The 72089-nt window shown below is 39.6% G+C and overlaps 4 non-coding genes and 1 pseudogene across 4 annotated transcripts; 3 read left to right on the forward strand and 2 right to left on the reverse strand.

Annotated features, from left to right (window-relative positions):
- Window positions 1-22006: 22006 nt before the first annotated feature.
- On the reverse strand, window positions 22007-23043 carry LOC141338492 (uncharacterized; annotated as a pseudogene).
- Window positions 23044-33048: 10005 nt separating this feature from the next.
- trnae-uuc (transfer RNA glutamic acid (anticodon UUC)) lies at window positions 33049-33120 on the forward strand. The gene has a single exon. It is a non-coding gene; the product is annotated as a tRNA-Glu (tRNA).
- A 500-nt stretch (window positions 33121-33620) lies between these two features.
- On the forward strand, window positions 33621-33693 carry trnar-acg (transfer RNA arginine (anticodon ACG)). Its single transcript has one exon. It is a non-coding gene; the product is annotated as a tRNA-Arg (tRNA).
- Window positions 33694-34031: 338 nt separating this feature from the next.
- trnae-uuc (transfer RNA glutamic acid (anticodon UUC)) lies at window positions 34032-34103 on the forward strand. Its single transcript has one exon. It is a non-coding gene; the product is annotated as a tRNA-Glu (tRNA).
- Window positions 34104-35418: 1315 nt separating this feature from the next.
- On the reverse strand, window positions 35419-35490 carry trnae-cuc (transfer RNA glutamic acid (anticodon CUC)). Its single transcript has one exon. It is a non-coding gene; the product is annotated as a tRNA-Glu (tRNA).
- Between the last annotated feature and the right edge of the window lie 36599 nt (window positions 35491-72089).

A 72089-nucleotide genomic window follows, 5' to 3' on the forward strand; every position in this document is an offset into this window, starting at 1 on the left:
TGTGTAGAAACCTTTGAAGCTCCGCTGAGCGCAAACACAAACATGCTGATCGGGTCAGTCGCACATGGTGCTCCTAAATATTTTTTTACAGTTGCACGTACTAATTTTTAGTCACAAATGCGAGTGAAATGGTCGCACTGTAGAGCCCTGTGGCTGTAAACTAAATACTGCGTGTAGCATCCGGAAGTGCAGGCTGCAAAATGTCTGCGCAATGCGTTAAAATTATCGAGTGCTTATCGAACTGTCATTATCGTTAAATCGAAAAAAAAAAAAATATATATATATATATATATCGTGATAATTATCGTTATCGAATTATCGCCCAGCCCTACTCTGAATTGTATAGAAAGTTGTTCAACCAACCCATTGGTCTGTGGATGGTAGGGAGCGCGTAAACTTCTTTTGATGCCAAGTATTTCACAGACAACCATACTGATCTGTTTACATACATACAGACAACAGGAATTATTATATATATATTTTTTCAATTCCTAACACTAATAAAAACAAGCAAGTCAGGTTTAATCATTACCTTGTTCACAAATTCTTTGCCTTGGTCTGTTAATATCCTTTTTGGGGCACCAAATTTGTAAAATAGGTTAATAATACAGCCTGTGACCTCATCTTCACTTTTAGTTTTTAGTGGGAAAGCCTCACACCACTTTGTGAAGTGTTTTGTGAACACTTCTCTTTGTGAAGTTATTTTGCGCAATACTTTTGACGTTCTTCTTTGGTAATTGATCAAGCAGGCTTGTTGGAACATTGTATCTCCAAAGAACCCTAACATGTCTTCTAAGTAAAGAGAAATTGCTGAATGTGTTAAGTTTTTCCCATAATTACTCACCAGCCTCTTCAGCCACTGTCACCCATTCACAGTTACCTAATTACTGATTGCACACACCTGGAACCAATTACCTGCACCACATAAAAGACACGCTCGCCTCTCACTCAGTGGCTGGTCTCAACTCTGGAACTCACCTGTCTCTATCTGTCTGCCTGGATCTGTGTCTCATCTTTGTGCTGGAAAGAAAAGGATTACCCATCAGATAATACTGTGAACTTTGCCAAACATGCTTCCTGTTTATTGCACCGCCTTACCTGCTGATTGGAAGCTTCTGAGTTTCTTTAATAAATACCTTGTGATTTGAAAACTTACCTCGCCTTTGCCTCTTCTAAGTGTGATAATTATGGGAACTCTATATTCATTCATTTGGATGATTAAATTCTTCTGTAATATATATGATATGCATACATATTTACAAACTGTATATATTTACATTTAATACAGTGTGTGAAATAACAATGAACACCAGAATTGAGTTTTGACACTTTTTTCATGAATTATTAATAATACTATAATTGTAAATTATAAATAATTTAAATAAACATTAGATCAAATTTCACTCATTTTTCATTTTTTTTAAAGAAAAAAAAACAGGAAAAACATGCACTGCAACTGACAAAAAAGTGTATTCTAAAAAAAACTACTGTCAAAAGTTGTAACACTAAAATACTACTTTGTAATAATCACAGTCATTCTAAAAAAATCTAATATGCAAATATACATTCACTGCTCAAGAAACATTGTTCCCTAATAATTAACCATAAAACCGCAATTATGCCAGATCCGATTAATGCTTCCTGACAAGGGAAGTGGCACAACAGAATTCCAGATGTGGTTTTCTTTGAATTACCCTTTCCACCAGAATTCTGAGGCGTGCAATGGCCTGTTTTTTTTTCACAGTCCTGTTTGCTGAACTGCTTGGTACATTTGAAAGGTGGAATGATCAGTCTAGCGCCAACACTGGAGAGCATATCTGCAATAGTGAACCCCTTGTCTGCCATGACCACATCTCCAAGCTCAAGCAGGTCCAAAATGCCGAATTTATTTGTGATTTTTACTGGTGTAAAGCTGGGAGATTAAAGTCACTGCACCACATGGAGCTACCAGGCCCGGTTCTACAGGGGTGCTAGATACGCGAAATCAATCGCATCCTTAATTAAAGCTGTAATAATGGCATTTAATTGCAGATTTACCAAACTATCCAGTGCGTTATGGTTTGAGCTCTGGAGATCCGTTTCTGTTTCAACATGTTTTTGTTGTGTTGAGCAATGTAGCAAATCACACATATATCTGTTGATTTCTTGAATCAGAGGCGTTTAAATTAGAATCCACTCACCGCTCAAATCACCAGAGTTTTTGTTGAGGTATTGTGTTCAGCACGAATCATCTCATTATTACAACGAAGACACACAGTAAAGAAGAGAGATTCGAACTTCACTGATTACAATAAATCTATGTGAGATCACGATTAACCAGGATGAGTGACATCTTTTATATAGGTTATATATAGGTTAGAGTTAGAGCACCCTCACTAATTTAAGAAGCACCCTCAGTGATTTGATTCTGGAGCTGGGAGCCACCCCAACCAGACCTTTGAATGTTGTAGTGCTCTTGTAACTGGAGAACATCTCAGACTGTCAGTGATGTAGGGATTTCACAACGGATTTCTGTGCAATCCAGGATGACTCGCAGGTTTGGCCTGAACAAACGGTAATTCACTGGCATGGAGAAGCCTATTTGTTGCCTGGACATCCAAAAGGGTACAGAACCCAACACAAAGAACAAGTTACTAGCCCAGGCTATAATGGTCCTGCTCACCGCAGCCACGTTTACCCCAAAAATGTCAGCAATTACTTGTTCCCTCAGTCCAGCAGCTACCCGACAGCAGTAGATGAACAGTTTATCTATGAGCTGGATCTTCCATACTGGGCTAGGGCTTGGAAATGCTTCCTGTCCCATCCTCTGTGCCTTGGTCCAGTACACCAGATTGCTGGCAAATTGACAAATAGACTCCCAGAACACCTGGAAAACTTCTTGTGAGGGAAACTTTGTGTAATATGTTTAATAAGAAACACAAAATCTGTTCACTATTGTTTGTTTCTCCAGTGACATTTTCTGCAACCTCGCCTCCAGCTCTTTAATGTACTGCAGAGCCTCATCTAATGCACCTATAAAAATAGCAAAATAGATAAATAAAAATAACAACTAATCATGCTGCTTTTTTTCATGTCACAGCACACTGATAGCACCAAAGATATAAAGCTGTTTGTATAATTGAAGGTAAGTAAGAATCACTATTGGCGAGTATATCTAACGATGTCAGTCGCCAGTTGGCGGGTAAAACTTTTACGAAATATAACAATGCAATGTAATGAAATAACAGACAGTTTTTAAAAAGATTCACTGTTTTTTGACATAAGCAATTAAAATAATATTTTCCGAGGACAAGATCATTGTGATTAGCTATTCTGTCATAAGTGACAAGAGCGAATCAAATAATAGGATACAAACGAGCTGATTAGGCCAGAGCAGTGTGATGGCCATCCTGTCCCTAGACACGCTTCTAATAACTTACCTGAGAAGATATTGCTGCTTTATTTATTAAAGTTTCCGTACTTTATTCCTTATAACCCGAAATGGTGCAGTAAAGTTATGTCAAAATGTGTAGTTTTAGCAAGTTACCTCATAAACATAGTCTTAAATTAATTATAAAGTCTTAAATGATAGCAGGGAGTTGGGAGAAAATCGGTTATTTGTCAGATCTGCGTCATTTGCATCAGGTTTTAAAGAGACCGCTCTGCTTTTAAAGTAAAACCTGTTGAAGCCTGTTGTTGATCTAAATCAAAGAAAAAAAAAAAAGAAAAAAAAAGAAATCATCACTCAACTGCTCTAGTCGCTGATTAAAGGGGTCCTATTATGCTCCTTTACAAAGTCTTTATTTTGTTTTGGGGGTGTACTTGAACATGCTGTCATGCTTGGTGGTTCGAAAAACGCATAATTTTTCACATAATTTACATCATTACAATAGCTTTCTCCCCAGGCTGGCACAAACGGCTCGATTAGTTCCGGGCTCCGCCTTCCGAAAAACCAAATGTATTGTGATTGGTCAGCAGTCACACTGCGTTGCGATAGGCCAACAGCGTAGACCGCGTTCCGCCCTGCTGCGCCCCTTCCCAAAGCAGCAAACTAGATTAAAGTGATTCTTACCTTTTAAATATGGATATTTTTTTTACAAAAACACATCTGATCGCTAAAGGAGGCTTTTACGGACCGCCCCAGAGCCATTTGAGACAATTTTTTATTATGGATCGAATTATTTTTTGATTGATGGAACACTTGCCCGTGCCGCTCAGTCTATGCTGTTGTATGAGTGCCAGAATTGATTTAAAATAACTCTGATTGCATTCGTCTGAAAGAAGGAGGTCATCAGTGATGGGCAAGCTACTTGGAAAATGTAGTGAGCTAAGCTAACAGTTACTCTTCATTAAATGAAGCTTAACTACACTAAAGCTACAGCCTTTGGTAATGTAGCAAGCTAAGCTACAGCATCATGGCAAAAGTAGTTCACTACATCTAAGCTATTTTTTAAAATTTCATTTTTCTATTGAACCAACATCATACAAAGTCAGTGCTCTCTCAGTGATCAATTAAATTGTCAGTCATACAGACATGCAAGTTCAGTTTAATTGTTTATTCAACCACTCTTCCAAACCAATTTGGCAACAAAAATCTGTATCATGTACAGGGCTGGATTTATCTCATATTCTGGGGGGTTGAATTCTTTCTTGAAAAAAATAAAAACAAAAAAGCAATGGCACCAGTCTCACAATATTAAACGAATAAAACAGGGAAAACACAAAATTTGTAAATAAAATAATTTTATACATATTATTGAATAACATAGTCTATATATGGATGGGTGTTCGTCAACTGATTGCATGTCGTCAGAGTTTACAGTGTTGACAGCTTCGTAATAAATAGCCTAAAGGAAGCGCTGTAGATTTGTTGTATATAGCTACTAAAATATGACAGACCGCACAAAAACAGCACTTTAATTTACTGCCGTGTTTGAACAAAGATAGTGACTGATTTCATGAATACAGGAGCCTGATTTTTTTAATTGTCAGAATCTATAGTACATAACAAATACAAAAATAAAAACAAATCACAAACTTTTGCAGTCAAGACTGTGAATAAAAGACAAGTGTGGAATGTAAGCCAGATTTGGCCCAGACTCTGTTACTATCTGGGAAGCAAAGCTAAATTCTATTGTAAATTTGTTAACTGACAGTAAGAATATATAACCGAATCAAGCGGCTATTTTCGTTTGCAGAAGGTAAAATGCATTAACGTAAAAATTTAACCGACAGGTCTCAGCGGCTAGGCCTATAAGTCACATTATATTCTGAAATAAACAGGCCTACAGCATAATGTTATGACATTATTTCCCTCACTCCACAACAAATCCTTTAACTTTAATCTTATTCAGAACAGAACAATGATGAAATAAATAAATAAATAAATTTGCCTAAACAATCCAAAACAAATTAAATGTGAAAGTAAAGATGGGCTTATGTAGACTACCTCTCTTGCCACAAATACAAATGTTTCCATATCTGCAATGTATTTGAAGCAAAATTATTATGCATTGGGTAAGCTTTGTACTTCATGCACGTCGACGGAAAATATCATGATGAGCAAAAATGTGCCACAGGACCGGTGGTCATGCTGAACTGCATGTTATACACACTATTTAAATTGACTAGTGTAACTTTTGGGTGACTGTGTTTTATTTTTCAAATGAACATAGTGTGCGCGTAAGACACGTAAGACACCAGCGCGACCAAACAGCTGAATATCATATTCTGTCATGTTGGTCATAGTAAAGGCATAATTTGCTACTGCAAAGTCCAAAGCAGTTTGAAGTATTCAGAATATTAGCAAAGATTATTATAATTCGTTTAGACTAGAACACGGTTTCATTCTTATTTTGCTATGGAACCTGGACGTTTTTTGTTTGTTTGTTTTTACTAACGAACCGAAATATTTTGCCTTTCGCCATGAATTTGACACCCACTCTCTGCCCATCTTGTACTTCTGAGTTTGAGATCTTCCCAGAGCACTAGCCTGCTTCAAATACTAAAATCAAGGCGCCCATCACTAGCATTGCAGATTATACATTTTTCTGTTGCTATGTGGGCGCTCAGTTTTTTTCTGACATTTAGCTAAAATATCGACAACAAAAGTCTCGACAACCAGTGCTAGACTAAGACACACTTTTCTCATATCTTCGAATGCAAAAAAAAAAAAAAAACATTAGTCTTTATAAATGTACTTTCAATCAACACTTCTTTATTTACCTCAAGTCTGCAAACACGCTGAGATGCTTCAAACTGCGTGCCGCACTTCATTCACGAGAGAGGCGGGAGGAATAATACGGTTTGACTGACAGTTTAATGAGCCAATGGCATCACGAGGTTTAGTGGCGGTGGCGTCGCTTACTGACCCAGGATCAGTGATCCGTAGCAGTTATATTTCCGATTTGACCTTAAAGTATAGAACAATATATAGCTTGTAGCTTTTGTTGACGCTACCGCGTTACTTGATCAAAATAATAGCTTAGCTACTGAAAAGCTATTTGATTCAGAAAACAGCGACGCTACCACCACGCTACTGAGAAATGTAGTTAAGCTAGTAGCGTCACTACTTGTAGCGACGCTACTGCCCAACACTGGAGGTCATATACAACTAGGATGCATGAAGGGTGAGTAAATAAAACGTTACAGTATTGTTGGTCGTATCGTCAGCCTGCGAGATCACTGATACATGATATTATCATTATTGTGCTGATGTATTTATTATTTACATGCCCGAAACCATAAAGCTAGTGAAGCTATCTACACTGTATGATGAATAAATGTCTTACCACATTTGTAATTTTTTTAGATGTTTTTAATGCCCAAACATACACACCGCACACTGGCTAAAGTTCAAAAAGTGAAAAAGCATAATAGGACCCCTTTAACTTTTGTAGCTTGAATAAAGATTTATTTGTATGTGAAGTTTATGTGAAGACTGTTTAAAAATCACTTCTATTAAAAGTAGTTTATTTCAGAGCCTAAATATGAGAAATCCCTGCTGGAAAAAAAAAAAAAACAGCTAAAACCAGTACCCGAGTACTAACCATTTCAGGCTACACTTCCCTACACCTCGTGCCTGGGCCTGATCACCTGTCCAGGTGTCACCCATCAGCCAGCCTTTATAAACTGCTTTCTTGACTCTCACTCCTCAGGAAGTCTTGTTTTGCTACGGCTGCATTTCTGAGTGTTTACCTGTTGTTTGATTATCTGTGTTTGATCTTGGACTGTTTATTGGGGATGGCGAAATTAAGCCTTGTGAAGCTATGAGGCTTTCCCTTTAACTGGATCAAGAAAAGATTAGAAGTCTCAGAGTATCTATTACAGTGCCATCTAGTGGATCATAAAATGTACAACAGCTGTATCTGGGATGAAGCTTCACTGAATAAAACACCTCATGATGTATTTTATAGTGCACAAATAAAAATCATATGCTAATAATATGTTTATGTACCATAATGTAGTAATTCATAGTATATAAGTCAATATTAGTCAATGTAGTACAATAAAATACTGTTTAAGTGTGTTGTGGGTGCCCACAGTAAGTTTTTTTTACAGTAAGCATTTTTATAACTTCAAGACCTGTATATAACATGTAACTGACAGTAAATTTGTCTGTATTATTTCTTCATCTGGTATAGGAGACTATATAAATGTAATTTAAAAGAATTCATGGATTATGTGGTTAATAAATGTGCTTGTGTAACTGGCTGAAGAAGAATGTGAGCACAAAAAAAGAGCTAAAACCAGCTAAAAAAAAACTTTTTAAAAGTGATTTTTTTTTTCATGTTTTGAAAAAGAGAGCAGATGGCCACAATTCAAATGGGCATATCTTTAAAACCATTTAATGTGACTTTGAATAGGATATAATTTTAAAGCTTATGGTCTCCTCTTTCCATTAATACCAAAATCTCAATTTTGAAATTTGTGATTTATTTAGCTGGATCAGGTCACATATGTTCTCTCAGGTTTTCTTTCAGTTCTTTTGAAATGTTCATGGTCAACCTAATCAATTTAAAATGGCTTAGTCACATCTACAATATGAATGTTTTAACTGCTGAATAAATATACAAATAAAAACCAGATTTGTTCTCCCTGTAAAGAATGGCGTATCATTTTTATCAGTGGAATGAATTTTTTAACCTGAGGCACGTTTCTCCTCAGTTTTACTGTAGCCTTCTGTAATTGTGAGAGCACACAGAGGACTTCCTCTATTGCTTCAAACTGCTGTGGATTAAGTGGACTGATATCTGTCTTGAGAGAGGCTAGGGATGCCCCCACAGCTTGCCTCCATATAGGCGTTGAAGCATTTGAAATGTGCTGTTTCACCATGTTTCCACTTTATTGATAAGTTTAACGGCAGGTCTTTGCATTTCTTGCTGCATCTGGGTAAGCTTTTCAATGGTGCTGGATCTGAAAAAGGTTACAGTTGTCTTTGTCTTGGTGCTTGGTGTCTTGGTATTTATGAAGGCTATATTTTATGCTGTGTGGTTATCTTAAAAAAGATATCTGAAGTTAAAGACACAGGCTTGACATTTTCCATTTCAGCCTATGCCTTGATCTTGGCTTCCTCATATTTTGAGTTCCCCAATTTTTTTTTCAAGGCCTAAATGTGCAACAATGCAATAAATGTAAAAGAAAGGTTATTAAAATATAATCCAGTTTACATTGTTAAATTGGACTGGATTTACACAACTTAAAAGCTTAAATGCACAATTTAAAATGAGATTTCTATTAGTCTCACATGTGGAGAAGAGGCACGGTCTTCCATCTGGCCCAACTTCAGCTGATCCTTGTGTCTGTCTTGGCATTTTGTCCATAAATTATTTGTTAATTCGGGTATTATGTAAATGAAACACCAAACAAAGTGTAAACATGAAATGAACATCTTTAAGACGACATAGGCCTGAAAATGCCTGCAGAGTTCTGTTGTTTGTGTGTATTGCAACGCGTCCAGCCACATCTGAAATGTATATAGTTGGTGGAGTTTTTAAACTTAGAAGTGCATTGACGTGGTCCCTTGCAGGCCCAGATTGGCTAATCGGGAGAACTCCCGGTGGGCCGGTCCGTTTTTTTGGCTGCGAGGGCCGGTGTCCCTAGCTGCCTGCACTCACAGCAGTCACCAGGGCCGGACTGGCCATCGGAAGAACCGGGAGAATTTTTGGCCCGCTACCCTCCAATTTTTATTATTATTATTATTGTTATTATTTAAATAATAACAATAAAGGACACGAGACTCAAGAGTGGAGTAGAAGTGCCCAGGTGGAGCAGAGAGACAAATCTGTCCTGTTTAGGACCTAAAGTGCAGGTCAGTTACATCTGTAAACAGACTATTGTAGTTTTGTCTTTGTTTACTTAAGTATTGAACTGCTAACAAATGTTAGCGGTAGCAGTCAAATGCTGAAATGAACGAAATGACAGAATTACAATTATAAAGCGTAGAAATTTAGCCGACAAATATTCACATCATTTTAAAACAGGTTTAGGGAGCTACCCTTATGAAAGTTAACTGTTGTTTTACTAAACATATGTATAAAAAAACATGTTTAGTATAGTTATACAATAATTATACAATATACAATGGTTTTGCTACACTATAGTTTCACCATGGTATGAAACTCTGATTATACTAATGGGAATCAATCCAAAAAAAACAAAAAACATGGTTAATACGTTTACCATAGGCTCAATAATACCATGGTTAATTTTCCTTAGGGCAAAACATGACCCATGATAATGCAAAAACATGTTTAGTTTTAAGATTTTTTAATAAAGATATATTCAAGATGTAGCTAATTTTTGTTGTTCTAATTTTAACATTACGACAATAACACATGGTCCAAATGTAGTGGCACTCTTTTTTCTGTTGTCATTTTCTCTATAAAATGTTTTAGTAATAATCATAAATTAGATATTTGAAAGCTTAGAAGCTCAAGAACCATCCTGGTGGCTGTCTCCTCCCCCTTAGCAGCAATGTCAAGTGTCATTTTACAAAATCACAGCTTTTTACAAACTTGACTAAAACGTCTTTAAAAAGGTCTGAGACTCAATATTCGGTATTTGGTGGTTATTTTGTAATAGAATGAAACATGTCAGAAAAATGTAGACATTTGTGACAGAAAAATACATGAAAAATAAATATAGCGTTTGGTTGGCACCCGGTGGCTGTTTGTGGTATAACGCCCTAAACAAACTTTAACAGGAACCTCAATTTTTTTTCAGATCAACTTTAAATTTGGAACATAACTTATTTAGGCTTCAATTCAATATTACATTTAGGATAGAACCTGTTATGTAAAATATGTAGTTTAAAATCTAATAAAAATTTGTACTGTGTATTTTCTTTACAGTAAATTTAAACTTCAATTTTGTTGATACTTTATTTTGTTTTGTTTTTAAGTTCCACTTCTGCAATAATCTGCTGATTGTCTTCTTTAAAAAGAGACCAACTTTAGGTCTGCATTACGAAGTGTTCATGAATTACAACAAGTTTGGATAGTGCACTTTCATGCCTATTTTAAAAAATGGGGGGTGACAGTTAAGGGGTTAAATTTTTCAAAAATAATTGTAGGCCTATACTATGTGCAAACAAGTTACAGTGAGGTGGTTGTTTTGCAACAAGGTGGAGATGTGTTTATGAAAAAAGTGACAGATACAAGAAAATTAGTTTAAAAAGTAAACACACATGAGAGACAGAGAGATTAAAAGAGATTAAAAAGCAAATTGGAAGTTCAAGAGATAGCATTTAATAATTTTACCCAGTTGATTTCAACTTTTTTTATGTGATGATGAAAAAAATATTGTTGTCCAGGGTTTCAAATGTTGGTGTGGGTGTGTGGGATGGCCTGGATAAGTGTGAGATTTCCCAGCCTGAAATTTTGTTCCAGTCTGCCCCTGGTTAACGTCAAGCTAGTTAGGAGCAGTGCAAAACAACGATGTCTGCAAAACACCGTTCATGTTTATGTATCAAACTTTTTCTTGTACTGTTGCTCTTCAGCAGCAGCAGCCTCTAGTCCAGTTTGCTGCTAACAGTGAAGAGCCAGGCCCCGTAACATTACCAAGCACCAGTCATGAGCCCAACACACTAGAATGGGCAGGTAGGACAGTGCAATACTTGTTCTATTCTTTATTTGTGTTTAAGGACTGGATATCTGTGAACAATTTTGCACAGAATATATATTCAGATACTGCAGAAAAGGACATTGTGATGTTTAAAAGAATAGTGTTGGAGATTTACCCTTTAATGTTCTCATATTTATGAAAAATATTTGAACTTATAAAGCAGCTGTTTCCTTGAAAAAGACATGATAGTGTCATTAGAAAGTTTAATACATTTTATTTTAATCTTTATTTTATACATATAGCTTAATATATATTTGTATTTATTTGATATTTTTTCATTTCAAGGTTTGGATATTTATGAGCACTAATTCTAACAGAAAATAGATTCTGATACTGTTAAACATTACATTGTGTTAACTGTTCAAATAAATCTTCACTGTGAAGCAACACTTAGGCTACTGTATTTGCATTGAATTAGAAATGACATCATTTTAATATAGTCAGTCGTGAACTAAAGTGGGCCGGTCTAAGGCTTGAAACTCCAGGGCTGAAAAGGAGTCCCACTCCGGCCCTGGTCCCTTGTCACCAAAGAGGGGAACTGCAATACACAAAAGCATGTGGGCAGCCAACATGAGGAACACCACCTAATACAGCTTTCTGACCTTTTTTCTGTTAAAGTTCCTTTCTCAATTCAGTATTCCCTTGCTTCTTTTTTTAATGCAGCCCTAGCAACCTGGATCTGTGTTTGTGTAATTTGAGGGTGAAGTTAGAATTTTTTTTACTTGCTGCATTATTCTCTAAACTTTCCTCAATGCAGTCATTTAAGTGTATTTGTATGGTTCATCATCCAATGTTGCAGCTGTGTAAGATTGGGGTGACAGTTAAGACGTTTGTTGCAACACTCAGGGATTTTTTTGCAGTTGTCAGTCAAACTGTAATCCAGCTACTGCAAAAGCATAATTTGCGATTGGTTGAAGCTGTTGTTCAGGAAGTAGCATCTGTTATCTGCCAGTCACATCCAATTAAAACTGCAATCGGAGGGCACTGTTCCCTTTCATCCATGAGGAAACGAAATGCATTCTATAAAGCTAACTTTTCTGTAATAGAGCCTATAAGAGTATGTGCTTGACCATTCACTCAACTTCCAAAAGAATCCAGTACTTTCAGACACTGCTTTTTTACTGATGCTACTGATACTGTATGCTAACGAGTTTGAAATCTGTAACCCCATTGGCACATCCAAGAAAAAACATAAAATGTTTGCTGTTTATTGGAAATAAGGTAATTTGCACGCAGAATGTCAGTCATCTCTGTCTGATATAAAATTTAGCTGCACTGTGCATTATGGATATAACAAAGTGCTGGAACCATTGATAGATGACCTTGTCATATTGGAACAACATTGACTTTTGTATCAAAAATCTGGGAAAGACAAAAAAGGGGTGACAACCTTGGTGCTCGTAGCCTTGCAGGATTTGTGGAGAATTTCTAATATGCATGCAGATTTTGTACAGCAGAGAAAAAAACTTAAAACTATAGTAGTTGAATCAGGAACATTCTGTTCTAGAACTGAAGAAAGTCATGCTGTTCATCTTCAGCTTCTGAGACTCAATGGCTTAACACATGATTATAGTGTGAAAGATGTTTGTGTGTTTTCAGAGAATCTATTACACTTCAAAGTCACAAGAGGTTTTCCCCCAGATATTGTTCATGACCTCTTTGAGGGTATTGCATCTTTTAAGACAGCACTGTCCTTGACTGTCTTTTTATCTAAAAAACACCTTACTTAGTAAAGAAGTAAAGAGAAAAGAAAATCGGAATCTCTTGAAGTTTTAGTTTGGAGACAAAGTGCCTGTCAACAACCCTGCCTGGACATTGACTTGAAGGACATTGTAGATCTTGTCGTGTGTTCTTCCCATACCAAAGAATCCATATCTTATTTGGCCAGTAAGATATCAGATCACAGGGAAAGATTCTAAGAGGTTTTTTCCTAATGCCAGACTGTTGCACAAACACCATATTTTAGAGCATTATCCTCAGCTCATTCTTTTTTGCCTGATAGGAGTCAACTGAAGTTTCCACAGATAGTGGTATGCTGCTATTGTTGGCCAGCTGCTGATGAGCAAGACAGCTTTTTTTATCTTCACCAAACCACCTTGCTTTCACCATTTCTGTTAGTATGTGTTCCTTTAGAGTTACTGGTTCAGCTGAGGAGTTGCAGTAATTTACAGACCTAATTTGCTTACACTGATAAGATAAGACCCCTCTCCTCTGTGCTACTTTCACGTTTACTTGGTATTTGTTTGATTCACATTTTTTGCTGTTCTCCCCATGTATTGTGCTAAATATGAAGAGGAATACTGTGACCACTTGCAACAATAAGCACAGTGTATATTTCATTTTTTCTGTCAATACACTGCTTGCTAGATGAAATTTGGCATTAATGTCCTGACTTCATGTGTTTGTATGTTTATGGTCAATGTGCTTCTTTAGATTTTTCTTATTCATGCCGCAAATTGGACATTTTTGTTTAATAACAGGTCGTGTGCAAACCCTGCCAGAAGGTGGCTGATGTCCCATTGCGTAATCTGGGATGCTACATAAGTTTACAGACATTTAAATGATTTAAAAAAATAATCTTTCCTTAAAACTGTTTTTTCGTACACCACTGTCAGCAATCACACCACAGAAACAGAGGTAGGTGAAACAAATCAACCGGTTTATTGAAAGGAACAGAAGTAAACACAGCCACAGTCCAATGGTGCATGATTCTGGTAATGTAATGGTTTCAAGGTTCTTATTTGTGATGTGATACAGTCTTTGTGTTTCAAGTAGTCCTAGGAGCAGATGAGTGGTGTAGCAGATGAAGCAGCAGGATCATACCTCACTGCTGCTACAAATGAGTAAGTATACAGGTAAGGAGTTAGGTAGGTTTAGCATAGCAATTGGTAGACCAGACACTTGAGCAGTAGGAACTGTGCACTGATATAAAAAGCGGTAATGAGCATGGACAGGTGTGTGCAATCAGAAATCAGGAGACTGAGATCAAGTGAGTGAGGTGACTGCAGTGACTGGGACTCCCTGACAGTAAGCCCTCCTCCAGGGACGCCTCCTGATGCCCTACTGTAGCGATGGGGGTGACCTTGGCCTGTGGGTGCTGAACGATCTGGGTGGTTCTGGTAGAAATCAGACAGTAGGGAGAGGTCCAGGATCTTTCCTCTGGACCATACGCTTCCCAGTCCACAAGGCACTCTAGATGGCAGCCCCGCCACCGGGAGCCCAGGATCTCAATAACCTTGTAGATGTTGGCTCTTCCACAATCTTGAAGGGAGGAGGAAATGCAGGTTCCTTGGGCCCTGGGGCAGGTTCTGGGAGTATATCAGGATGTCATCAATTTAGACAATCACAAAACGATGGAGAAACCCCCGGAAACACCTCGTTCATGAACCCTTGGAAGACTGACGGTGCATTGGCTAAGCCGTAGGGCATGACCAGTTCACATTTAAGGTGCTTAGATCCATCATCTCAAATCCTGCTGCAAAATCCTGCTATTTGTCTTTTGCTTAACCCTTGTGCGTTCAAAAAAATGTTACGCATAGGTGCAAAATGGACAAAAATGTCCATGTCCAAAAACTGCCATAAAATATGATTTATTAATATTTTTTTCCCCTTTCACTGATGTCAATTTTTTGACCAGCATCTGTTCTATTCATAGATACCAAACATTAATTAATTTTCAGAATTTTAACCCTTTAAATACTGGTTTGTTTACATAATGCCACAGGTGTTTTTTTATGAAAAAATGAAAATAGTAGTTAATTTCCATATACTAAATGATAAGCAGAATTTTTTTCTTTGCTTATTAGCTTCTTGGGTGTGTCTGTGAAGAACAACAACATTAATTTTGAGGCATTTATATTTTTTATGTAGTGTCAGATTAAAAAAAAAACAAAAAAAAAAAAACTAACTAACACTTAGGTCCGTAATGGACAAAAATGTCCATGTCAAAATTCTGTCATAGAAATGTTATATATTAATATTTTTTTCTACTTTCACTGACTGTTGTTTCTCTTTTCTATTCCTAATTACCAAACATTCATTCATTTTCAGAATTGTAATGCTTTAAAAGCTGGTTTCTTTACATAATGCTCACTCTCAGTGGGCAACACTAGCTCCAGAGCTTCCTCTGCTGAGTAACGTCTCTTCATCTTGCAAGCAATGAAATGAAATGACCATGCCCTCAAGCACCAAATATACATAGGTTTTGCTTTGCGAACATCTGGTTGGCTGTGCGAACACTCAAACTTTGTAAAAAATCTACCAGACTACACAATCAGCATTTTCTTGTGGTGAAAACAAAAACAATGTGTTTAGAGGCTTCTGAATTTCTACATCAAATTCAAGCCCACCTTTTATCTCTGTACAAAAACAATAACAAATAAAAAAGTGCCATCAAGGTATAAGATGTGTGTTTGGGTGAAAAAGAAAAGTCTTCAATGCTCATTAACCTTCTTTGACCTTATTGATAGTTTTCACATGGCCCTATGACCCTGCCAATGGTGTGACTCGTATACATGGAGTGGGGATTTCTTTTATATGCCAAATTTAAAAAAATAAAAATAAAAAAAATAGCACAATCTAGTAAAAAATGGTAAAAAATTTAAATTTGAAGCCTTGCCGATAAAATGAATGCCTATTAGCAAATATTGCATCATTTTATAGTCAAATGGCCCTGGGTTAAAAAATTGCAGTTTTAATGGGTTTCAATGTGGACATTTTTGTCCTTAAGGTCCTGAGTGTGAGTATTTTTTGTACGGAGGATAAAATTGACTTTTTGAAGGAAATGATGGTGAAATATTAAAATTTCAATAAAAATACACACCTGAGCCAAGATTTATGCAGTTGGCATTAACACAGGCACACTTATAACAAAAAACAAAACTGAAATGGACAACAATGTCCATAAGGTCGCACAAGGGTCAATGGTCTTAAAAAGAAATGCCCTGTCACGTCTGACAAACGCCTTCTGTTCTCTCTACAAGTGCATCAAATGGTCAAAAAGCTAAGATCTGGTGTTTTTAACACATACGATGATTCATTGCTAGAAGCAGTTTTTTAACAGCTTTTTATGAGTTTCTTCGATACGGAGAATACACCACAGACAAGATGTCCTGATTTACAAGATGTAAATCCTACTTTCTATAAAGAAATGGATCCGCTTTTGCTCTTTTTGCTTTTCCCATGAGCTATTTGGCTTGTCGTATTCTAATGTGTCGAGATTGAATTGGGTGGGTTGTTAAATGTGAACCAAAGACTTAAACTACTTCACATTGTGGACAGAGACTGTGATCTGGTTTTCTTTTTATAGGTTTCCAAACAAATTAAATAATAGAGAAGATCTAACAAACTGAACCATTACCAAATTGATTAACAAACCACAATTTGGTAGAAACAATCCAATACTTTTAGCTTTAAGGCATAGTCTTCATAACAATCCATTACAGGACATAACATTAACAATAAATGGCTGAATATTCAATTCAATTCGAGTTTATTTGTATAGCGCTTTTCACAATACAAATCGTTTCAAAGCAGCTGTACAAGAAAAAAAAAAATGTAGGCTACTACAATATATTTAGTAGCTTATTAGTGGTGACTACTGTATGTTAAGTCGATGTACATATGGTATTAAAAACAGTAATGGTGTAATCAAAAACAGATGATGAACACTAATAGTAATGATTATGTGTTGCAATCAAACTTGTAGTAAAATGGTGTAGTGCTGTATGTTGTTTCAAGGCTGGCATCATCGGCGGTCCTCTGGGGGGTTGGCATCATCTCTTCTTCTGAATCCAGGCTCAATCTTGTGTAATTCCTAGTTACCACGGGATGGAAATCCCGTGGCAGAAACAGGAAAACAAATAGAGAAATAATTAGCGTAGCTGCTGTTCCAACCAAGCAAAAAATTATGTGTTTAGCCCAAGCTGAAGAATGTTGATGTGCATTTGATCAGATGTAACTGAAGTACAACGTTATGAGATAAATTATGTGAATGCTTGGCTAAAGAGATGAGTCTTTAATCTAGATTTAAACATACAGAGTGTGTCTGAACCCCGAAAGTTATCAGGGAGGCTATTCCAGAGTTTGGGAGCCAAATGAGAAAAGGCACTCCCTCCTTTAGTGGACTTTGCTATCCTAGGTACTACTAAAAGTCGAGAGTTTTGCGACCTTAGGGAGCGTGAAGGATTGTAGCATGGTAGGAGACTAGTAAGGTATGCAGGAGCTAAACCATTAAGGGCCTTATAAGTAAGTAAGAAGTAATATTTTGTAAGTGATACGGAACCTAATAGGTAGTCAGTGTAGGGACCGTAAAATTGGGGTAATATGATCATATTTTCTTGATCTGGTAAGGAGTTTAGCGGCTGCATTTTGGACTACCTGTAGCTTATTTATTGAAGAAGCCGGACAACCACCTAGTAGTGCATTACAATAGTCCAGTCTAGACGTCATGAATGCATGAACTAACTTTTCTGCATCAGAGACAGGTAACATGTTCCGTAGCTTAGCAATGTTTCTAAGATGGAAGAATGCTGTTTTTGTAACATGAGAAATATGATTTTCAAAAGACAGGTTGCTGTCTAATATAACACCCAGATTTTTGACTGTAGAGGAAATAACAGAACATATGTCTAGTTGCAAATTGCAGTTTAAGAGATTCTGTGTACTGTTTTTTTGGTCCAATAAGTAATATCTCGGTCTTATCTGAATTTAATAGTAGAAAATTATTGGTCATCCAGTCTTTCACATATTTAACACACTCTGTTAACTTTGCTAAGTTAGAAGTTTCATCTGGTCTTGTTGAAATATATAGTTGAGTATCATCAGCATAACAATGGAAACTAATCCCATATTTCCTAATAATATTACCAAGGGGTAACATGTAAATTGAAAATAGCAGAGGACCTAGGACAGATTTATGTTTATGTTTCACCTCACCTTCTTCTGAAGAAAACCACATAGCATACAAAGTACAGGATCCTTCAATCTCCTGGTCCAGAATACTGCCTGTAAGGGTGCTCTAAAGCTGTTGACATGACAGGGCTGACTGCAGTGAAAACACCTGAGAAGCACTGTCCTCACACCTGGCAAACACTGTCCTCAAACACTGACATGTTTTTACAGTCTTGCAACAACAACAACAACAAAAAAGGAGAAGAGAAGCTCATATATTACCTAAAAAGGTTGAATGATTAGGAATTTTCTTCTCATGAGGTTCCTATCAGGGTATTTTATTTTAATGGCAATGCCATCTTGTGTCTCTGTCATTGTATTCACAAACTGTCATCTTTCAAGCATAATCTTCAAAATTATATATATTTAAACATGTCACAAAGACAATATACAAAAAAGCCTAAAGGCAATGATTAACACTCACTCTTCTCCTGTCTGCTTCCAGTGCTTCCACTTGTCTCCGCTTGTTGTCTCATAATTTACCCTTGCTCTATCAACTGAAAGAGAATGCTCATATTCTTCGTCTTGCTCCCTCCGTAATGCATGCAACTGATCCAAGGCCTGTAAAAGTTGAAAGAACATTAATGAATAAGAAAAAAATGCAACAACACTAAGGTAAACAGCAATTGTGTTAATGTTTGTTATTATGGAATAAGTCACTGCCCTCACCTTAGAGCAAATGTACAGTCAAGCCTGAAATTATTAATACCTCTGGCAAATTCTTACTTAAAGTTACTTTTATTCAACCAGCAAGTTTTTTTTTTTTTTTTTTTTTTTTTGACTGGAAATAACACAGGCTTCTCCCAACAGATAATAAGATGATGTACAATCGTTCTCATTCATTGATAATGGGACAACTATCTTCTTGATAGATGTCTCTCCTGTTAAAGAGAAAGATACATAACTAAACTGTTCTCCTAAAATGTAAAGGGAAAAAAAACCATTGGATTGTCAAAATGGGCACTCTCCATTAGTTTTCTTATCACGTATGTATAACCATAACAAGTGCTTAACGTATTGGGCTTTAATGGCAAAATCAGACACACCACCAAACCCAAATGTGCTGGAGGACTTAAGAGATCGTAAAATCATAAAAAAAATACTAATAATTTGCTACAGGAATCACCATACTCAGTAACCATAATCTTGTATTAAGATTAATTTTGCTAATCCTCTAGGATCTGGCAGAAAAAAAAAACAAGATTTTAGCAGTGTATATGACACTAGCAGGGATCGCAACACACAACAGGTCTTCTGTTGATCCAATGCAACTTGTATTGTTGTGTAGGGAGGAGGGCTTCAAATTTGTCAGTGTTTCAAAAGGTGTTTCTTTGTTGCAGTTCATGATTGCTATAATTGAGGACAATCTAGGTTTGCACCGCATTGGAGGATTTACTGAAAACTTCTGCCTCAGGGGATCCTTCAAGCAAACACTCACAAAATCAGGTCCTGTCCCAAGCATCATTACAGGAAGAAATGGCCAGTGGGGTAAAGTTTGACTCAGCCAGGCCTCCCTCCCTGTTTGAGTCATGACCTGTTTGAAGGAATTGCTTCTGCTGATATAGCTTTGTACATAAAACACTTGGTGACAGCTGAGAAACAATTCACTTATTGCCAGTTAAACAAGATCATATCAGACTTCCCATACGACTTGGGTGCCAACAACAAACCAAGTTTGGAGGGCATGCTGCCTAAAACTGCTGCCTCTTGCATCTCCTTCCTTTAATGACTGGGGACAGGATTGAAACTCCACTTAAAGATGATGTTTGGCAGATGTGTCTCAAGCTAAGGGAGGTTGTTGATCTAATATGTGCACCCAAGATCCATACCATCCAAGTAGCCTTTCTTAAGGTTCTAATTAAGGAAAACCTCCAACTAAGAAGCACTTCATTCCCAGAAAAAACACTGCAACGTCACTGGGAACGTCATATTACTGTATGTCGTTGCCATGAGATATTAATTCGTGGGAACGTCATATTATGTCGTGGCCATGAGATCATTTTGACAATGACATGACAACGACATCCTTATGTTTAATGCATAAACAAACCTGCGTGACCATAACCCAGGATTATCAGAGACAGGTTTATTAATATTTTATTTTGAGTTAAGAAATGATTATATTAATTGTTATAGAAATTAATACAATATTAAGTTATTATATTAACAATAGGCAATGCTGTATATGCGAATGCTGTCTGTGCGCGATGTAGACAGCATTCAAAACTTTATCATGAATAAATATTACATAAAGTACCTCAAATTAAATAGCCCTGCAAGAAATATTTTATGCATCCCACAGTCTTATCCATTAATTGATCCTCTTTTTTCCGTAATAATTGTATTATTCGTTTATATTCGTTATTTTTCCCTTCATTTCGATATCTTAACATTCTGAATCTAAATGATAAATGCTGACATGCCATTAAAGCTTTGATTATGCTATATGGCTGGGATTTTTACTGGAATGCAGTTTATAGGTTGAATTTAATATAAATATATTCATTTTATTTCGTCTAATTAATAGAAATGAAACACTGGTTATATAGGTTATATAGTGTTTCATTTGTAAATCGTTTATGGTCACACACGGGCATTAATACAATCATAAAGTCAAAACTTTATTGGCATAATTGCCGTTTACAATATTTGCTAAATATATGGCAAATAGCATATACAGAAAGTTATTTAGGTTAAGCGATTCACAATAAACAAAAAAGTAGATAGCTCTAAATCACTTATTATTTATTATTATTATTATTATTATTATTATTAGGCTATTATTATTTTAATAACTGGTTAGGGCTATTTTTTAACGCCTGACAATTATGCCAATAAAGTTTTGACTTTATGATTGTATTTATGCCCGTGTGTGACGATAAATGAGCATGTTTTCATTTACAAATGAAACTACGTGAATGATTCATTCCTCAGTAAAACAGTTTAGTATTTATATAGTCTAGTCTATTAATTAGACGAAACAAAATAAAATATGTGTTCAATTCAACCTTTAAACTACATTCCAGTAAAAATCAGTCATATAGGATTTGTCAAGCATTTACAGTATCATTTACATGATCGTTAAGTAAAGAGAGCAAAATTAAGGGGGGAAAACGAATATAAACGAAAATAAAAATATATACAAAAATAACAGGCTAATAAAAATAATAGTAGTAATAGTAATAATAATGATAATGATAATAATATTAATACAAATACGGAAAAAAGACTATCAGTTAATAGAAGGAATGTAGGCCTATTTTACTGTATGACGATAAATTATTTCCAAATGAAACTATGTGAATAATTCACTCTTCAAAGATTTGTCTATTAATTAGACTAAATAAAATACAATATATGTTAAATTTAACCTTTAAACTGCATTCAAGTAAAAACCCCAGTCATAGAAGCTTTATAGTATCATTTACATTCAGAATTTTATGTAAAGACATCAAAATGAAGGTGAAAATAACGAATAATACGGAAAAAAGAGGATCAGTTAATGGACAAGCCTGTGGGATGCATAAAATGTTTCTTGTAGGGCTATTTAATTTGAAGTACATGTAATATTTATTCATGATACACTTGTGAATGCTGTCTACATCGCGCACAGACAGCATTGGCATATACAGCATCGCCTATATAATTATTTAATATTGTATTAATTTCTATAACAATTAATATAATAATTTCTTAACTCAAAATAAAATATTAATAAACCTATCTCTGATAATCCTGGGTTACTATGGTCACGCAGGTTTGTTTATGTATTAAACTCGTGTTTATGCATTTTTATCAGTATTATCAGTATTATTTTATGTTTTTGATAACAGCAGATTTTCAACAACAACGTCAAAAAAGCTTATTTATTCAAGTGATCCTTAATGTACATTATATTTTCATTTTACAGTTTTGCCAATGCTTAGACATTTTTAAACAACTTTAGACATTGTTACATTCCAGTATGTCCACCCTGACGCTCCACCACAGCCGGAAGAACTTTAAACAGTCTGTTTATGTACTGCTATAAATTCCTTGAACCAGAATTTATTTATGGCATCAATTAAGTCAGACTTTGTAGTTGGTTTTGCTACTTTTCGAATATAATCTTTCAGAGCATGCCACACCATTTCAATGGGATTCATGTTGGGGGATTCGGCGGGAGTCTTAACCCAGTTTATACCCTGTTCAGCAATGAGTCTGCCTGCAGCAGTGTGCTTCGGGTCATTGTCCTGGAAAAAACGGTGATGTGCTCCGAAGTTTTCCCTAATGTATGGGGCAGCAGTTTCTGTTACAATAGCATTTTCAAAGAAAGATGCTCCCCGAACATGAACTTTTAGCGGGTGCTTTGGCTTTGGTTTAGACACGTGTCTCCCACTCCTACGAAATTACATGATTGCAAAGTGGTCCAAAGCCACTGTTGTTTCTTCAGTGAAAATGACATCGTGAAATGACTCCTTCTCAGCAATCCATTTTTGGGCTTGTTGGAGACATAACTCTTTATTTTTGTCTCTGATCATGGGACAATGTTGAGTTTTCCCATACTTCCACCCAAGCTTTTGCCTTATACTCCGAATGGATCGCTCGCTTATTTCCACTCCGCTGTCACGCCATAGCTGTTTTTTCACGGAACATGACACCAGTTCATCATTCTGATGAGTGATATTCTCTATGGATAGGACAATGTCCCTAAAATTAAGGCCAAAACAGAAAATAGTTAAACATTTGACAGTTTATGCATAACCATCACTTAGCATTAACCAGCATTTAGGCTAGTGTTTGTGTTCGCGTCATGCAGTGGGCAACTTACTCAGTTATTTTGCGAGGATTACGTTTGTGTGATGATCTTTCTTTGTAGTGTCTCCAGATAGTGCTCAATGTAGTGTGTACACCAATGGATTTCAGATGTTGGGATATTTCTTGAGTAGGACTTCCAGCAGACCTCATCACCCTGATGTCTTGGGATTGCAGCTTGCTGATTTTGGTCATTGTGAGATGACTTTACACATGGATGGACTGTATTTATTCGTACAGTGTGTGAGGGGTGTGGACAGTAATGTTTTGTGATAAGAGGGTGTATCATAGGTGGAGCGTGTGAGGAAAGCTTTTCCCTTTTCCCTGGCATGCATTTGAATGCTGAATCCGAAATTAAACCGAATGCTAGACAGTTGGACCCCCCCAAAAAAGAGTCTCAATAATAAGTTGATTACAAGGCAACAGACATCATTCACCCCCACCCCCATTTTGCTATTCATAAACATTTTGCTCTTTATACTGCCGCTGATGGCCTCATTAACTGCTACTTTTCAGATAACTGAAAAAAAAACACACTTCCCTCTGGTTTCACAGACCATACTTAAGCCTAGTTCCAGGTTAAAATGATCGGAGCTGTTTAAACTGGAGAGGAATAAAAAAACTTGTACTGACTGATCTTTAAACTTGTCAGTGCCTTGTTTTGTGTCAAAATGGACACAGCTCATGGCTAGTGTTTGCATATTTCTTTCTATTGTGCAACCAGATTAGTGTTATATACTGTGCTGATAGTTCTGATCATTTTTTTATCGGATAATGCAACTTACTACCTTATTAACTTTAAGTTCAAAGTAGCCTAAAATAGCTGGATCTGCCAACCCAGTGGAGGATGCGTCTGTGCCCTCACTTTCAACTTTCTCAACTCCCGTTTACTCCACCGGCATCTAACAGCATTTTCACACCAGTGATACTAAATATTCTTGCAAACTGTCTAAACTTCAATATACAGTACATGAAGACACTAGAAGTTTTGCAACTTAACTTTGCTCAGGGCCTCGCACACCCCTTGCAACAGCCCTGATATCCGTGCTTTGGTCTAGCACCTGATAGCCCCTCCCTAGTGCCGCCCATGACGTTTTACGGTCTTTTAAATCGGGTGCGAGTGAGCAACTGATAAAATAGACCTATTATCAAATTGTCACTGCGTGCATTTGTATTAACTGTGCGAGAAAGAAATGGAGGCCACAGCATTTTATTCAAAGAAGAGCGCTTCCACTTGGAGCAGCAAGCGAAAGGTATGTAGTCTATAATTTACAATGTATTTGGCTATATTTTTTGCCTACCAATTGCTTAAATTTTTTGGTACATTCAGCTGTTTGTTGTGTGCTAACCATCATACATATTGTCTCAATAGAATTCTGGCAAAGAGAACAAGCAGAGCCCACAGACCAAAAATAAAACAGGGACTACCCGGCTTGTAAAAAAGAAATCGTGGGTATTTGATAATTTATTATTACGTAAGCAGCCCCATGTGCAGTATAGCTTCATATGCCTATCTGCGGTGTGAACATTATATTCACAACTAATTTTAATGTTACCATCTACAGGCTGTTCTAATTGAACGTAGATGTCCTGCTGCAGTCACTGTTTCCAAGGAACAGATATCAGAATTCACAAGAAGGCTTCTGAATTTAGAGGCAAGCATTGGTTTGTTGGAGGCGCGTTTCAGTGAGAAAACTCATCCTCCGACAGCGGATCAATCCACATCCACAGACAGTTCTGCCAATGTTCCTTCAACGTCTGTGGATACTCAAATGGACTGCCAACAGCCTTTTGAGATGTGGTCATCTCCTCAGTCTGCTTGCGAAGACCATTCGCTGTCAGCGCACCTGGTTGATGCTGATTTCGGTGTTCCTTCTGCAGCCTCTACACCACTGACTGTCCGGACTCTCAACTTACAAACCAGTCCAGATCATTTGTTAGCGGGCTCAACATCAGTAGGATTAACCAACAACCCAGTGGTGACGAATCCGATGCTCCATAGTGAAAATTTGCCGAATCAAGATTATTCAACATTTTCTCCTTCCGTCATGACATCATTCCATTTGAGATTGCCTGAAACACCATTCTCATCACCATCATCATATTCACCGGTCTCTCATGCAGGGAGTAATCCTTCCAGATGTACTTTTAAATCATGTTTCAGTAGAGACCGAGAATAAACTTTATCTGGAATCAACAGGACCAGACGGGAAACCAAGGGCAGATCATTTCGCTGTTCTTTTGTTTAAAAGGTTAATTCCTCTCAACCTTTATCAGAACTGGGCAGGTTCTGTTAACTTTGACGGCTCCAGGGGGAAAAATGCACTACCCAACAACCTTCGTCAAGCACTTTCAGATGCTGTTACAGATACAGTTCGTGACTGGAAGCTGATAAGAGACAGACTTAACAAACTTCTCCGAAATAGAAGAACAACTTTTCCACTTTTTTTAAAAATTAAAAAAGTAAAAAAAAAAAAAAAAAAAACTTGCAGAACTCACTGGAGCACTTATGATACTTAACAGTTGTATTCGTTGTCAGTCATGTAATAAAAGCTTTATTGTTTTGAAAAATGAGCCTTCTGTTTATTTGTCTACATTATTTTCAATATTAGGATATAATACTAGGGTAGGCTATAGTACTTACATGGACATTAGGCCAAATCTAAATGGTTTCCTTTCCTTTAATTTTTTTTAAGAAAAAAAAAAAAAAAACACTGCATGGGCAGCACGCCATCATAATGTACAGCACAAAAAAACGCAAAAACAAATCTAAAGAAAATACTACTACTAATAATAATAATACATCAAATAAATTTTTAACACTCAAAACTATAGTTTATATTTCTCCTCTTACACAAATCAAATCAAGTGTAATCTAAATCTAAAATTGTATAAATGGTATGAAAAAGATGAGCTATCCTCTCAAACATGCAAATCTTCATTTGCTGTTGATTTAAAATGTTGAAATGTATAATGTATTTTGTAATTTTGTACTTGTTAATTTTTTTCTCTTTTGTTTTGTTAATTTATTATTCATTCAGAAAAATATATTTCACATATGGGCATATTTATTTCTTTTATATACAGCGCTGTTTTTAATGTGTCACAGCCACCAATCAGTTCAAATATAAATGTAATTTAACACAATCTTGTCGGTTAATAATAACTTAACGACGTCGGTTGTCGGTTGGGGAAAAAAACGAACTTAACATTTCTATTTCCAATGTAGTCTAATAAAAGTTAATCAGGAAAAAATAAAAGAAAATAATATTGAAACTTCTCCTGCGTATGAATAACTTTTTATTTGATGTTGAAGTATCTAAATAGTCTATAGGCTGTAACAAAGTGCTTTTCTAGTCCCGCTCCCACAAGGTTTTATTCCGCATCCACCCGCTCCCGCTATATACTAACTTTATAAACACCCTTAGAATAAACTATATATATACCCGCTTAGAATAATTTTCTTCCCGGCCCGACCGTTCACGCTAAATTCAATTCTCGTTTCCAGAATCTCACATTTAACCATTTGGAAACAATATCGAGTATACAGTAAAACTTTTTTCGCAGTACATCCATTATATTTCCATGTTCCACTTTTAAGACGTATTATAGCCCTGCATTTTAATCCGTCATAGATCAAATGCGGGCTAAAATTATATTTCAGACATTCAGTGGTGATTAAAAAAAATTGCAGCGCTGGTGGAAACACGAGACCAGGCTACCATGACTGTCAAGAGCGGCTCGGACGGTCCTGTCAGCAGCATTGAGCGCACGTTCAGCACAGCTTGGAAGGGTTCCCTGTTTAAAGCTTACCACAAAACACTGGCAAAAGTAAATACCATGACCATCAAATAGTAAGGAGATATTTTAATTATTTATTTAGAAATACTTAATAATTTATTTATTTAGAATTTACTGTTTTCTGAGTCAGTGATGATGCAGTTAACAATCCTCCTCATATCCTCGTTGGACGCGCCTTTAGAGAGAAATGCAACTTTACGGACTAGCTACATAATAAAACAGTTTTTGTTTTCTATTTGTTTTATTTCGTTAAGTAGTAATTTAAGTCTTTCTACATATTTATTTATCATGTCTGACAAAAAATAACGGTTAAATATTTTCCACTGAAAAAAATTAACTGATCGCGCTTGAGCCTTCATGTCCTAAAAATGTGTTTTGCACTCTCTGCACAAACGATTGGATATGCACCTAAAAGCGCACATTCATATCTATTATTATTTATATCTTTTTTTTTTTACATCTATGGATTTTATTTTAGCCAATTCATGATTTGAGAAGGCAAATTGAAACACAGAGTAGGTCAACTCACTGTCTGCGGCTTTGTCTTTAAGAAATAAAAAGCTTACGTTTAACGAACAAAAATGCTCCAAACTTTTTTTTTCTAAATTAACTTAATAAAAAAGAAACAAAATTATAAATACTTTGCCGTTACATACAGAATGAATTACCAATTATGGCGCCAGATATTGAAACAACAGACATAACAAATACTGTCCAAATAGCCCTCTTTGTGCAGGGTTTGGCTGCAGAATGTTGTTCCTTGCGCCACCTGGTGGATATTATATGAAGCGCAACAACGTTGTAAAAAAATCTGAAAAAGCGCCTGCAGGTAGACCCGTGATCACGCGTGCCGAATTGCAGGCTGCCATGTGAAAATAGACGAATTTTTAATGGCCAGATCTATAGTTCATTTATTTCAGTATTTAAGTCTTTGGTACTTTTAATTGTGATGATTTGGCTCACATTTATCTTGGGGAAATTATGATAGGTTTGTTTACATTTTTTAGGAAATTTCAAACCAAGTCACTTCAGACGTCTAGACAAATCCCCTGGCTACTGAAACATCTCCATCTTTTCCCCAAAATCAGGCTACATCTCCAGCTCATAACCTGTCCACTCCTCAAAGCCTATTATCTTCAAATACATCTTCCACATTTGGACAAATCCCTCAACTTCCACAACAACAAATCACTTGTCTACATCAGATCAAACCCTCTCTGAAGAAAATGTTAGTATTTTATAATGTGAGAAACTGAGTTTAAAGTCTCATTATGCATATGCCCAGAAATAACAACCCTTATTTTTTTAGCGTAATCACCAAATACGTGACATTTATGAAATGAATATGTAATGTTATAAATGTGCCCAAAAGGTTATGTATTTTTTATTATTGTGAATAGCTACATATGATTAGTTCTGATGACATGATTATAACAAATTAAATAAGGTGCTATTACATGTATACATACACATGCACCTTGAATATTCATTTATTTGAATCTTTTGAATCCCAATTCTGTGCAAAACAATTTTGGGTTAGAAAGCAAATCTAACCACATTTAACAAAGAAACATTCTAGGATTCAGATTTGCAACAGCAACAAAAAAACTACTGAACTGTGTATTTAGATAAGGAACTAAATAATAAACAGGGGCTTGAATGAGTATGTCGTAACAGAAGACAGGTATAAAAAAAAAAAAAAAAACTAGGACAAATACACAGAGCAACTTACCCAGTGTTGCCAGATCGGGTTGATGATTTCCAGCCCAAAACCTCACCAAAACCCGCCCACTTCAGCAAAAACCAGCCCAAATTTTTAACCCTTTGAGCGGTACGGTCCCACATATGGGATTCTAATTTCTGTGCCCCTGGGAGTACGGTCCCACATATGGGATTTAGAACGTTTAGTGACGTCACGCAACTGACAAATTCAAAATTTCAAATCGGCCTCTTGCGCCAACACAGAGAGAGGCGAGCGTGATAAAGGCTGTCATTCATATTCGCACAACTAGCTACTCAAACAGTGTTTATAGGAACTTGATATGTTTATTTTATGTCATATACACTTAGACTGTCACAGAAGAACCAGACACAAGATTACAGGGCATATAACCACAATGATGTAAATGTATGAATGAAACGCGCACAGCCATTCATAGGCTGATAAGCGGCTGGCCTTTACGTTCACTCAAACTGTGTTTGCAGGCACATGATGTGCTTATTTTATGTCGCGAACACTCAGGCCGTCTAAGAAGCACCACAACAAAAATTTATAGGGCATATAAGCACAACTATGTAAATGTATGAATGAAGCGCATGCAGCAGTTCATAGGCTGATGAGCGGCTGTCCTTTACGTTCACTCAGACAGTATTTACAGGCTCATGATGTGCTTATTTTATGTCACGAACACTCAGGCCGTCTAAGAAACACCACAACAAAAGTTCATAGGGCATATAAGCACAATAATGACAATTTATGAATGAAACACGGGCATCCTATGCACGCAGTTTGTTTTGATGAGCAGCTGTCATTTATGTTCATTCAAACAGTGTTTACATGCTCATGATGTGCTTATTTTATGTCACGAACACTCAGACTGTCTAAGAAGCACCACAACAAAAGTTCATAGGGCATATAAGCACAATAATGACAATTTATGAATGAAACACGGGCATCCTATGCACGCAGTTTGTTTTGATGAGCGGCTGTCATTTACAGTCATTCAAACAGTGTTTACATACTCATGATTTGCTTATTTTTTGTCACGAACACTCAAGCACCACAACAAAAGTTTATATGGCATATAAGCACAATAATGACAATTTATGAATGAAACACGGGCATCCTATGCGCGCAGCATGTTTGTTTTCATAGGCTAATGAGCGGCTGTTCTTCACTTTACAGGCACATATAATGTGCTTATGTCACAAACACTCAGATTGTCACAGAAGTCCAACGACAAAAGTTTATTGGGCATATAAGCACAATATATCAATGAAACACTGTCACACGATGCATCACTATAGTTTAGGCTATTGTTTACATATTACTATACTATAACAAACATGGCTTCCTTGACAGCTGATGGCATCACTATGCATTATGATCTTACAGACTGTGATCGTTCTGAGGCACCAGCGATCCCTGACAATGCCGGCCCTGCCAGTGAGGGCGCTGTTGTGGAGGACTTTTTTTCCAACCTGGACATCAGATCCATTCTCTCCACCAGACCTGGACTTTGACAACACTACCACAGGTGTTCAAGGTAGTGTGACAAATCCTTCTGAGGCAGAATGTTTCAGACTGTTTATGAATGAGCAAGTGGTGGAGGAGACCAACAGGTATGCTCATCAGCTGAAAGAGTCAGCTACTATCCCTGGGAAGCTGGCAAAGTGGTCAGAAACAACTGTAAATGAAATTTACACATTTCTGGCAGCAGTCATTCTTATGGGCCTGGTAAGAAAAAGGTCCTTGAAAGATTACTGGACCACTGATCCAGTAATACGTTTTTCTCCACTCTCTTCTCTCTCGATCGCTTCCAACTGCTACTGAGGGCCCTCCACTTTGCTAACAATGCCACAGCAAACCTCAGTGATCCTCTGAATAAAATTAGAAGTGTTTTCACCTCTCTGATGGCTACTTTTGGGAAGATGTTCATTCCTCACAGGGACTTGTGCATTGACGAGTCACTGCTGCTGTGGAAAGGCCGGCTTCGATTTCGGCAGTACATTCCATCAAAGAGGAAGAGGTTCGGGATCAAGCTCTTCATGCTGTGCGATGGTCTGACTGGGTACGTCCTCAATGTGATAGTTTACACTGGCTCCAGTACAGACATCACACACAGTCCAGGACTTGGTGTACCTGGCTCAGTCGTGCTGACACTGCTGAAGCCATATCTGGGGAGAGGGCACAAACTATACGTGGACAACTGGTACACAAGTCCTTCACTCCTCCATCACCTGCTAAGAGCCAAAACTGGGGCTTGTGGAACGGTGAGGGCCAACAGAAAGGGCATGCCACGCTTCCGAGACAAGATGTCCAGTGGGGAGGCAGACTTCAAAAGTTGTGAAGAAATGCTGGCTGTGAAGTGGCATGACAAACGAGATGTCCACATGCTGATGTAGCACTCCTGAGAAGGAGAATATAATGAGCAACACAACAGTCATGCGATGCTTGTTCACCGTCTTTATGTGAATTAAACAGATCTAATAATCAAACACACAAATTTGCATAACTTCAGAAAATGACAGTCTTGATACCAACTCAAATTACATGTGAAAAATACCCATGTCACATATATGTGTATAACAGCACATGTATACTCCCAATGATCTGTAACTTCAGGTGCTTAACTTAAGAATATACAGTAACACAGTGTATCAACAACGCCATGTTCACTCGGTACGAACACGCTAACGTGCTAATCACATGCATTAGAACACCTCGACGCATATAACACGGTAGCACAGATATAACACGTTCACATACATTGCCAACGACTCATATAATGAACATTCAGTGCTTAGTAAACAAATAACCCTTTTCTTTTAACATAAATCATACCTGAGAAGGAGAATATAATGAGCAACACAACAGTCATGCGATGCTTGTTCACCGTCTTTATGTGAATGAAACAGATCGCGTGAGCTGATAGGTGATCTCGTAGTCACATGGTGACGTGCCGTGCCGGCGTACACGGTGACGTACTGGCGTACAACCAATTACAGCGCAAATAGTCACGCATTCCCACACTACATCTCCTTCCAAAACAATAACGATGATAAAGATATAATTATTTTAGGTTGCGAAACAAATATATTACAGGGTACCACACTCTCCCCCTCAAAAAAAATGTCGTCCTGACATTAGATAACAATTTAGTTAAAGCCATTCTTGTTTTACAATATTTCTTGCCATTTCACATAACATCATTGTCAGCATTTTTGTCTTTTTTTTTCACAACAAACATACATGTGTACTGGAAATAGAGTCCACGTTAGCATACAAACGTCTCTATTAGTTGAGGCAAAATGGCATTTGTTTGTAAACAGCCCTTTTAACTGTAGTAAGGCAAAAACATTCTTCCTCTTGAGGAAAAATAGAAATGTTCCAGGAAAAAGAAGTGAAAAAAAGAGTTAAAAAAAAGTGTCCAAAAGAGTTTCTGACAGATTTAAACTGTCTACTGTTTCTCACTCTCACAACAGTCCTTTTTTTTTTAAACCGCATCTCAGTTTCATTGCTAATCTCATGATTTTTTCATTTCTGTACCTTGACAGACCGGCGATAGGCTGTTTTTCCTTGAGATAACGGTTACAATGCAAGACCATGCTTGTCTTTTCGAATGCGTGGCGTGCCAATTTTTGGAATCTTTTTTTTTACCCGGACAAGGCTTCCACTGACCAGTTCCCATATGGTCTAGCGGTCAGGATTCTTGGTTTTCACCCAGCGGCCCGGGTTCGGGAAGGCGGGTATGGGAAGGCGGGTTCTTCTTGGCTTCCCTCTTCGAACGGGCCGCACGTCTTCCTGCGTCGAAGGCCGTTTTTTGGCCAGCAGTCGAGCTGCAGAAACCTAATAGGCCGAGGCATGTGACCTCACATGCCCGTGCCTTCGATAGCTCAGCTGGTAGAGCGGAGTACTGTAGGTGAAGCGTTGGCAATCCTTAGGTTGCTGATTCGACTCCGGCTCGAAGGAGGTCGTTTTTTCATGTGCCCACCTTTTTTGGAGGGGCCGGCCTTCTGAAAGCGCCTAGCAGAGCTTGATTTCACAGTCCGCCGTTGGGGGGGGAGGGGGGAAAAAGAGCGCTCCCTGACCGGGAATCGAACACGGGCCGCAGCTGTGAGAGCGCCGAATCCTAACCACTAGACCACCAGGGAAGGGCTGATCTGATGCTGGCCTGCTAATAGTATGAGAACAAGCAGACAGAAATACAGGCTTCTGTCACGTCGAAAATCAACAAGTCGGGCGCAAGCACGAGGTCCCCCATTCGTTGGGCCAGTGGCGCAATTGATTACGCGTCTGACTACGGATAAGAAGATTCTAGGTTCGACTCCTGGCTGGCTCGCGTTACTCTTTTTGCGTAATGCAGTTTAATTTTGATGTCACGGCCTTGCTGAATTGTTGCCCTATTCCTACGTGCCACCCAGGCTTTGAGAAAAAGTTGGACACGAAATGAAATCCGAACTAGCCAATAATCAGCAACTTATCTGGTTAAAACCGCGTCTCAGTTTCATTGCTAATCTCATGATTTTTTCATTTCTGTACCTTGACAGACCGGCGATAGGCTGTTTTTCCTTGAGATAACAGTTACAATGCAAGACCACGCTTGTTTTTTCGAATGCGTGGCGTGACTATTTTTGGATTCTTTTTTTTTTACCCGGACAAGGCTTCCACTGACCAGTTCCCATATGGTCTAGCGGTCAGGATTCCTGGTTTTCACCCAGGCGGCCCGGGTTCGACTCCCGGTATGGGAAGGCGGGCTCCTCTTTGCTTCCCTCTTCGAACGGGCCGCACGTCTTCCTGCGTCGAAGGCCGTTTTTTGGCCAGCAGTCGAGCTGCAGAAACCTAATAGGCAGAGGTTATGACACCACATGCCTGTGCCTTCGATAGCTCAGCTGGTAGAGCGGAGAACAGTAGGTGAAGCGTTTGCAATCCTTAGGTCGCTGGTTCGACTCTGGCTTGAGGGAGGTTGTTTTTTCATGTGCCCACCTTTTTTGGGGGGGCCGGCCTCTGAAAGCGCCCAGCAAGCTTGATTTCATAGTTCGGGGGGAGGGGGGCAAAAGAGCGTTCCCTGAGCGGGAATCGAAGCCGGGCCGCGGCGGTGAGAGCGCCGAATCCTAACCACTAGACCACCAGGGAAGGGCTGATCTGATGCTGGCCTGCTAATATCATGAGAACAAGCAGACAGCAATACAGGCTTCTGTCACGTCAAAAACCAACAAGTCGGGCACAAGCACAAGGTGCTCCAGACGGTGGGCCAGTGGCGCAATTGATAACGCGTCTGACTACGAATCAGAAGATTCTAGGTTCGACTCCTGGCTGGCTCGCGTTACTCTTTTTGCGTAATGCAGTTTAATTTTGATGTCACGGCCTTGCTGAATTGTTGCCCTATTCCTACGTGCCACCCAGGCTTTGAGAAAAAGTTGGACACGAAATGAAATCCGAACTAGCCAATAATCAGCAACTTATCCGGTTAAAACCGCGTCTCAGTTTCATTGCTAATCTCATGATTTTTTAATTTCTGTACCTTGACAGACCGGCGATAGGCTGTTTTTCCTTGAGATAACGGTTACAATGCAAGACCACGCTTGTTTTTTTGAATGCGTGGCGTGACTATTTTTGGAATCCTTTTTTTTTTACCCGGACAAGGATTCCACTGGCCAGTTCCCATATGGTCTAGCGGTCAGGATTCCTGGTTTTCACCCAGGCTGCCCGGGTTCGACGCCCGGTATGGGAAGGCGGGCTCTTCTTGGCTTCCCTCTTCGAACGGGCCGCACTTCTTCCTGCGTCGAAGGCCGTTTTTTGGCCAGCAGTCGAGCTGCAGAAACCTAATAGGCCGAGGCATGTGACCCCACATGCCCGTGCCTTCGATAGCTCAGCTGGTAGAGCGGAGTACTGTAGGTGAAGCGTTGGCAATCCTTAGGTCGCTGATTCGACTCTGGCTCGAAGGAGGTCGTTTTTTCATGTGCCCACCTTTTTTGGGGGGGCCGGCCTTCTGAAAGCGCCCAGCAAGCTTGATTTCACAGGCCGCCGTTGGGGGGGAGGGGGGCAAAAGAGCGTTCCCTGAGCGGGAATCGAAGCCGGGCCACGGCAGCGAGAGCGCCGAATCCTAACCACTAGACCACCAGGTAAGGGCTGATGTGATGCTGGCCTGCTAATAACATGAGAACAAGCAGACAGCAATACAGGATTCTGTTACGTCGAAAACCAACAAGTCGGGCACAAGCACGAGGTCCCCACAGTCGGTAGGCCAGTGGCGCAATGGATAATGTGTCTGACTACGGATCAGAAGATTCTAGATTCGACTCCTGGTTGGTTCGCGCTACACTTTTTGCGTAATGCAGTTTGGTTTTGATGTCACGGGCTTGCCGAATTGTTGCCCTATTCCTACGTGTCACCCAGGCTTTGAGAAAAAGTTGGACACGAAATGAAATCCAAACTAGCCAATAATCAGCAACTTATCCGGTTAAAACCGCGTCTCAGTTTCATTGCTAATCTCATGATCTTTTCATTTCTGTACCTTGACAGACCGGCGATAGGCTGTTTTTCCTTGAGATAACTGTTACAATGCAAGACCACGCTTGTCTTTTCGAATGCGTGGCGTGACTATTTTTGGAATCTTTTTTTTTACCTGGGCAAGGCTTCCACTGACCAGTTCCCATATGGTCTAGCGGTCAGGATTCTTGGTTTTCACCCAGGCGGCCCGGGTTCGGGAAGGCGGGTATGGGAAGGCGGGCTCTTCTTGGCTTCTCTCTTCGAACGGGCCGCACGCCTTCCTGCGTCGAAGGCCGTGTTTTGGCCAGCAGTCGAGCTGCAGAAACCTAATAGGCCGAGGTTGTGACCCCACATACCTGTGCCTTCGATAGCTCAGCTGGTAGAGCGGAGGACTGTAGGTGAAGTGTTGGCAATCCTTAGGTCGCTGGTTCGACTCTGGCTCGAAGGAGGTCGTTTTTTCATGTGCCCACCTTTTTTTGGGGGGCCCGCCTTCTGAAAGCACCCAGCAGAGCTTGATTTCACAGTCCGCCGTTTGGGGGGAGGGGGGCAAAAGAGCGTTCCCTGACCGAGAATCGAACCCGGGCCGCGGCGGTGAGAGCGCCGAATCCTAACCACTAGACCACCAGGGAAGGGCTGATGTCATGCTGGCCTGCTAATAGCATGAGAACAAGCAGACAGCAATACAGGCTTCTGTCACGTCGAAAACCAACAAGTCGGGCGCAAGCACGAGGTCCCCCAGTCGGTAGGCCAGTGGCGCAATGGATGACGCGTCTGACTACGGATCAGAAGATTCTAGGTTCGACTCCTGGCTGGCTCGTGTTACTCTTTTTGCGTAATGCAGTTTAATTTTGATGTCACGGCCTTGCTGAATTGTTGCCCTATTCCTACGTGCCACCCAGGCTTTGAGAAAAAGTTGGACACGAAATGAAATCCGAACTAGCCAATAATCAGTAACTTATCCGGTTAAAACCGCGTCTCAGTTTCATTGCTAATCTCATGATTTTTTCATTTCTGTACCTTGACAGACCGGCGATAGGCTGTTTTTCCTTGAGATAACGGTTACAATGCAAGACCACGTTTGTTTTTTCGAATGCGTGGCGTGACTATTTTTGGAATCTTTTTTTTTACCCGGACAAGGCTTCCACTGGCCAGTTTCCATATGGTCTAGCGGTCAAGATTCCTGGTTTTCACCCAGGCGGCCTGGGTTCGACTCCTGGTATGGGAAGGCGGGCTCCTCTTTGCTTCCCTCTTCGAACAGGCCGCTCGTCTTCTTGCATCGGAAGCCGTTTTTTGGCCAGCAGAAACCTGATAGGCCGAGGTTGTGACCCCACAGCCCTGTGCCTTCGATAGCTCTACCTGGAGCAGGATCGTCTGTTTCGCTCGTCGTCCATTGTGAGAATGGATGAGAGCCAATCGCCGTGTTTGCCGTCCATTGTGAGAATGGATGAGAGCCAATCGCCGAGCTCGCCGTCCATTGTGAGAATGGATGAGAGCCAATCGCCGAGCTCGCAGTCCATTGTGAGAATGGATGAGAGCCAATCGCCGAGCTCGCCGTCCATTGTGAGAATGGACAAGACGCCAATCGCATCACTCGACCTCCATTGTTGAGAGCCACTCACCGCGTTTAGTTTCATTCTAAGTCAGGTTCAAAAACCAGACGAACAAAATATATGATAACTTTTCAAAGTAAGTAATACATGTTTTCTACTTTCTTCCTCTCTGTTTACAATGTTCTCAATTTGTAACTCGTTACGTTTTCGTCCGTCGTTCATGCGTGTTTGGCATTCACAAACTTTTGACTCGTGAATTGCCCATAATGAAACACCATTTAAATGTAATCTTACTCATTAAACTCTATTTACACGTTATGAAGTTTTATTTAGTTTTTTACAATCGTTTTTGCACTAATAACAGAACCGTAATGTCATTTTTCAAAACTCTAGACACATAATTCACAAGCAATGATCAAAAATGCACATTTTTCAAACCACTTAAGACATTTTTCAAATGCTTGGATACAATACACATAAGCCAAAGATAATTTGTTCATTGAACTTAAATCACCTGTTCAAAATGACACAACTTAACATCAAAGTATAACTATTTCAAAATGCAACTTACACATTACATCTGAGTTGAGTGTGTATTCATTTCATTACAAAGATCGAACTCTCAATTGATACATCTGCTTAAAATTATAAATAACTGTTGCATTACTCTTTAAGCATATATTTTATGTAAAATAGTGCATGTTTAGATTATGAAAGTTTCAGGATAGATCATTTGACACCAATTACCACAGAATATGACCCAGATGGACTACACTACACTAAAAAGGTACAAAACTATACCTTTTAGGGTACAAGTAGCTGTCACTGGGGTGTTACAAAGGGTACACTTTTTTGGGTACATAATTGTACAGTAAGGACCCATTGTGTACCTTTAAAGGTACCTTTATATGTTTTGTTGCCCAGGAACAAAAATGTAACTCTGTGGTACCTCTTTTTAACAGTGTTATCTATGGATGTCATATTTCATTCTTTATCAGATATGGTTTCTATGTCCCCATGTACCTCTTTTACAGAACACATTTTTATATTCAACATTACTGTATGCAAGATGTCACATTTACGTAATTGCTTTTGTGGCTTTAATGAGTTAATGGCTACTCATTACTGCTGATTGATTTCACATATTTGTACGCCTATATAAGTAAGATGAGTGGTATCCTACTGTAGTAGCCTACTCAACATAGTGAGGACATGGAGCCAGAAGTGGAAGGTGAAAGGCTAGGATTGCATGGTGGTCAAAGGAATAGAAGGGGACAAGCACCTCTTTTTAGAGGTGGCCGTGGGCCTCGTCATAGAGGAGGGCTTAGGCGTCACCAGAGAGGTGGCCATGGGCCTCTCAGAGAGGTGGCCATGGGCCTCTTTGAGAGGTGTAGGTGAACGTGGTAGAGGACAAAACCACAGACCTAGACACCGGCAGCAACAGCAAAGGGTGTCGAATGAAATCAGAGCTATGGTTGTAGACTATGTCATAAATCATGGCATGACAATGAGTGCAGCAGCTACAATGTTTCAACCAAACCTCAGAAAATCATTGGTGGCCTCAATCATCAGAACTTTCCGCAATGAAAACCGGTAAGTCTTCAGAATCCACTAAAATTTAAGCTACTTGAAACTGTTACAGTGAATTACAGTTTTTTTTAGTTGGTTTGGCGCAGTTTTCACAAGCAATTGGTACATTTTCAAAACTCTTAGTACTTATATCACAACAGATCATCTAAAGTGCACTTTTCTCAAACATTTAAGCATATTTTCAATTGTGTTAGTACAATACACATAATCACAAAATATCCTTTTCACTACACAAAATACGTGTTTCATCTAAATAAATGTTTCATTCACAGTAACTGCCTTTCATAATGTTATCACTATCAAAGTTTTGATTTGCATCTCTTATCATTCAGTTGAATACATTTGTCTGTCATTTAATTCAACTGATCTTAATGTTTAATCAATGAATCATTCATTATGTCCATGCATTTTCAACTTGACTGATTGTTGTCTGGTCATTTGTAAGTTACAAATTGCTGAGGTTTCAATCAAGAAATACTAATTACTAATTGTTTCCCCTGATGATCACAATTAGTTACCATATAAGTAGAACTGTGTTTGAGACTTTGCACTGTTCAATAGGTGAATAAATATATTTTGCTTATGTAAATATACATTGCCTGGCCAAAAAAAAAGTTTCCACCAAAAAAAAAGGCCATACACTCTAATATTTCGTTGTACCGCCTTTAGCTTTGATTACGGCACGCATTCGCTGTGGCATTGTTTCGATAAGCTTCTGCAGTGTCACAAGATTTATTTCCATCCAGTGTTGCATTAATTTTTCACCAAGATCTTGCATTGATGATGGTAGAGTCTGAGCCTTCTCCAGCACATCCCAAAGATTCTCAATGGGGTTAAGGTCTGGAATCTGTGGTGGCCAATCCATGTGTGGAAATTATGTCTCATGCTCCTTGAAACAATCTTTCACAATTTGAGCCCGATCAATCCTGGCATTGTCATCTTTGAATATGCCCATGCCCAGTGGCGCCGCTAAGAGGCAAGGCAAGGCAAGGCAAGTTTATTTATATAGCACATTTCATACACAATGGTAATTCAAAGTGCTGTACATAAGAGGAATAGCATAAAATCATAGTCATAAAAATTTAAAATAATAATCACACAAACAGAAGAACATTTTAAATGATTTTAAAATTGATTTAAATTAATTAAAAACAGTAGGAATGGTTAACAATAACAACAATAAAAACAGAAAAATTGATTTTAAAATTAATTTGCACAGTAAAATGATTATACATAAAATAATGCAATCTGTTCGGACGTAGCACAGTGCTCATTCAATAAGTGCACAACTAAACAGGTGAGTTTTGAGTCTGCATTTAAATGTGGCTAATGTATTAGCACATCTGATCTCTTCTGGAAGCTGATTCCAACTGCGGGCGGCATAATAGCTAAAAGCGGATTCCCCTTGTTTTGTGTGAACTCTTGATATTACTAACTGACTCGATCCTAGTGATCTGAGTTGTCTGTTAGGTTTGTATAAAGTGAGCATATTTGCAATGTATGTAGGTCCTAGGCCATTGAGTGCTTTATAAACGAGTAGAAGTACTTTAAAATCTATCCTAAACATAACTGGTAGCCAGTGTAAGGACCTGAGGACTGGTGTAATATGCTCTGATTTTTTGGTTCTAGTCAGAATCCTGGCAGCAGCGTTCTGTATGAGCTGCAGCTGTCTAATGGTCTTCTTGGGAAGGCTAGTGAGGAGACCATTACAATAGTCTACCCTGCTGGTGATAAAGGCATGAACAAGTTTCTCCAAATCTTGACGGGAAACAAAACATCTAATTCTTGCAATGTTTTTGAGATGGTAGTATGCTGATTTAGCTACTGATTTGACATGGCTACTGAAACTGAGGTCTGACTCCAGAATCACACCCAGATTCTTGACTTGATTTTTTGTTTTTTGACCCCTAGTGTCAAGATACGCATTTACCTTATGAACTTCATCTTTGTTTCCAAATGCTATGACTTCCGTTTTCTCCCTGTTTAACTGTAAAAAGTTTTGGCACATCCATTGGCAGAGAGAGTCAATGGGGCTGTAGTCATTTGGTGATAAGGCTAGGTAAATCTGGGTATCATCTGCATAGCTGTGATATGCAATTTGGTTGTTTCTCATTATTTGACTTAGTGGGAGCATATACAGGCTGAATAACAGCGGCCCTAGAATTGAGCCTTGTGGGACTCCGCATGTCATGGACGTCCACTTAGACTTATGTTCTCCTATACTCACGTAATAACCTCTCCCTTCTAAGTATGACCTGAACCAATTTAGAACCATCCCAGAAAGCCCGACCCAGTTTTCCAATCTATCTAAAAGAATGTTATGATCGACAGTGTCGAACGCAGCACTGAGATCTAGTAGTACCAGCACTGATATTTTGCCAGAATCTGAATTTAGGCGAATATCATTTATTATCTTTATGAGCGCTGTCTCTGTGCTATGATGTTGTCTGAAGCCAGATTGGAAATGGTCCAGGTATCCATTTGAGTTTATGTAGTGATTCAGCTGATTAAAAACAACCTTTTCGATAATCTTGCTTATGAAAGGAAGATTTGAAATTGGTCTATAGTTGCTCAGTATGGTGTTATCAAGATTTTTCTTTTTCAGAAGGGGCTTAACAGCTGCAGTTTTCAGGGAGTTTGGAAAAGTCCCAGAAAGAAGTGAGGTGTTCACCACTTCTAAAAGATCTGCTTCTAAACAGCTAAGCACACTTTTGAAAAAAGATGTGGGAAGTGTGTCAAGGTGGCAGGTTGACGATTTGAGGTGCTTTACTGTTTCTTCCAAAATGTTGCTATCGATTTCTTCAAAAGTAGACATAATGACTTCTTTTTGAAATTGCGGTCGAAACTGTCTGATCTCTGCATAACTTGAGGGTGTGCTAATTGTCTTTCTGATATTATTGATCTTCTCAGAAAAGAAGGAAGCAAACTCATCGCACTTTCTGTCGGAGAGCAGTTCACTAGGGATCTGACTAGGGGGGTTTGTTAGTCTCTCAACGGTAGCAAAAAGAGTGCGAGTGTTGTTTAAGTTGCTGTTTATAAGGTTCGAGAAGAATGTTTGTCTAGCTTTACCTAGTTCAACATTGAAAGCATGAAGGCTGTCTTTATAGATGCTATAGTGAATTTCAAGTTTTGTCTTCCGCCACATCCGCTCAGCTTTCCTGCATTGTCTTTTCATACTCTGTACTGCTGTTGACTTTCTCCATGGTGGTTTTTTGCCAGTCATCTGTCTGACCTTCACAGGTGGGATGTCATCAATGACATTCTTAACATTTGAGTTAAAGGACTCCAGGAGAAAATCAACAGAGTCTGCAGAAATGCTTGGCATTGAAGATATAGCCTTCATAAATAGCACACTCGTGTTATAATTAATGAATCTCTTTCTGACAGAGACAGATCTAGATTCAGTGGTAGCAGAGATCAATATATCAAAGAAAATACAGAAGTGATCAGATAGTGCTACATCCTTGATAACAGTGGATGAAATGTTTAGACCCTTACTGATGAGTAAATCAAGAGTGTGTCCACGACAGCACATGCTGAATCAGGTCAAACGTGTTCAAAACCGTTATAATTTCTTTTGTAGTTTTGCTTTCTGCATTGTCTATGTGAACATTAAAATCCCTTGCAATAGCAAAACAGTCAAACTCTGAACAAACCATTGATAGCAGTTCTGTGAACTCATCAACAAAGGCTGGAGAGTATTTTGGGGGCCTGTAAATAATGATAAACAGAATGCGTGGAATACCTTTCAGTAAAATCCCTAGATATTCAAAAGACAAGTACTGACCAAATGACACTTGTTTGCATTCATAGACATCTTTAAATAGGGCAGCTACACCACCACCTCTTTTAACAGCTCTGCAGACATTCATGTAAGTGAAATTAGAAGGAACTGCTTCATTTAGGATTGTCGCACTGGAATTGTCTTCTAACCATGTTTCATTTAAAAACATAAAATCCAGGTTGTTTGTGGTTATAAAATCATTGATCAGAAGTGATTTATTTTTTAGTGAGCGAACATTTAAAAATGCTAGCTTGATGGCATCACTTTTTGTCTCTAGAGCAGTCTTAGTTTGATGCCTAATAAGCCTCAGATTAGATGTGTGAACTGTACGATTTGAAAGAGCCTTAGACTTTCTATCACATATTAAAACAGAAATAGGGAAAGCTACAGGCACACTGGGTTCCCGCTTGTTTTGTAAACATTCCTGATTGTTGCTGTTACCGTAGCGGGGACCCGACACATATCACTGAGAGCTGTTATCAGTTGTTTTTGGTTCACTCACAGCAGATGCAGGAGGGTTTGAGCCCTGGCGTTGTGGCAGCGGCCGGAGAGCTCTCACTGGAGGAGGAGGGTGAGCTGGGCCCACAGGCTTTGGTGGTTGTGGCGCCTGCCGTTTTTTAGTTGATAACTGGGGACTTGCAGCAAAAGAGTGGGAGAGTCTGGTTCCAGCATATACCAGTTCCTCCATTTTCTGTGAGAAGCTTAGAAGTGGTGATGCTGGAGAGAGGGATAATGTGTCTGGTGAATGGAGCTCTGGCTCTGGAGTTTCCGGTGGCTGGAATATGTTGTTGTCCTGGCTTCCCTGACTGTTTAACAGAAAGTCATCCTTCGGTGTTGAGTCTTGGAGCTGTTGTAGTACGTCACAGTCTGTCTGTGATAAGCTCTGTGAGCAGGGCTCAGCCAGGAAAGTGTCCATAAGCAGTGCTTGTTGTGGCTGCGTGGCGTTGTCAGTGTCCTTGTTGGTTGTGTTGGCCACATGATGACTCTGAAGCTGATAAGATGTCCTGTCGTCACTTTGTCCAAGTGTGTGTGTGCCATTCATGTTGGGTGGACTCACACATTCTACTGAAGGATGCCGGAGTGAAAAATAGATATTGTCCTTAAGCACTCTGGCACCAAGTTTGTTTGGGTGAAGGCCGTCCAGTTTGAACAGTTGTCTATGGCCCCAGAAAAGATTGAAGTTGTCAATGAAGTTGATTCCTTTTAGACTGCAGGTTCTTTGTAGCCAGGTATTCAGTCCAAGCAACCGTGAAAACATGTTAGTTCCCCTTGCTGGGAGTGGTCCACTGATGAACGACTGAATTTCAAGTCTTCGAAGTGTTTCAATGAGTTCACCAAAATCCTTCTTTAGGAGTTCTGACTGCTCTTTCCGAATATCGTTCTTTCCCACATGGATGATGATTCGATTTGCAGTCTTGTGCTTCATTAGAATGTTCTGAAGTTCCTTGTTCACATCAGAGACGGTTGCTTGAGGACAGCAGCATGTAGTTGTAGTTCTGCTACTGATATTTCTGATAATGGAGTCCCCCACTATCAGAGTCCTGGGCTCGGCTGCGCTCTGAGCTGAGTGCCGCTGTCTGCTCGACCTTGCGCGCCTGTTTATAGCAATGTTAGGAGTTGGCTGACATGATACATGTTCAGTCACATTTGGGGATTCCTCACCCACATTCATTAATGCATCAAATCTGTTTTCGAGCTGTATAGGGGGTGGTAAAACAACAGTTTTTGCAAGCCTTGTCGTGGCCATATCTGGGGTAGAGGCTGATACCGCAGCAATACGAGATACTCTTGACAGTCTAATGTCTCGAGTGCCTTTGGGTCTCGCTCCCTGTTTTTGCCATCGATTTGTGTGTCAATCAGTTTTGGCTTGTTCCTCTACATTTCTAAACTGTCGATACTGACTAGATTCACAGGACTCACCGGCTGTATGCTGAGTGGGGTCCGTGATGATGATCTTCTGTGTGTTCCACCTGTTTTGGAAGTCCAGCAAGTAACTTTGTTTCTAAAACCACAATCCTTTGTAAAAGTCTGTGGCAGTTTGTGCAGCAAGTAGATTCCAGAAGAGGCATTTTTCTTGTCTGTTGAAAGTAGGCAGCTGTGTTTTCCCGTCTCCGGAATGTAAACTGCTGGCAGTGGGAGGCAAAAAGTCTCCTTTTTTCGTGATGTTTGTATCAAAAATGTGTTGTCTGAGCACTGTGCTGATCTGCTGAAGTTAAATATTAGGAAAATCTGAGAAAAGTTCAAAAGCAGGGAGCAAAGCGTGGAGCAGTAAGCAAAAGCGTCCGATCAGTAGCAAAGCCGGAAGAGGGGGAAAGTTAGGACAATTCTGAGGGCCCACGCACTTTAGGGGCCCCCAGAGATCTGCTTTGGTGTGGTAGGGGGGCCCAACCTCATATTTTGTCATAGGGCCCAAAATTGCGAGCGGCGCCCCTGCCCGTGCCATCAGGGAAGAAAAATCCATTGATGGAATAACCTGGTCACTCAGTATATTCAGGTAGTCAGCTGACCTCATTCTTTGAGCACATACTGTTGCTGAACCTAGACTTGACAAACAGCAGCAACCCCAGATCATAGCACTTAAATCCAGGTAGCGACTTTTTTTTTTTTTTGGCCAGGCAGTGTATTTGGCTTATGTAAATGACTTATGTAAATGATGAGTGTTTTTTTTATTATCCTTTTTCGTGTGTGTGTGTGTGTGTGTGTGTGTGTGTGTGTGTATATATATATTATATATATATATTTATATATATATATATATAATTTTTTTTTTTTTTTTGTCTGAACATAAGTGTAATATTTGCTATGTAAATTTTACAGTTCAGTTACCCTCATTCGGCACCAAGGACAATTTGAAACGCTTACCTTGTATTATTTTCTCCTGAATGAAATGATTGGTAAAAGTACTAAGCTGAAAAAAGAACTTACTGTTTTGTTTGGGTGATTAAAGCAAATGTTCTCAATATATATCACAATGATCTTGTGTTCTGAAACAATGATTAAGTGGAATGAAAATATGTCCAAATACAATGAAATCATGACATCAGATTTGAAAGAATGACTAGTGGTGTTACAAATGTGATCAGTTTAAAGTTTTGTACTAAGAGATTTGAAAATGCACACTTTACATAAGTAAAGTGTGCATTTTCAAATCTCTTAGTACAAAAATAGTACCAAACCAATTAAAAAAACTGTAGTGTATAAAGCATGGCAGTGTGTACCACAGATTGTGATATGATTTCTGTAAATTTGTTCTTATTGTGACTTTCTCCCTGCAGAATAGAGACTAGGCCACATAGGGGAGGCAGAAGCAAAATTCTGACTGACCAACAAGAGCAGGCTGTGGTCAATATGGTTCGGGTCAGAAATGATATTCGCCTTACAGAAATTCGGCAACACATCTGGACAATGACGACATATTCAGAAATGTGGAAGCCATAAGTTTGCAGACTATTGCACGGGTGCTGAAATGACATCAGGGGCCTCATGTATCAACGCTGCGTACGCACAAAAACTTTGCGTACGCCAGATTTCACGCTCACGTTTGGATTTACTAACGATGAAATTAACGTGAGAATGTGCGTTGATCCACGCCAACTCCATGTCTGGCGTACGTGTATTTTTTGTGCGTGTGTTTGTTTTATTTCCCTTGGCGACTCCTAGAGGCAATTATTTTAAATTGCACACTACAAAGTATCGCACCAACACATGTGAAAAACATTGCTATTAATTTATAATTGATAAAATGGGTTAATTGAGACAATATTTTTCTACCAATTATGTGATTTAGAACATATAAAAGCATTTGCAAATGTATACAACCCTTGGTCTATGGCAATGTTGTCCTTATATATCAATGGCCGAATCCGAAGGGAACGTTTAGGGATCACAGTGATTTTCTGGCCCACGATGATGACTGGCTTATAAGCCGTTTCAGATTTCCAAGAGCTATCCTCTTGGAGCTCTTTCCTGAGTTGGGTCCAAATTTGGAGACAGCGAGGAGCCACGCATTACCCGTTCCCTTAAAGGTGCTGATAACGCTTGGTTTCCTGGCAAATTGTTCTTTCCAAAGGGAACTGGCAGATCGCTCGGGGTTAAGCCAGTCGTCTTTGAGCCGTGCAATGCCAGCTGTATGGGACGGGATCATCCGCATGTCTAGCAGGTATATAAGATTTCCATACCATGCAGTTGACCAGCCAAACAAAGCGCAATTTGCAGCGATCACCGGTTTTCCTAATGTAAGCGCAAGCGATCGACTGCACGGACATTGCTAAAAAGGCGCCATCTGAAGAACAATTTGGATACGTGAATCGGAAACAGCTAAGTTTTACTTTATTTTATTTTATTGAGCGTAATTATTTAACTGCATATCAGGAGACCGCGGTTATCCATTAAAGACGTGGCTGTTAACCCCCCTCAACAACCCACAAACTGACCAAGAGCGCAGATACAATGATGCCCATTCTCACTTGTAGAGCGGGCGATTTGGCAGCTGAAATGCCGGTGGCACCAGAGCCGTGCACAGACCTTTTGAGGGGCATGTGCTGAAACTGAAAAAAGGGCACCCCCCCCCCAACCCCAGCCCCTCCACCACCAAAAAAATAACACACAATAATATTCTTATTTTATATTTAATTAGTATTAATAACTTTTATACAGATAATATACATATAGAGGGTATGTAAATATCTTATGTGTGTATATATATATATATATATATATCTTATGTAAACTAATTCAAACAACACTGTGATCCACTGGGATGTCCCTCTCAATGGCTATATAGGCTATATAATATGATGAAATGTTAATAAATTACATCATGTAATTTACAAGCATCAGCAAATTCAGCAGATAACCATAAAATCAAAATAGAAATTTCTTATAAAATATTTTACCTAGCTGACAAGGATCACTCGGTTGCTTTGTGTCAAACTAAATCACATTATGTCAACATCACACCGTGTGGTGAGGCATTATATGAACCTTTATAGACATAGGCCTACTATTGTTTATTTCATAAAGACAACGTTGCACTTATTCAAACAAGATATTTTACCGTTACAAGACAACGATGTTCATCTGCTTGCGCTCTATGACTCTGACTGATGCGCTGAACGGCTAAGTCGCCGCTGTTCTCCACCTGCACCTTTACATCGGACCATTTCTTTTTTAATTCGTTCATAGTGCGATGTTCAGACCCCACTGCGTTAACCGCGTCAGCTAAACTCTCCCACTCTATTTTTTTTTTTTTTTTTTTTTTACAAACTTGCAAATAACAGTTTTTCTCCGGTCTACCGGTGAGGAGCACCTTCAAATCACATTCTGTTAAGTTTCTCTTGCTTGCTTTTTCGTTTGGTTTTGCCAAAGTGGAGTCATTACCATATTAATACGGGGGAGGAGGCAGGGAGGGGTTTTGCGCTCGTGCATGTGCGCTCAATTTCACGTTAATTCGGATGTACAAAGAGATATGCATGGAATTCCGCGTACGCAGTGTTTCATACATCTGATTTTTTTACTGCGTACGCACATTTACAGCTTTGTCCGTACGCAATGTTTTAGTAATAATTCAACGCAAGTCTTTGTACATGAGGCCCCAGGTGTCTTTAAAGCAACTATACCATGTGCCTTTTGAAAGAAATACAGATAGAGTGAAGCAACTGAGGAATGAGTATGTTCAGGTATGATCAATTTGCCAGGTTTTGGGGGAGAAAAAAACCCCTAAACATTCTATCATTGTAATCGGTAATTGTTTTTGTCTTTTTAGAGGGTGATGGAGCTAGATGCTGATGAAAACCATCACAAATTCTTATTTTTTGGATGAGGCAGGCTTTAACCCTCTGGTGCTCTTCGGTCACTTCTGACCGAAAAATTTTCTGTTTTGAATTTTTAAAAATCACTGCTTAATCGGAATGATATGAAACTCTGTGACTTTTATGCCATTTGGAATGTCAACACAAAAAAAAATTGAGGGCATGATTCAAGCAGGCTAAGTGGTCGTAAAAAAAATAGTCACACTTGTGCTCTTCGGTCTAAAATGACCGACCATAGGAAATGAATGGGAAATTGACAAAAATACAAATATTCAGAGAATTTTTGTGTGTACAATCTACAAATCCTCCACAATGCTGAAAAAAAGTACACAGCAGTGAAGGGGTGACACTCTAAAACACACCCATTCATAAACACACCCATTCACACACACACGCACACACACACACACACACACACACGTTAATATACACACCTCTATTCGGTCACTTTTGACCAAAACATTTTCGGTTTAGAATTTTTCAAAAAATCACAGCTTCATCAGAACAGCACCAAATTCATTGACTTTTATGGCATTTGGAATGTGAACACACATAAAAAATTAGGGCACGATTAAAAAAAACTAATAATAAAATAAAAACTTGTGCTCTTCGGTCTAAAATGACCGACCATTGGAAATGAATGGGAAATTGACAAAAATACAAATATTCAGAGAATTTTTGTGTGTACAATCTACAAATCCTCCACAATGCTGAAAAAAGTACACAGCAGTGAAGGGGTGACACTCTAAAACACACCCATTCACAGACACACACACACACACACACACACACACACACACACACACACTAATAAACTCACCTCTATTCGGTCACTTTTGACCAAAACATTTTCGGTTTTGAATTTTTTTTTAAAAAATCACAGCTTCATGAGAACGCTACCAAATTCAGTGACTTTTATGGACACACATAAAAAATGAGGGCACGATTCCAAAAAAAAAAAAAAACTTGTGCTCTTTGGTCAAAAATGACCGACATCAGGAAATGAATGGGAAATCGTCTCTTTCTCACACATCCACACACACATGCACAAATGAACTGAAACACAGCAAATTGAGAAGATGTCAAATAAAATAAAAATATATGTATAAAAAATTACATATCCAGAGTGCAAAAGACACACACTCTCTTGCATATACAAAAAATAAACAATTCAAATCATATTTATAACAAAAAACTATCCCAAACTGGATAAGAAATAGTCTTTGAGATTGTTTAAATGTATGTTCAACTATTCCACCTAATAAAAATGCTGAATCAATTGTCTAAAAACAACTAGGCAATTCACAAGCTGCTTTGTAGAGAACTATACAGGCATGAAGTTACACCTGCCATTACAGATGTTTTTCTCGTTTTTTACCAACAGATGGCGCTAATCTGCCTTCAAAAATTAGTGTTGAATGGCTGAGTCTCTATTTCAACCTGAAATACTGCATTCATTAAAAAAAATAAAAAAAAAAATTAAAATAAATTTTTTTATTATTCTCAATGGCAAAAAATGGATATTAATTACAGCATAAATATTCATTATTACCACAAAACCCTCTCAAAATGCAAAAGAAAAAAGAAAAAATATTATTAAACAAAAATGAATTGGAATGGTTTTACTGAAAAAATTACAGGATGCGTTACAGGTGTCCGGTCACTTCTGACCGCGAAGAGCACACGTGTGACTGCTAAACGAAGAGCACCAGAGGGTTAACCTAGCCAAGACAAGGAGGAGAGGTCGGAATTTAATTGGCCAGCGGGCAACTGTCGAAGTACCTGGACAACGTGGAGCCAATATCACCATGTGTGCAGCTATATCAGAAGATGGAGTGGTTGGACGCAGACCTCGTGTTGGGTCATATAATGCAGTTCTCCTCATAGCCTTCCTTGATGAGCTAAATTTGGTCTGTAGAGCTGATGGTGTGACCTACGTAATAGTTTGGGATAATGTTCAGTTTCATCATGCTCGAATGGTCCAAACATGGTTTCAGGCCCATCCACAATTTCTCACCCTGTATTTACCTCCATACTCCCCTTTCCTTAATCCAATTGAGGAGTTTTTCTCCTCATGGAGGTGGAAGGTCTATGATAGGCACCCTCACGAACAAGTCACTCTTCTCCAGGCCATGGATGATGCATGCAATGACATCACAGCAGATCAGTGTCAGGCCTGGATTCGCCATGCCAGAAGATTCTTTCCAAGATGTTTAGCAAATGAAAACATCCATTGTGATGTAGATGAGAACCTGTGGCCAAATCCACAAGACCGGGTTGATGGAAACATAGATGCATAGTGCAGTGAGGAACCATTCAGTTTACAGTATACTGTATTGTTTTTCTTTAGTTTTTTTCTTCTTTTTTTTAGCAAAATTTTTCCTTTGGAAAACCTATGTTGTGATGTATTTCATCAGTAAATTCCACATTACAGTATTTCAATGATACCATTGTGTCTGTACTATTCTCTCTAGTCTACAGTAAAATAATGAAACCTGAATCACATATTTTGTACAATTATATTTAATGATTGTACTAGCAAAAACACATTGAAACTATGGGTAACTTGTGTATGGGTGATCTAAAGTAATGTTCCTATGATATTTCATAATAAATTCGTTTTTTGAAACAATGCTTCTGCTAATGTAAGGCTTCTTCAAAGATATGAACGCAATATGCAAAGTTTTGAACACTGGACAGCCTGTTACAAATAATGACTGTTTTGAGTTTTGTGTCTAGAGTTTTGAAAAATGACATTAAGGTTCAGTTATTAGTGCAAAAACGATTGTAAAAAAACTGTAAATCGGAAAAAACACGCTCCAGCTGTAAGCGCAGTCATTCCTTATGACAATTTACCGTGTTTTTACTATAGTGAAAGCGTAGTAACCATTTTGTTTTTTGGCTGATCGATTACAACTGTATGAACACAGTCTTAATATAAATGAAAATCTGAATGAACAGCAACAACAAAAAACGCTGTGCTTGTGTTTATCGTCATTTACCATGGCTTTACTATAGTGAAAGTGTAGTTATCATGTTTTGTTTTCATGCCTTGCCTATAACCTCGCATATTAAACACAGTTTGCCTGTAATCTTACTTATTAAACTCAGTTTACTTGTTCTGAAGTTCAGTTTGTTTTACAGCTGTTATGCTTGTGTTTATCTTCATTTACCATGGTTTTACTGTAGTGAAAGTGTAGTAATCATGTTTTCTTTTCATAACTTGCCTATTATCTCACATAATAAACACAATTTTGCCTGTAATCTTACTTAATAAACTCAGTTTACTCGTTCTTTAAGTGTAAACACAGTCTTTCTATAAATAAAAATATGAATGGAAACAAACAAGTAATTTACCATGCTTTTACTATTGTGAAAGTGTAATAATCATGTTTTGTTTTCATGATTTGCCTATAATCTCACATATAAAACACCATTTGCCTGTAATTTTGAATAGTAAACACATTTATTCTTTTTTCAGTTTGATTTGGATTTTTAAAAAATATGTTTAGTTGTAGAAATAGTCATTTCTAATTAAAATTTATGTGAATGTAGTAATCAAGTTTTGTGTTTGCAGATGGATTACTATTTGCAAGTGCTACAAATAACAATTTAAATGAAAATGCAATGTTATATAGACATCCCTTACAAAAATTAACCATGGTTTAAGTAAAGTGTTCTATGTTCTTTGTTATTGTTTTTTTTTTTTTCAGATTGATTATCATATGTATAACCACAGCTTTTAACTAACAATGCATTTAATTTTTTTGGGAAGTGTAGCACTTTATTTTACATTGTCATTAATACAATGGGGTGTTGCTGTTTCGCTGTTTTCCCTGCTTCCTGTTTGCCTTGCTGCAGAGTGGTCTGTGTTTGTTGCTCCCTGCAGCTTCGGTTTTCTGTTGGATTCTCTATCTTATTGTTAATTCTGCCGTTTTAAATTGATAGATATAGCTTAACTTGATTTCTGATCTTATCCATCAAACTAATCTGACTAATTTGATCGTTCGCCTTATTCTATAATCACGAGTGCACCACGTTAGCATTCCATTAGCCAGTTAACTTTCCACTCGCACTCCATTCACGCTTTTAACTCTTGTTTACTATCTTTAGCATTGCGTTAGCCGGTTAGCTTGTCATCTGCGTTCCATTCACGTTTTTTCTCTCGTGTTTAATATCGTTAGTACTCCTTTAGCCGGTTCCGTTCCGTTTTTTTTTTCAGGAATTCGAACAACAACAGTGGTAAGTTGGAAACATTCCACAATCACGGTGAGTAATGGCTTCTTCTCCTACAATTGTTGTCTGCACTGCTTGCCACATGTATAGCTTATCTATCTCTGTCAGCAGTGAGCCTTATACATGTGATAAATGCAGGAATATAGTCAGGCTGACAGAGAAGATTTCAGAACTAGAATCACACATCCAAACTTTAATAGAGGATAGTAAGAATGTGAGGGCCTTAGATAGGGATTTGGATGCAACTACCTCAGAAAGCCCTGTACATTGTTCGGTTACGGTAACAACGCCCGTGCAGCAGGGAAACTGGGTGACTGTGAGACGGCATAGTCGCGGGTCAAAACACCGCTCTTCCGTTCCGATCAGAACATCAAACAGTTTCTCCCGACTCAGTGAAGCACCCACTGAGAAACCTGAGGAAAGTGCTCTAGTAATTGGCGATTCTATTGTACGGAACGTGAAAATAGAGACTCCAGCCACCATAGTCCAGTGTTTACTGGGAGCCAGAGCGCCTGACATCTTGGCAAATTTAAAAGTGCTGGCTAATGCTAAACATAAATTCAGTAAGATTGTTATTCACGTCGGCACTAATGATGTTCGACTTCGCCAGTCGGAGATCACTAAAAATAATGTTAAAGAGGTGTGTGAACTTGCAAGTACGATGTCAGACACTGTAATATGCTCTGGTCCCCTCCCTGCTTACCGTGGTGACGAGATACACAGTAGACTGTGGTCACTCAATGGCTGGATGTCAAAGTGGTGCCCACGAAATAACATAGGTTTCATAGACAATTGGACGAGTTTCTGGGGCAGACCTGACCTGTTGAAAAGAGATGGTCTTCATCCCTCCGGATGTGGAGCATCTCTCCTATCTAGAAATATGGCACATAGTCTTAGCGTTTGCACTTGACTAACTGGGGCCCAGGTCAGGAAGCAGACATACTGGCTAAACCGACCGTCTGCTAGCCGCCTCACGTCACAGAAATCAGTTAATCCTCAGCACATAGAGACCCTTTCACCTAGATATCACACTATAGAGACTGTGTCTGTTCCCCGAGCAAGAAAATACAAAAAACGCCTGAATCAAATCAAGACTAACAATTTAATTGATGTTCAACAAATAAAAAATATATATAATACAGAGAAACAATTGATAAAGCTTGGCTTATTGAATATCCGGTCCCTTTCTACGAAAGCACTTTTTGTAAATGATATGATCACTGATCATAAGCTAGATGTGCTCTGTTTGAGAGAAACCTGGCTAAAACCAGACGATTACATTATTTTAAACGAGTCCACCCCTCAAGATTACAGTTATAAACATGAACCGCGTCTAAAAGGTAAAGGGGGAGGTGTTTCTACTATTTATAGCAATATTCTCAATGTCTCTCAGAGAAAGGGCTTCAAATATAACTCGTTTGAAGTAATGGTGCTTCATATAGCATTATCCAGAGAAACAAGTGCTAATGATAAATCCGCCGTGACGTTTGTACTAGCTACTGTTTACAGGCCACCAGGGCACCATACAGACTTTATTAAAGAATTTGCTGATTTTCTATCCGAGTTGGTGTTGGCCGCAGATAAAGTCTTAATAGTGGGTGATTTTAACATCCATGTTGATAATGAAAAAGATGTACTAGGAACAGCATTTATAGATATTTTGAACTCTATTGGGGTTAGACAACACGTGTCAGGTCCTACTCATTGCCGAAATCATACTCTAGATTTAATACTGTCACATGGAATTGATGTTAATGGTGTTAAAATTCTGCAGCAAAGCGATGATATCTCAGATCATTATCTAGTCTCTTGTATACTCCAGATAGCTAAAACTGTTAATTCAGCTCCTTGCTACAAGTACGGTAGAACCATCACTTCTACTACAAAAGACTGCTTTGTAAGTAATCTTCCTGACTTATCTGAATTCCTCAGCATATCCAATAGCTCAGAAAACTTGATGATGTAATAGAAACTATGGAATCTATCTTTTCTAGCACTTTAGCTCCAGTGCGCTTAAAAAAGATGAAGAAAAACAGTGTAACACCGTGGTATAACGATCACACTCGCGCCCTAAAGAGAAAAGCACGAAAAATGGAACGCAGCTGGAGGAAAACAAAACTAGAGGTTTTTCGTACTGCTTGGCGTGAATGCAACTTATAGAAAAGCATTAAAAACTGCCAGATCGGATTACTTTTCGTCTCTCTTAGAAGAAAACAAACATAACCCTAGGTATTTGTTCAATACTGTGGTTAAATTAACGAAAAATTTAGCAGAAACAGGTGCAGACATTTCCCAACAGCACAGCAGTAATGACTTTATGAAGTACTTTACCTCCAAGATAGACACTATTAGAGATAAAATTGTAACCATACAGCCGCCCGCTAAAGTATCGCATCAGATAATGCGTTGTAGATCTCCTGAGGAACAATTCCACTCATTCTCTATTATAGGAGAGGAAGAATTGTATAAAATTGTTAAATCATCTAAACCTACAACATGCATGTTAGACCCTATTCCATCTAAGCTACTAAAGGAGGTACTTCCAGAAGTCATAGATCCTCTTCTGAATATTATTAATTCGTCACTATCATTAGGATATGTCCCCAAAACCTTCAAACTGGCTGTTATTAAGGCACTCATTTAAAAACCACAACTTGACCCCAATGAACTAATTAACTACAGACCAATTTCGAATCTCCCTTTTCTGTCAAAGATACTAGAAAAGGTAGTATCCTCACAAATATGCTCCTTCTTAGAGAAAAATGGTATCTGTGAGGATTTCCAGTCAGGTTTTAGACCATATCATAGTACAGAGACTGCTCTTATTAGAGTTACAAATGACCTGCTCTTGTCAACCGATCGTGGTTGCATCTCTCTATTAGTGCTACTGGATCTTAGTGCTGCGTTTGATACTATTGACCACAACATTCTTTTAAATAGACTTGAAAATTATGTAGGCATTAATGGTAGTGCACTGGCTTGGTTCGAATCGTACTTATCAGACCGTCATCAGTTTGTGGCAATAAATGAAGAGGTATCATTTAAATCGCAAGTGCAGTATGGAGTAGGGCTGGGCGGTACACCGGTGTCATAGTCAGCACCGGTGTGACATTGCGCCACGACATGGATTTTCTTATACCGTCAATACCGTTATAAATCAATTATGTGCCTCGAACGGCTGCATTTACATCAATAATAGCTAATTCTAAATAATAAGGCATTAAATTTTCTTCAAACGTTCAGTTGTGGTCTGAATACCTGTCCTTATACTATATATCTTGTTGCAAATAAAAAAGTAAAACATATTCGTATCAGCTTTGCAGGTGGTAGGTAAAAGGGGAGTGGCCATTAAACGACTGGTGAAACATCGTGAAGAAAGGTCGGGCCTGTAGCCTATACCAGGGGCGGAGTGGCAATCGGGATGACCGGGACTTTTCCTGGCTGCCGGCCGAAGGATTTACACAGCGCATCACAAATTGAGCGGGCACGAGACGAACGCGACCGGCTTGTTTACTTTTACTTTCGATTTTGCGATAACGCACACTGTGTAAAGGCAGCAGCACATCTTATAACGTTAATAGATATTTGTCAGTGAGTACAAGATTGCAGCAAATCCTCCAGTCTATGTTTGTAATCTCTCTTTACTTTCGACCCGTGATCATTCAAATCTAAAGGTCATTGTACACTGAGTCCGATTTTCGTATGCGTTTTTTTTTTAGTTTTCTCATATTCGCCATCCTTATCAAAATGCTTATTATGGATGCGAAAATGCAGAAAATCAAACACGATCCGATTTTTTTTTATGACGGACGAAAGTTTCAGAGGCAGTGTGTAAACTCGATTAACATAACCTGTATTTTTTTTTTTATGTGCAAAAATCTCGGAGGAAAATTTCGTACTCGTGTGCAATGACATTAACTCCAGCAGCTCGTGTTGGATGCAGGGTTGCCAAGTCCGCTTTTCCCCCCACAGAATAATTTTTGTTTTGTTGTACACTGTTTAGTAAGATCTTTAGGTTTTTTGCAAAATAAATATGTTAAGAATGCATACTCTCCCATGTCTCTTTTTGATAAGGATACCTAGCATTTACTTATTATATTATACAAATATTAACTTTATTCACATACTAAAGGGACAGGACAGGCTACTCCTCCCAAAATGTACCAAAAAAAGTAATACCGTGATATTATACCGTCACCGTTCAAAAGATGAAAAATACCGTGATATTAATTTTAGGTCATATCGCCCACCCCTAGTATGGAGTACCTCAAGGCTCAGTACTAGGGCCATTACTTTTTACGCTTTACATGTTACCCTTGGGAGATATTATCAGGAAACATGGTGTTAGCTTTCATTGTTACGCTGATGATACTCAGCTCTATATTTCTTCGCAGCCCGGCAAAACATATCAATTCGAAAAACTAACAGAATGCATAGCTGATATTAAAAACTGGATGGTGAATAACTTCTTACTGTAAAATCCTGAAAAAACAGAGGTGTTAATTATTGGACCTAAAACCTCTACAAGTAATGACCTAAAACACAGTCTAATACTAGATGGCTGCTCTGTAAATTCGTCGTCATCAGTTAGGAACCTAGGCGTCCTATTCGATAGCAATCTCTCCTTTGAAAGCCACATTTCTAGCATTTGCAAAACCGCATTTTTCCATCTTAAAAATATATCGAAATTACGACCTATGCTATCAATGTCAAATGCAGAAACATTAATTCATGCGTTCATGACCTCAAGGGTAGATTATTGTAATGCTTTTTTGGGTGGTTGTTCTGCACGCTTAATAAACAAACTCCAGCTGGTCCAAAATGCAGCAGCTAGAGTTCTTACTAGAACTAGAAAGTATGACCATATTAGCCCGGTTCTGTCAGCACTGTATTGGCTCCCTATAAAACATCGTATAGATTTTAAAATCTTGCTAATTACTTATAAAGCCCTCAATGGTTTAGCTCCTCAGTACTTGAGCGAGCTTCTATCGCATTATAGTCCCTCACGTCCGCTGCGTTCTCAAAATTCTGGCAATTTGATAATACCTAGAATATCAAAATCAACTGCCGGCGGCAGATCATTTTCTTATCTAGCACCTAAACTCTGGAACAATCTACCTAACACTGTTCGGGAGGCAGACACACTCTGTCAGTTTAAATCTAGATTAAAGACACATCTCTTTAACCTGGCTTACACATAAAACATTAACACATTCCTATAATTCAAATCCGTTAAAGGATTGTTAGGCTGCATTAATTAGGTCAACCGGAAACGAAAACACCTCCCATAACATCTGATGCACTCGTTGCATTGTAAAAATAGAATGGCATCTACGCTAATATTAGTCTGTTTCATTCTTATTCCGAGGTCACCGTAGCCACCAGACCCAGCCTGTATCCGGATCAGATGGTCACTGCAGTCCCCCGGATCCAGTCCGTACCCAGCTTAGATAATGGATCACCACCTGGAGATGACTTCAGTAGCCGTTGATGTCAACCAGATGAGCTCCAGAGATGGATCATCACTAAAGACCTCGCCAACCTAGACCGCCATCGGTGCTACACCACAGGAACCTGATGAGTTCTCTACAATCGGACATTGGTACAAACTGCTGGTTTCGTCTGGCCAGAGGAGAACTGGTCCCCCGACTGAGCCTGTCACAGTTCTCACATCTGCCGTGTCCTCAGGTCGCGTCATCTGTGTGTGTGTGTGCGTGTGTGTGTATTACGTTGTGCGTCACGCTGATTCAGCGCAGCTGCCAATCAGTCCCACACAGGTGTCCCTCATTTCACATGACTATTTAATCTCACCGCATTCTCTTCTCCCTCGTCTGACAGTTCACTCAGGATCTGGATTTGTGGATGTACGTTTGGGTTTTGTCTTCGTCTGTGATCATCGTGTTTGTTGTGTTCATCGTGGGATCGCACTGGGATTACGCCTGCACCACTGGACACCACGCTTCACGCTTGCACTACTGGATATCACCCACCTTCATCATCGAGCCATCTAGCCCTTGTGCCACCCAGCCGGGAGATCAACATCATCATCATCATCATCACTCTCAGTTGTATCATCAATTCTCAATAAATCTGGTTTTCACCCTGCACTTGCTTCCTTCCCTTCACTTACCGTTACAGAACTGTCAGCCGAAATGGAAGCAGCAGGCAACACATCGAGCACCGCGGAGGACGCACTTCGGGACTGCATCTCTCGGCTGGAGATTCAAGAGAGGAATTCGGCGATATCTGGAAACGCCATCAACACTCTTGTGGCACAAGTGTCCGAGCTGACCCAGTGCCTACGTCAGATGCAGCTTCCCACTGCGCCGCTCACACCGCCCACCCTGCCCGCTCCGGCCGCTCCACCCGGACCATCTGGGGCGGCTCAACAACCGGAGCCCCGCCTTCCCCCGCCGGAACTCTATGGAGGTGAGCCGAACTTCTGCCGAGCTTTCCTCACTAGATGTTCGATGCACTTCTCGTTACAACCACGCACATTTCCTAGTGAGGAAAGCAAGGTGGCGTTCGCACTCACCCTGTTAACGGGGAAGGCGGCACTGTGGGGAACGGCGGTGTGGGAGAGTCAAGATCCCTGTTGCGCCTCGTTCGCTGCGCTCGCCGCCGAAATGAAGCGGGTGTTTGACCGTGCGGCCTCAGGAAGAGAGGCTGCGCGGGTACTGGCGGATCTCCGACAGGGGGGGAGGTCCGTTTCAGATTATTCCATCGAGTTTCGCACCCTGGCGGCGGAGTGCCAATGGAACGAGGAGGCGCAGTGGGACATGTTCCTGCATGGGCTGGCTGACCGCGTCCAGAAAGAGATCTATGCCCTGGATCTACCCGCCAACCTCAACGGCCTGATTGAACTAGCCCTGCGGGTAGATGCTCGACTCTCCCGAGCCGAGCGACGATGGACATCTGCTCGGCTCCCCCCTGGGGAGGGGTTTCCACCTCGAGCCAGCGGCAGTGACGTGGTCAGCCCACTCAGCGATCCCGAGCCCATGCAGGTGGGTCGAGCTCGGCTTTCCCGGGAGGAGAAGGAGAGGCGGAGATCCCTAGGCCTTTGCTTGTACTGCGGGGCTGCGGGACATCTCGCTTTTAGCTGTCCCGTAAAAGGGCCAGCCCGGCAGTAAGTATGAGGCTACTGTCGGGTGGGATCTCCGCTACCAAGTCCTCGTCCAGCAGCACCTCCACGCTCCTCCCGGTTAGGCTCAGATGGCAACATCAGGATCACCACTGCACGGCACTATTGGATTCGGGAGCCGAGGGTAATTTTATGGATTTTTCTTTTGTTCAACGTAATCATGTCCCTTTTCAACCTCTTACAGACACTATTTCCGTCCACGCCCTCAATGGCCAGACCCTCCCCACCATCACCTTCATCACGGATCCCATCACTCTCACGGTGTCTGGTAATCACCGTGAGAGCATCTCCTTTTACATTCTGGACTCCCCTCACGCTCCCGTGGTGTTGGGACACCCCTGGCTCATCAAACACAACCCCCGGATTGATTGGCAGCTGAAGTCGGTGGCTGAATGGAGCGTTAAGTGTTATGAGTCCTGTCTTGTGTCTGCTTGTCCGTCTGTCTCTGATTTTGTGTTTCAGGAGAAGGCGGCGGATCTGAGTAACGTGCCCACGGAGTACCTCGACCTGAAGCCTTCGAGAGGTTGCAGGGAGCGTCAGTCTTCACGAAATTGGATTTGAGAAACGCTTATCATTTGGTCCGCATTAGGGGGGGAGATGAGTGGAAGACTGCCTTTAACACCCCCAGGGGGCACTTTGAGTACTTGGTCATGCCCTTCGGCTTGTCCAACTCCCCAGGGGTCTTCCAGGCACTCGTTAATGACGTGTTGAGAGACATGGTCGACCAGTTCATATATGTCTACCTGGACGACATATTGATTTTTTCTTCTTCTCTCCAGGAACACGTTCAACACGTCAGACGAGTGCTTCAGCGGCTGTTAGAGAATGGGCTTTTTGTCAAGGCGGAGAAATGCGATTTTCATGCACAGTCTGTTCCTTTCCTAGGGTACATCGTGTCGGCCGAGGGTGTGCGCATGGATCCCGAGAAGGTTAGAGCTGTGGTGGATTGGCCAACCCCAGATTCCCGTAAGGCCCTGCAGAGGTTTCTGGGTTTTGCCAATTTTTACCGGCGTTTTATTCGCAATTTCAGCCAACTAGCCGCGCCTCTGACTGCCTTGACCTCCCCCCGAACAACGTTCAGGTGGTCAGACGCAGCGGAAGCTGCGTTTGCCAAACTGAAAAGTCGCTTCGTTTCGGCTCCCATTCTTGTCACCCCTGATCCATCACGTCAGTTTGTGGTGGAGGTCGATGCGTCAGAGGTGGGGGTAGGTGCGGTGCTTTCCCAGCGCTCACCCACGGACGACAAGATGCATCCCTGCGCGTTTTTCTCACATCGTATGTCGCCAGCTGAGTCAAATTACGATATTGGTAACAGAGAGCTGTTGGCAGTCAAACTAGCATTGGAGGAATGGCGCCACTGGTTGGAAGGGTCGGGGGTACCTTTTATCGTTTGGACCGATCACAAGAATCTAGAATACATCAGAACTGCTAAAAGACTAAACTCTAGGCAGGCTCGGTGGGCACTTTTTTTCGGACGTTTTGACTTTACTCTATCGTACCGCCCGGGTTCTAAAAACATCAAACCCGATGCTTTATCTCGTATTTTTGACCGCTCCGATCGCCCGTCCACTCCCGAGGGTATTTTTCCCGAGACTCTTATTGTCTCTACCCTCATCTGGGAGGTCGAATCGAAGGTTAAGACAGCCTTACATGGGGTAACGCCTCCGGTCGGTTGCCCACCGAACCGTTTGTTTGTGCCAGAGCGTTTACGGTCCGAAGTTATCCAGTGGGGACATTGCTCCAATGTGGCGTGTCATCCAGGGGTTAGTCGCACCTTACATTTGGTCAAGCAACGATTTTGGTGGCCACTTATGGCTCGGGACGTTCGCAGTTTTGTTTTGGCTTGCTCAGTTTGTGCCACTGGTAAGACATCTAACAGACCTCCAGATGGGCTCCTACAACCGCTGCCAATCCCTTCGAGACCCTGGTCCCACATCGCTCTAGATTTTGTTACCGCCCTCCCACCCTCCCAGGGTAACACGGTAGTTTTAACCGTGGTGGACCGATTCTCGAAGGCGGTTCATTTCATTCCCTTGCCCAAATTACCCTCAGCCAAGGAGACAGCGTTGGCAGTCGTAGACCACGTCTTTCGGTTACATGGCCTCCCGACGGACGTGGTCTCCGACAGAGGACCCCAGTTTGTGTCCAAATTTTGGCGAGAGTTTTGTAAACTTCTGGGGGCCACTGTTAGTCTCTCTTCGGGGTTCCATCCTCAAAGCAATGGGCAAACTGAGAGAGCCAACCAAGATTTGGAGAGAACGTTACGATGTATGGTCGCTAGAAATCCTTCCTCCTGGAGCCAACAGCTTTCTATGGTGGAGTACGCCCACAATTCGTTACCAGTATCGTCTACGGGCCTATCTCCATTCGAATGTAGTATAGGGTACCAGCCACCAATTTTTCCCAGTCTGGAATCCGAAGTCGCGGTTCCCTCCGCCCACGCCTTTGTCCAGAGGTGCCATCGCACTTGGACCAGAGCCCGTGAGACTCTGGTCCGGGTGGGAGCGCGCACCAAGGCTAAAGCCGATCGCCACCGGTCTAAGCCTCCCGTATACGTCGTCGGTTCTAAAGTGTGGCTTTCTACCAAAGATATTCCTTTGCGTTCCGTCTCGAATAAACTTGCTCCCAAATTTATTGGCCCGTTTCCTGTCACCAAGATCATTAGTCCGGTGGCAGTCCGCCTTCAACTCCCTCCAGTGTACAGGAGAATTTATCCCGTGTTTCATGTCTCTAAAATTAAGCCTGTTTTTTATGCACGAATTAATCCGCCAGTTCCGGTTCCCCCACCGCCGCGACTCGTAGACGGGGAACCAACCTATTCGGTTAATCGCATTCTGGACTCTAGGCGGAGGGGATGCGGATTTCAGTACTTGGTGGACTGGGAAGGTTACGGTCCGGAGGAGAGAAGTTGGGTACCTGCCAGAGACATTCTGGATCACTCTCTTATTGATGATTTTAATCAACAGGTACAGGAGTCTGGGAACGTCAGGAGACGTTCCTAGAGGAGGGGGTACTGTCATGGTTCTCACATCTGCCGTGTCCTCAGGTCGCGTCATCTGTGTGTGTGTGTGTGTGTGTGTGTATTACGTTGTGCGTCACGCTGATTCAGCGCAGCTGCCAATCAGTCCCACACAGGTGTCCCTCATTTCACATGACTATTTAATCTCACCGCATTCTCTTCTCCCTCGTCTGACAGTTCACTCAGGATCTGGATTTGTGGATGTACGTTTGGGTTTTGTCTTCGTCTGTGATCATCGTGTTTGTTGTGTTCATCGTGGGATCGCACTGGGATTACGCCTGCACCACTGGACACCACGCTTCACGCTTGCACTACTGGATATCACCCACCTTCATCATCGAGCCATCTAGCCCTTGTGCCACCCAGCCGGGAGATCAACATCATCATCATCATCATCACTCTCAGTTGTATCATCAATTCTCAATAAATCTGGTTTTCACCCTGCACTTGCTTCCTTCCCTTCACTTACCGTTACAGAGCCTGGTTTCTCCCAAGGTTTTTTTCTCCATTTCTGTCACCTGTGGAGTTTTGGTTCCTTGCCGCTGTCGCCTCTGGCTTGCTTAGTTGGGGACATTTTCCAGCAATATCGTATACTATTTGAACTGAACTGACAATGGTATCACTGAATTCATTGATGAACTGCCTTTAACTGAAAATTGATTATCTTCAATAATGCGTTACTTACACACTATTGTTCTGTTTAAATACTGTGCAGTTGCTTTGACACAATCTGTATTGTTACAAGCGCTGTATAAATAAAGGTGACTTGACTTGACTTGACATGCTATATGTAGTTACTATAGTAATAACAGTAAATTATGCATAATTGGATGCAACTAACTGTAAACCAAACAAAAAAATAATCTTACCCCTATAGTAACTGCATGTAGTAATTCAATATTCAAATACTTATATGTATAATTGTAGTTTAACACTGTTAAATAAAGTGTAACCTTGTTTTGCTTTATTAGTAATAAAATAATGTTTCATTGTTGTAATGGGTGCCATTATTTAGTTAGCTTGAATATATATCGTTGTATCATTATTAAATAAATTAAAAACATTTGTGTAGTTATCCAATGCTTGCAAAAATGCACATTACTAACTATTATTTCACTATTATATTTAGATGAGCACTAAGCCAAAGAGCCACAAGGCCATGGGTGATGGCGAGTGGATGGCCAGGTTGAGGGCTTTTGCCAGCTCTGGGGTTTGGCCGTCTGGAGGCAACAGACCAGCACCACGGCAGTGGAAGTGGTACGACCTCTACCAGAAGGTAAAGTTACCTGTATCTCATTATATAATATATGTGTACATTATTTGTCAAACATTTTTACACTTGACTGTGTTTAATGTTTTTGAAAGAAGTTCAAAAATCAAAAATTCAGGAAAAACAGCAAAATAATTTTTACTGCATATTTGTATTTATTTTATTTTTTTAAATGAAAACTGTGATATGTTTTGCAGAATTCATTGATGAATAAAAAGTTAAAAAGAACAGCATTCATTTCTTAAAAAAAACTTTTGAGCAGTACTCTATATTGTTACAGAAGATTTTCTATTTGATTTCTAATGCTGTTCTTTATTTATCTTTTTATTCTTTAATGAATCCTGAAAAAGTATCAAAGATTACATACAAATATACATTAAGCAGCACAACTGTGTACAACATTGGTCTTAAATTATCAAATTAGAATGATTTCTAAAATGATAGCTAAATATTCAGCGTTGATGACAGAAATAATTTAAATTTAAAGTGTATGGAACTATAAATTTAAACTGTAATGACATTTTACAATATTACTGATGTTTTCTATATTTGTATCAAATAAATGCAGGATTGATGAGCATAAGGCACTTCTTTCAAAAAACATTAAAAATAGTAATGTGTCCAAACTTTTGACTGATCCTGTATTTGTTTCCTTTTATTAATTTTTTATTTTATTTTTTTTTTATAGGAGAACTTCTTGGTGTTGACTACTTCCTGAGTCAGACTGGACAGCCCCTGGTAGTGGACCCTGACTCAGAAGAGACAGAGAACATGCTGGAAGATGTGGATGAAGGCGAGGATGAAGAAGACGAGGGCTCCGGGGAGACCAAACACTTAACATTACCGATGACCCAAGCTTCTCTCTGTCCTCCACCCAGCCTGTGCCTTCCTTTACTCAGCCTGAAGCCTCCTCCATGCCAGGTTCCTCAGCATCTCCTGACGAGTCTGTGGTATGTAAATATCTTGTTATATGTATGTATGTAATTGTGTTTTATGTAATATTGTTAAATTGATTTTTTATTGTAAAGTCTGAAGTTGACAAAAAAAAAACATCTAGAAAAATATATATATTTATTTGGGTTTTTTTTTTTTTTTTTTTTGTTCATTTCTGTTTTTCTTTCTTTTTTTTTGTATTTTTCTCCCAGGCTTTGGATAGTGCTGGTGTGCTGGACAAAGTGGACAGCCTTGCAGAGTATCTTGTGGAGCTCAGGAATCAGCCATCTTTGGCTCTCACCAACCAGCGGGTCAGTTGCTCTACCTTTTCTTCTTGACCTGTCATATGTTGACACTACCACTTGTTTTGTTTTCTCATTTGCCATGTATTATATGCTCTCTCTGCTTAGGTGAGCAATATAGTTGGCAGAACCTGCTGGATAACGATAAGAAAAGAGTGGTGTTTGCTGCCAGACAGCAGAGCAGGCTGGACACAGGTTCACTCAAGGGGTGGAGAGCGTGAAGAGGCATACATTCACCACCACTGCCCCACTTGCCCAGTGGCCAGATTGTTGCTGCCTGATAGAGACCATTTCAAGATCTGTGCCATCCATAAGAGTCCAAAAAGAAAGGGGATAAAGTTTTATTTGTGTGTATTGTATTGTTTTGTGCTTTCTGTTCTTTTGCACTTGCAATGAATGCACAGTAGTAATTAATATTTTAAAGATTTATTCATTTGTATTGTTCTGTGCTTTCTGTTGTTTTGCACTCACAAAGGCAAACAAGAGCCATTGTCATTTAAAAATTGTATTTATGTGTTTTGGTCTGTGCTTTATGTTCTTTTCACTTGCAATTAATGCACAAGAGCCATGGACATTGGACAGTTTTATTTATATGTATAGTTCTGTTTTCTGTTCTTTTGCACTTGCAAAAAATGCACAGGTGTCATGGACAATAGAAAGTATTATTAAGAGGTATTGTTCTGTTTTCTGCATATGCAACATAACTATAAGAATAAAAATGTAAAAAAAAAGAATAATGAATAATTGGCTATGACTGATTGAAAAATAAAAGTTTGGTCATGATTAAATAACTCTTTTTGTATGTCTTTGTTACAGTATCATTAAACGGTTATAGGCCCTTTTAAAAATGTTTGGGGATTATTTAATAAATAAACCGACTATTTTTTGTACTATAAGTTTTAGAACATAACTACAGCAGAAATATATTTAAAGTGCAAAAACTCAGAACTGTGAATAAAATATCAATAATCAGTAATATAAATCTAATAAAATATTAATTTGTCATTTCAGAAATAATTTCATTAATTTGGACATAATTTATGTGATAATTACTGATAAATAAAACATTCAGTAAACACTTTAATGTATGGCAACAGTGTAATATGAGCTGGGAAGCTTGTGATCATCCTTACTCCCATATAAATGTACAGGAAAATAGAGAAAACATTTTTTTTCAGATAATTTATTGTAAATATACACTCCAAAAACATTGCTTTGAAGGACAAAGATATAAAATTCCCTTTCATTTCTTTTCTTCTCATTTTTTCCTTTTTTTCTCTTTCTTTTTTCTTTCTTTTTCTCTTTTTCCCCCTTCTTCCCCTCCTTCCTCCTCATATCTTTTCTCCCCCCCCCCTTAACAGACTATTGTTCCCCAGCTTAAAGTATTATTAAGAGGTATTGTTCTGTTTTCTGCATATGCAACATAACTATAAGAATAAAAATGTAAAAAAAAAAAGAATAATGAATAATTGGCTATGACTGATTGAAAAATAAAAGTTTGGTCATGATTAAATAACTCTTTTTGTATGTCTTTGTTACAGTATCATTAAACGGTTATAGGCCCTTTTAAAAATGTTTGGGGATTATTTAATAAATAAACCGACTATTTTTTGTACTATAAGTTTTAGAACATAACTACAGCAGAAATATATTTAAAGTGCAAAAACTCAGAACTGTGAATAAAATATCAATAATCAGTAATATAAATCTAATAAAATATTAATTTGTCATTTCAGAAATAATTTCATTAATTTGGACATAATTTATGTGATAATTACTGATAAATAAAACATTCAGTAAACACTTTAATGTATGGCAACAGTGTAATATGAGCTGGGAAGCTTGTGATCATCCTTACTCCCATATAAATGTACAGGAAAATAGAGAAAACATTTTTTTTCAGATAATTTATTGTAAATATACACTCCAAAAACATTGCTTTGAAGGACAAAGATATAAAATTCCCTTTCATTTCTTTTCTTCTCATTTTTTCCTTTTTTTCTCTTTCTTTTTTCTTTCTTTTTCTCTTTTTCCCCCTTCTTCCCCTCCTTCCTCCTCATATCTTTTCTCCCCCCCCCCTTAACAGACTATTGTTCCCCAGCTTAAGTTTGATTTGGATTTTAAAAATATGTTTAGTTGTAGAAATAGTCATTTCTAATTCAAATTTAGTGTGATTTTGCTATGTGTGACTGTAGTAATCAAGTTTTGTGTTTGCAGATGGATTACTATTTGTATAAACACAGATGCAAGTGCTACAAATAATAATTTAAATGAAAACGCAATGTTATATAGACATATAGGGAGGGTAACACTTTATTTTACATTGTCATTAATACACGCTATATGTAGTTACTATAGTAATAACATTAAATTACGCATAATTGGATGCAACTAACTATAAACCAAACAAAACAATAATCTTACCCTTATAGTAACTGCATGTGGTAATTTAATATTCAAATACTTATATACATAATTGTAGTTTAACACCTTTAAATAAAGTGTTACCTTATTTTGCTTTATTAGTAATAAAATAATGTTTAATTGTTGTAATGGGTAGCATGATTTAGTTAGCTTGAATAGATATGATTGTATCATTATAAATAAAGTATGTGTACATTATTTGTCAAACGTTTTTACACATGACTGTGTTTAATGTTTTTGAAAGAAGTGGCTTATTAAGCCTGCATTTATTTGATCAAAAATACAGAAAAAACAGCAATATAATTTGTTCTGCATATTTGTATTTATTTATTTTAATTTTTTTTAATGAAAACTGTGATACGTTTTGCAGAATTCATTGATGAATAAAAAGTTAAAAAGAACAGCAATAATTTCTTTAAAAAAACTTTTGAACAGTACTGTATATTGTTACAGAAGATATCCCATTTGATTTCTAATGCTGTTCTTTATTTAACTTTTTAATGATTTCTAAAATGATTGCTAAATATATTCAGTGTTGATGACAGAAATAAATTAAATTTAAAGTATATGGAACTGTATTTAAACTGTATTAACATTTTATAATATTATTGAAGTTTTTTGTATTTTTTATTAAATAAATGCAGGACTGTGAGCATAAGACACTTCTTTCAAAAACATTAAAAATAGTAATGTGTCCAAACTTTTGACTGATCCTGTATTTGTGTTTCCTTTTATTAAATTTTGTTTAGTTTTTTTTATAGGAGAACTGCTTGGTGTTGACTACCTCCTGAGTCAGAATGGACAGCCCCTGGTAGTGGACCCTGACTCAGAAGAGACAGAGAACATGCTGGAAGATGTGGATGAAGATGAGGGCTCCGGAGAGGACAAAACACTTGACATTACTGAGTCGAGTCTTACTGATGACCCAAGCTTCTCTCTGTCCTCCACCCAGCCTGTGCCTTCCTTTACTCAGCCTGATGCCTCCTTCACACCAGGTGCCTCAGCATCTCCTGACGAGTCTGTGGTACACAGTAAAATCCCCAGTGTCAAATCAACACTGCCCAGAGTACATATGGTCCCACTCCAGATAGTGTTAAAGTTAAACACTTAAGCAGAGTTAAAAGTTAACGAGGTAATTAAGTAATCAATTAAGTGCTGATTGAGCATTAAGGATGAACACCTGCTGTTAACAAGCTGAATTACTGAAGAAAAAAAGAAACACAAGAACTACAACTGACTTCAGCCGTAGCCTCAGATGAAATCAACTGAAATGAAAGATAGTAAATCTCTTAAAATCTCAGCAGAGGAGGATTAAACCGCTCCACAAACTGTAGCACCAGCTTCACTCATTAATTACCAGTCTGACCATATTTCTGTCAGACATCTGCAGAAGATCTTATTAAGAATGAACAGTTTAAATGTTTTGTTTAAAAACAATGTCACCATCGTGGAGATCAGGATTTACTTTAGTTGGGCTCTTGACCCTTAACTTACAGTGTTAGATTATTCTTTGCTATTGTACAACAGGGGGATTAGTGCACTATGTTGTGCAATTGTTTATTGCCTGTGCTGAGACATATGTAAGTTGTCTGATCACTTACTGCATATGCTTAATTTTCCTGTTATATTATAGGTTCTGTGTAACATTTCTGTGATACTATAGTTTCAGAGTAACGTTTCTCATCTATTATTTTAAGTGAGTCTCAACCTATGTACATTACATTTTTTAAAAGCTAAGTCATATAGACACACACAAGAAGAATCAGCATATAAATCTCAACAGTGGTGACAATTAACAAAACGCTTCACACTGCAATGCATGCTGGGTAACATCATGGTCTGTAGTATGAATATTTATTGTCACCACCGTTGAAGTTAGTATGATAAGTGTTCATGTCTAAAAGCTTAAGCTGAATCTTCTTGTCTTTGAAATAGTATGATGCAGTTTGATTATTATTTTTTTTTGTTCTTTTTAAGATATGTCATGAACCCCAATAAATATCCTAAAAAAATAAACTCAACCACTGAGATGTACAGTATATGTAACAAAATCTCTCACTATAAGCTTTCAATTCAGCAATAAGCAAGTGATAAGAGGTGGAGCAGGGCTGATACCGAAGCTAGAAGAGGCCTTGTGGTGCAAAGAGTCCGCGAGGCAGCAGAGGAGGATCGTCAGGTGAAGGCGATTGGACTTGCTTCTCAGGGTCGATGGACGCAGTGGGACCAGGCACAGGAGCGACCATTGTCTTGGAAGGAACTGTGGCAGACCGACCAGGGGAAGCTAAGCTTTCTCCTGCGCTCAGTGACTAACCTGCTGCCAACACCAAGGAATATAAAGATCTGGGGCGGAGAGGAAGACCCATCTTGCAACCAATGTGGAGCAGCATTCTGTACACTAAACCACATTCTGGCTGGTTGTCCAAGAGCGTTGGCAGAAGGCCGCTACAGATGGAGGCACGACAAAGTCCTCACGGAAATTGCCAAATGGGTGGAACAGCAGCGAGTCAAAGCCAACAACAAGCAGGCCTACCCGCCCCAGTCCACAACCTTTGTGAGGGAAGGAGACAAGGCTCATAAGACCGGCATGGGGGCCAAGAACCCACCCTCTATCTTGCAGCGAGCCTCTGATTGGGAGTTGAGAGTTGACCTGAAGAGGAAACTTGTCTTCCCTAAGGATGTGGCAGTGACATCCCTCCGACCAGACATTGTCCTGCTATCCAGGAGCACGAAATCCATCATAATTGCTGAACTTACGGTGCCCTGGGAAGAAAGGCTAGCCACGTCACACCAATTGAAAAAAGCCAAGTACCAAGACCTGATCGACGAAGCCACTTTAATGGGGTGGCATGCAACCAGCTACCCCATTGAAGTTGGGTGCCGCGGGTTCCCAGCAAAATCGGTGCGCTACTTTCTCCAGAAGTTGGGCCTGGAGCCGAAACATCTGAAGAAAGCCACCAGAGGCATAGCTGCAGCAGCCGAGTCAAGCTCAAGATGGCTGTGGCTGAAGAGAGTCCACAGTTGGAATCCTTCTGCAGGTGAAGGCTAGGTAGTCTTCATGGCCCCACTCAGGCGAGGTGTTCAGGTTAAGAGGCGAAACACCTGAGACCCTGAGATCCCTGCTGATGATGTGGAAGGGTTCCAACAATGTGGTTGCTACAAGGAATACCATCTTGGAAGAAGATCTGCATCACCATAGTAAGTAGTTCCTACAGTGGCAGAAGCAGCTTGTGGCAAAGCATCCTTGATGTTTATTTCACCTTTATTGTCGAGACCATGGGGAGAGGCCCATTGGCGGTGGGGGAAGACCCACGGACATCCGTGAAAGAACGGATGACAGCTCGGAAAGACGGCATGCAATAGTGTTAGGGCTAGCACCTCGAAACACTGCAAAAAAAAGCTACAACTTCTGAAGAAAGAGAAAACCCCCAGGCAGACCGAGGAGGGAAGGAGGATAATCTGCCATCGGACGGATTAATGGTTACAGACCCGGACAATGGAAAAAGGACTACGAGAGTGGACGTGGAAAGACAGAAGGCTGAAGAAAAAAAAAAGAAGATGCAACATCTGTGGAGGGCTGTTTAAGAATGAGCGTGGTGTAAAAATCCACCAAGGCAAGTCCAAGTGCAAAGAGCAGAGTCAGCAACGCAGAGCACCTAAGCTTACGCAGAGCGACATCTCTAAGTTTGTTTAGGATGTTCATCAGTCGGTGGAGGAGGACCAGGGCCAGGAGGCAAACCACAGTGTCCCAGACCTCCCTACTCAACCTACTCAGAGCACAGGAAGAGTCGGTGAACCCGAAAGTCCAAAAGACTTCGAGAGGAAACCACGGTTGAACTTACCACCAGCAGCAGACTGCCGATGGACCCAACTGGATGAAGATTTAAATACCATCCTGGAAAACACTCTGAAAGGAGATGCAGCCAAGAAGATCAAGATCATGGTTGACATTGTGTACCAGACGTGCCATGACATATTTGGCGAAAAAGAAGGCAAGACTCCTAGGCCACCAGCAGGGCCTAGCAGGAAACAGCAGCAGATCAAAGAACTGCGAGAAGAGTTAAAGACATTAAAAAGAAGGTGGCGGGAAGCAAGCAACGAGGAAAGAGCGGCTCTGAATGAGATCAGCAGAGAGATGCGAAAAAGGCTAATCCAGCTTCGGAATGCTGAGACCACACAGGAGAAGCAGAGGGAGAAGCGCCAAAGAGGAAAGCCTTTTTTAACAACCCTTTCCAATTCACAGCAGACCTACTTGGAAAGCCGAAGGGTGGGACCCTGTCATGTGCAAAGGAGGAAATAGAAGACAGTGTGGCAGCTGCACATGGAGACTCCTCTAGAAGTATTCCTTTGGATGTATGCCCGTTCCAACTGCCGATTCTTACACCACACACCTCTTTTAACATGGCAGACTTCACCGTGGATGAAGTGAGAGCAGTGGTTAAAATAGCACGGGCAGGATCAGCCCCAGGACCATCAGGAACCACCTACAAAATCTACAAATGCTGCCCACTGCTGCTGAAAAGGCTCTCAAAACTCTTACGGACACTTTGGAAGAAAAAGCTGGAACCTGGGCTTTGGACTCTCGCTGAGGACTGCTTTGTGCCAAAAGAGTTAAATTCCACCAGACTCGATCAGTTCCGGGAGATTTCCCTGCTGGACGTAGAGGGAAAAATATTCTGGTCCATCATCGCCAAAAGGTTAACAACATACCTGCTCGCCAACAAATTCATTGACCCCAGTGTCCAAAAAGGAGGAGTACTGGGATATTCAGGCTGCCTGGAGCACACGGCAGTGATTAGCCAGCTGATAAATGAAGCCAGGAGTAGCAACAACACCCTCTCCGTTGTGTGGCTGGACCTTGCCAAAGCCTACCCAAGCGTCCCATATCAGCTGATCCGAAAGGCATTGGATCACTACCGAGTTCCTTCAGAGGTAATTGAGCTCGTAATGGCACATATGGAAGCGCTGCAGATGAGGTTCACCGTAGGAAGCATCACCACCAAATGGCAAAGGCTCGAGAAGGGAATCATGGCAGGATGCACGATTTCCATGGTCCTGTTCATTGCGGCTATGAATCTGTTGTTAAAGGCAGGAGAAATGCATTGCAGAGGCCCACAAGCAGTAGACGGCACGAGACACCCCGCTTGTCGAGCTTTTATGGATGATGTGACT

The sequence above is a fragment of the Garra rufa genome, chromosome 1 (assembly GCF_049309525.1).
Source record: "Garra rufa chromosome 1, GarRuf1.0, whole genome shotgun sequence".
NCBI classification, from domain to species: domain Eukaryota; kingdom Metazoa; phylum Chordata; class Actinopteri; order Cypriniformes; family Cyprinidae; genus Garra; species Garra rufa.